The sequence below is a fragment of the Nothobranchius furzeri genome, chromosome 6 (assembly GCF_043380555.1).
Source record: "Nothobranchius furzeri strain GRZ-AD chromosome 6, NfurGRZ-RIMD1, whole genome shotgun sequence".
Taxonomy (NCBI): domain Eukaryota; kingdom Metazoa; phylum Chordata; class Actinopteri; order Cyprinodontiformes; family Nothobranchiidae; genus Nothobranchius; species Nothobranchius furzeri.
Genome location: NC_091746.1, coordinates 54,669,795 through 54,741,883, shown reverse-complemented (window position 1 = coordinate 54,741,883; position 72,089 = coordinate 54,669,795). Strand labels below are relative to the sequence as shown.

General features: G+C 41.8%; 3 protein-coding genes across 3 annotated transcripts in view; 2 read left to right on the top strand and 1 right to left on the bottom strand.

The window, feature by feature from the left end:
• The window catches only part of rnf213a (ring finger protein 213a), a 44,377-nt gene extending 42,837 nt beyond the window's left edge, over nt 1–1,540 (bottom strand). The window contains exon 1 of the mRNA XM_015942530.3: nt 1,401–1,540. The gene's annotated coding sequence lies outside the window, so the exon portion shown is untranslated. The remainder of the gene's footprint in view (nt 1–1,400) is intronic.
• Nucleotides 1,541–8,865: 7,325 nt separating this feature from the next.
• Nucleotides 8,866–18,396, top strand: surf4 (surfeit 4). The gene is made up of 6 exons (XM_015942523.3): nt 8,866–9,077; nt 12,908–13,094; nt 15,824–15,900; nt 15,977–16,020; nt 16,493–16,679; nt 17,190–18,396. Exons 1-6 carry the CDS (start codon nt 9,030–9,032, stop codon nt 17,454–17,456), a joined length of 810 nt encoding a protein of 269 aa, XP_015798009.1. The 5' UTR covers nt 8,866–9,029; the 3' UTR covers nt 17,457–18,396.
• A 5,048-nt stretch (nt 18,397–23,444) lies between these two features.
• Nucleotides 23,445–57,636, top strand: ass1 (argininosuccinate synthase 1). The gene is made up of 15 exons (XM_015942515.3): nt 23,445–23,578; nt 24,190–24,308; nt 25,730–25,798; nt 28,875–29,063; nt 31,896–31,952; nt 32,031–32,105; nt 32,712–32,782; nt 32,878–32,908; nt 41,447–41,537; nt 46,092–46,176; nt 47,049–47,113; nt 49,236–49,367; nt 51,932–52,088; nt 57,153–57,218; nt 57,315–57,636. The coding sequence occupies exons 2-15, from the start codon at nt 24,207–24,209 to the stop codon at nt 57,361–57,363; spliced, it is 1,239 nt and encodes a 412-aa protein (XP_015798001.1). The 5' UTR covers nt 23,445–23,578; nt 24,190–24,206; the 3' UTR covers nt 57,364–57,636.
• The last annotated feature ends 14,453 nt before the right edge of the window (nt 57,637–72,089 follow it).

Here is a 72,089-nt window from a genome sequence, read left to right as displayed (position 1 = left end):
GGCAGCTCGGCGCATCTCTGAGCGCAGCGACACCTGTCTGTACGCGGACTGCCGGCTTGTGGAGGTCTCGGGAGACCTCTGTGTTCCACCCGGTTCTCCCTAGTGGTCAGCCCGGCGCATCTCCGACTCAGAAGCTCCGGTACTGTGCACAGTTAGCTCCGGTTGTAGCTAGGTAGCTACCTCCTTCGGCTTAGCTCTCACCTCTGCGTTAGCTTTGGGCTAGCTTGTAGCTACATTGTTTCTGTTCAACGGGTGTCGTCATTTGATCCCAGCCTTACAACCCCACCCTCAGCTCCACCTCTTTTCCCTTTTATGGAATTGTCTGGGCGTGACGAGACATGTGACACAATGAAAATGGCGGTGGTGGCCACCTCCAATTTCAGATTAAAAACTTATAATACAAGCCTTTGGACAGGAATTGTCCATTATGTATATGTCGATGGTTGGAACCCAATTTTTTTTTTCGTTTTTTACTTGTGGTTTTTAGTGGTTGAAGGTTACAATACTAGATTACTGCCTATATGCATATACGTGTACCTTTATTATTATTCTTAAAATTATTCTCTTAATTGTTGGTGCTGCTGTAACAAGTGAATTTCCCCACTGTGCAATCAATAAAGTCTATTGTATTCTTTATATTAAAATTAAAACATTCCTAGCATTATGGGTGGGCAATATTGCCCAAAACAGGTAATTTCAGACCCTTCTGGCGATAACGATAAATTTGACGATAAAAGTAAACACTACGAAACATTTTATTAATTTGTTTCTTTTGTACTAGTACAATGAAATCCAAATTCCATTTAATAATTTCATTTCATTATGAGGCTTGATAGAGTATTTAATTGAATGTCTAACTTATGTCTGCGAGATGAACATTAAATAATTCTAAGGCATTTGTTTATTTGCAGGCAGAACTAAGAAAATCTTGCTTGTTTTGACCTCCAGAGTGATTCATTCATCTGTGATGAACGATCTTTGGCTCTAAGGTTCAGCCAATCACATGTTGGCAATTCATAAACATGTTGTCAGTCGCTTCCTCGACATTTTGAAAACAAAAATAACAGCTAAACAAGTAGTTAAACTCACTTAGCTCATTTAAGTCATGAGTCGTCTGAACTAAACGCAGCGAGTCGCGTGTGACGCTAATAAAGCATGTATGCTAACTAGCTCACCTCCCCGTGGAACTGCGCAGCTAACTTTAGCTCCTGTGCATTCAGCTAATTAACAATAAAGTAAGTCGTTCTGGAGGCAGGTAGGTGTAAGATAAAGTATATCACACTTGTAAGGCCACAATTACTCAGGGGTGTCATGTAGCACCGGAGTCAGTGTCTCTCCAGCAGCTACCCCACTCCACGTTCTCTCACACGCTCATCCAGTCTAAACAAATACTTACTTACCAGAACCGAACGGATCTGCTTCTCTCCTCTAGTTCTGTTCTGTTGTGTCCAGCCCATCGGTCCAGCCACTAATCTCCCCTCCTGCTGTCTCAGAGAAAACTGCTGAGAGCTCACGTTGAGAACGTGCTTTCAATTCCGCGTTTAACTAAAGTTTCGTTTTATCAAGAAATGGGCGTTTCTGGGTTTGTTAAGAGAAAGTTAACAAGTGTAGAAAGTTATTAGCTATGAACTATCTGATGGAAAATACAAAGACATAACTTTATAACTGTTGTGCCTGCACTGTAAATTTAGGCTAAACAGTTCTACAAAAATACAATGTAATATAAACATTCAATATGTCATCACTAAACATAAGACATTAATATGCAGTGTGACCAAACGAACTAAACTGATCATACCACACTTCACATTTTTGATTTTGGGTGACATTTTATCTCCTTAATTTTAAATTGTAGTGACACCAAATACACACTGTAAATCACCACTTGGATGCTGATCCTACTACATCTTTTATTTTTTTAATGACTTCTCTTATTTTGGGTGGTTTTTTAACTTATAATTTTATCTACCCTGAAAACTATAGTGACATCAAAATTACTCCAACTTATCACTGCTTGCATGCTCTCCATACTACACATTTGTATTTTTTTTTGTAAAATGACAGAATTTTTTGTGAATTTTTTAAAATTTAATTTTCAAAAGCTCCTGTTTGGTGTTTTAGGAAGTGTCATGTGAATAGATGCAGTGTGTATGCCTTTAAGACTTGCCTGAAGTGGGAGGAGTTTTGGAGAGAGTTCGGCGGGCTGAGAAATAAACACAACACCTCTCGAGTTTAAGGACGTTGAGTCATTTATTACGTTGGTTGTACTTAGAACATGGTGTCAGAAATTAAGCGGTGAATATGGCCAAGTTTAACCCTCCCGAGAACTTTGACTTCACCCGCCCGGAGCAGTGGCCGGAGTGGAGGCAGCGGTTCCAGCGTTACGGCTAGCAACTAAGCTAAACCTTGAGGCTGGAGCTGTGCAGGTTAGCACACTACTCTACGCGCTTGGCAAGGAAGCGGAACAAGTGTTTAACACTCTGCGGTTCGTTGAGGAGGAGGACTACGACACAGTATTGGAAAAGCTAAATAATTACTTCATTCCAAAAGTTAACGTCATCCACGAACGAGCACGGTTTTACCTCCGCTCGCAAAAGAAGGGTGAGTCCGCGGAGGAATACATACGTACACTCTATGAACTGGCCGAGACCTGTCAGTTTGGTCCGGCGAAGATTGAAAACATTCGCGACAAGTTAGTGGTTGGGATCCTGGATAAAGACATGTCAGAGAAACGGAAGTTATGGTGTAAATATGGTTCTGTGAGTTCCTGGATGACTGCCAGTGGCAGTAAACAGAGTGGATGTATCTCCTCGCGCTCTGCGCAGGTCGAGTACTAATGTAAACAAAGTCACGCACGCGACACATAGCGTACCTGGTCGCTAGTCTATAAATTATGCGCCGATAGCTACGTTCGGGTCTCCCGGGATCTTCTCGCCCGAGAAGTTCCAAGTGACCCCTGTGACTGGCAGTCATCCAGGAACTCACAGAACCATAGTTACACCGTAACTTCCGTTCTGTTTCGTTCCCTCCTGACTGCCAGTGGCAGTAAACAGAGTAGATGACTTATGCCAGCAGTGTCACGAGGAACGTAAAACTTACCCCCACTCAAGAGGTAGCCACCAGAGGCAGCACCGCCGAAGCGAGAATGGACCCGTGGCCAACATTGAGGCGGTAGAAGCATGCAAACGTGCACGGAGTTGCCCAGGACGCCGCCGCACAGACGTCCGTCAGTGGCACGCCTCTCATCGCCGCCCAGGATGTAGTAACACTCCTTGGGGAATGGCACACGATCCCGGGGGAGCCACTGCACCCACTGCCGCATAAGCCATCGCAATGGCATCCACAACCCAATGCAACAGCCTCTGCTTCGAAAGGGCTCGACCCCTGTTCACTCCTCCGTGACAGACAAACAGCTGCTTCGACTGCCGGACAGTGTTTGTAGCCACAATGTAGAGCTGCAGTGCCCGGACCGGGCACAGAAAATTCGCCCGTCCTTGTCCCTCTGAATAAAATGGGGGAGGGAAATACGCCCCCAGCTCGATTGCAGCATTTACGTAGCCAGAGGGCAGAACTTTGGGAAGAAAGGCAACGTTGGGCAACAGCGTCACCCCCGACCCATCTGCCTTCCACCACAGGCAGGCAGGGCTGATGTCCAGTGCGTGCAGCTTACTGACCCGTTTAGCCGTTGTCACTGCCAAGAGAAAGGCGGTTTTCACAGACGCCACTTCCAACTGGGCGGTAGTCATCGGCTCAAAGGGTGGCCCACACAGGACCTGCAGGACCAGGGGAAGGTCCCAAGCAGGTGCCGGCCTGCACAAGGGAGGACGCAACCTTCTCACGCCCCGCATAAACTGGGTCACCAAATAGTGAGCCCCAATGCTCCCGCCATCCACTAAGAGGTGGTTGGCCGAAATAGCCGCCAGGTGTACCTTCAGGGTCGAGGCAGCCGAGCCCTTGTGAAACAGGTGCCGGAGGTACCGCAGAACCTCATGCAGGGAACAAGAACCAGGGTCCACGTCCCTGCCGGAACATCAGGTAGAGAACTGCTTCCAACAGTGAGCGTACGTGGCCCTTGTAGACGGAGCCCTGGGACTATCCAGCACCTGCTGGATGGAGGGCTCTAAGCCGACTGGGGGCTGCCTGCACCCCTCAGTGGCCACACTGTGAGCTGAAGATGATCTGGGGACGGATGCCAAATCCTCCCCTCCATCTGAGACAGGAGGTCCCGTCTCGCCGGCAACCGCCACGACTCCCCGTTCAACAGACTGAGAAGCAATGGAAACCACACCCTCATGGGCCAGTCTGGCACCACCAGAAGGACCTCGTGTGACGAGTCCCTCGCCTGATGGAGGGTCGGTAAGATCAACGGGAAAGGCGGGAAAGCGTACAGCCAAACCAACGGCCAGGCATTGGCGAGGGTGTCCATCCCCAACGGGGCGTCGACCCCGCCGAGACAGGCAATCCGCCACCGAGTTCCTCCACCCCGGAAGATGCAGTGCCCTGATGGAGGCCAAGCGAGGGTAAGCCCAGGTCAACAGCATCTGAGCCTCCCTCAACGATCGCAATGACCTGGTGCCCCCCTGATGGTTTATGTGGAACACCGCCGAGGTGCTGTCCGTCCGGACGAGAACGTGCTTGACCGACCTGCACTGCCAGTGCGCCCCCCACCCCCGGGGTGACGCATCCGTCGTGACCACCTCCCGTCTGGCGGGGACCGCGCCAAGTGGGACACCGAGACTCAGGTAGGCGACATCATCCCAACGGCGCAAAAGAGCCACACAGCTGCTCGTGACCTCCAGCTCGACCCGTCGGTGTTGCCGGGGATCCAGGCGGAAGCCGTTGAACCACCTCTGCAAGGGCCAAAGTTGGAGCAGCCCGAGAGGCACCAGTGCAGAAGCCGAGAGCATCCCCAACAGTCATAGCCACACCTGGACCGGGGGTGCTGCCCCAAGGCGAAAGGCCCGGAGCAAAGACCGAATTCGGACCCTCCTCTGCTCGGTCAGCCTCGCCCGAATGGCCACAGAATCTATGGCAATGCCAATAAAATCCACCCGCTGAGTCAGAGCCAGAGAACTCTTCTGCAGGCTCACCGTCAGCCCCAGTGCCTCGACGTGAGCAAGGACACTGGCCGTGACCAGACCCACTTCGCGACACGATGGCGCACAGACAAGCCAGTCGTCGAGATATGGCAGGACCTTCAACCCCGCCCGACACAGGGGGCTCAGGGCTGCCTTCACGCACCTCGTGAAAACTCGGGGGGTGAGAGACAAGCCGAATGGCAGAACCAGAAACTGGTACACCCTCCAGAGGAAAGAAAACCGCAGGTACTTTGTGTGCCCCGGATGGATCGGAACATGGAAGTACCTGCATCCTTGAGATCTATTGTCGTGAACCACTCCCCTGGACAAACTACCTGAAGGACATCACGAGTCCGAAGCATGCGGAAGGGCAGCACCTTCAGGAACCGATTGAGACCCCTGAGGTCCAGTACCGGCCGCAGGGACCCGTCCTTCTTTGGTACCAAGAAATACGTCGAATAAAAGCCGTCTGCCTGCAAATGCGGCTGAACGACCGCTGTGGCCCGTTTGTCCAGGAGACCATCTATTTCCTGCATCAGGATGCTGACCCGTGCAGGATCTGTGACCGAAGTCACCCTGACCCCCGTAGGGGGTGGGGGCCGAGGGCGGAACTGCAACCTGTAGCCCTGCGACGTGGTTCGAACCACCCAAGCGTCTCCGCATTGGGCCTCCCAGAGGGCCAGGTGCTGTGGTGAAAATCTGCCAGCCCACGGCCCTCAGGCTGTGTCCCGACGCCTGTTCGGGGCCCTGGGGGGACGGCGGCCCCTGTCCTTCCCCAAGGATCCCCTCATATCACACTGTTGAGAACTGTTCTTCCTTCACAACCCAATGTTCCACTCACTCTGCAGCTCTCTGGGCCCCTTTTATTATTTTAAGTATTTTTTAAATGTCCCGACACTTTGTGTCCTGTTATTTTATAAAATGTGACGTAAAAAAATAAATGTTTTTGCTCAATCACTGGAATTTCTTTGGTTAAGACAAAAAAGGAAGAATCATTTATGCCAAGTTGTTTCTACAACAGGCCTGTTTTAAGTCCAACAGTTTCTTAGCAGCCAATAGAAATGTGTTCTTTACTAACTTTACTTGGTTTAAAAATCTTACTAAAATAAACAGAGTGCTGTATTGCAAAACCAAATCATACTTGTTATGTAAATATTAGCTTTGTAAATACTTTTTACAGAGATATTTGTGTGCTAAAAAACCACAAACTTAAATAATTTGTCATTCTTTGTTGAAAAACAATAAAATACAGGTATACAGAAAGTGTGGGAAATTGATAATGTGAAAGTATTGCTCTTTAAATGTAATACTATTTATCTTTAAAAAGAAAAACTCTAAAAATGTCCTGTACAGCAACATGACAGAAGAAAGGTGGTCTGTCTGTCAGAATGTGCTGAACAGATTTGCTCTATCAAGAGGAGCGTTTTGTGTAAGAGTTTATGTTATTGTAATATTGGTTTGGGTTATGTATCTGACACGATCCAGGTGGAATGGAAGGTGCCACTAATATTAAACGGATTAAAATAGGTTCTAAAAAAACAAGCCAATCAGTGCAACAGCCAAAGCAAATTAAAAAGGTACATTTATTACAAAACCCTGATGATGATGCCAAAGAAAAAAAGTGTTCAATCGAGTGTGCGATCTGGATCCAATCCTCCTCGGCCCGGCCCCTGTGGCACACAACAACTCCGGCAGTAAATAGGTCCCCGGCACCAGACCACTCACAGAGAGAGAGCAACTCTAACACTGCCAGGCACTGATCAATTACTTACGCGCGGGGGCAGAGTAACTCTGCCCGCCTGCTGTGTTGCGCTCTGTGCCCTGGCGTCTCCGGCCGCGGATCTCTCTCCGCTGTTGCTGCTTCTTCTCTCATCCATCTTCTTCGCCATCACCTGCTGGGCACTCCTGCTCCTCCACCCCCCCTCAGAGTTGTCATGAGTGTAAACTAGATAATTTAAACAAAAAACATGTTTTGGTACCAGGCTGTAAACATGTTTATTTCTGCTGTGAAATTGGCATTTTTAACATGGGAGTCAATGAGGATTTGCTCGCTTCTGATACCAGCCCCCAGCGGATGAGGGTGGAACTGCAATTTTTGGTTCTTCCGGGTTGGCTTCAATTTTAAAGCCGCATTGTGGGGGCTTGGTATATATGTGTATATATATATATATATATATATATATATATATATACATATATATATATATATATATATATGTATATATATATACATATATATATATATATATATATATATATATGTATATATATATACATATATATACATATATATATTCTTTTTTACTTTTTGTTTTTCCTTTTTGCTTGTTGTTGCTGTGAATACTTAGGTTAAAGTAACCAATCTGATCATAGATGTGCTGCTGTGGAAGGGCAAGGTTTGGGTTAATTGAAAATTAAGAAAGGGAAATATATCTGTAAAAAATGCTGTGACTGATGTTTGCCTTTCTCTAATAAAGACTTTGTACAAAAAAAATGAATCATCAAAAATCAGAGAAGTAATGTTTCCAAAAAATGTAAGGTGTATTATGTATAGCAGGTAAGTAGTGATCAGCCGGAGTATTTTTGTGTCTCTACAGTTTACAGTGTAGGAGCTACTGAAAATTCTAAGTTTAACAAGTTCACATAAAATCACTCAGAGGTGTATTTTACCAAAAATTAAGAAGAAGAAGAAAATATCATTTCTATAGCGCCTCTCAAGATAAAAATCCCGAGGCGCTTCAAAAAACCAAAAAATGTAAAAATATAAAAAAGCATTTAGAAAATGTTTACAAATATATTTAAAATGCGCAAAAATAGACAATTGTGATTAAAAAAAAGTTAAGAAAGAGAGAGATAATTGGAAATAGGGAAATTAGTGGATCCTGAGGAAGGTGGAATAGGTGGGGAGAGCAGAATATAGAGAGAGTGGTGGAGTAAAGGTGTATAGAGAGCAGGTAAGGGGTGATCGGCTGGAGTTCATTTTTGTGTCACTATAGATTAGGTAGGCTACTCCCGTTTCCTCCAGCAGACCAAATGTTAGTTAGACTGACTTATCTAAAACACTTGCAGGTGTTTGCATTTGTGTGTTTGCAAGTAATGGCCTGTCTTGTTCATGTCCCCATGTTGGACATTTCCAATGAGTGGACATCTTTCACCACTGAAAATAGACACCAGCTCCCTGCACATGCACAAAGAGGAAATGAGTGAGTGAAATATTCATTGCTTGTTTCTGCCAGTGTGGAAAGGAACCACTGTCACAACTGGAAACTGGCATAAAAGTAGATTAAATTATGTTTTAACTTTCTCAGAGATTTTTTTTACATTAAAAAACTGATGCTGCTCTTTTGTATGTGGTTTTGTTTTGTTTGAATACACCAAAGCGTAGATTGACACAATTCAGGGCCCCCTCTGGCTAGAAAGTCATATTTAGCTTGTTTCATAAAGCATACTTTAACCATTTAATTAATATTTCAATGTTTTGATTTTTATTATTAGGATTTTTAAGTGCAATTTTCAATAAGGATTGCACTGTAGTGTCTTCAATGTAACGAGGCTTGAAGTTTATTATATAAGATTTTTTTTTTCATGGCTGATTCCTGCATCTTTGCATGTAACCAGCCTGCAGCAGTGCTTATGTGTGTGATCAGGGTTGTTTACCTGTGCAGGGCTGTAAACAATACTGGGTGGCGGTGTGTGAAGACCCTGCTCGGTTCGGTCTACGTGGCATCCAGCGGTTGTTTGGAGGGGGCTCCGCTGTCTCGCTTGTCAAATCGCGGGGCATTGTGGGGCGGAGGCGGCCTTTCTCTACGTCTGGGCGATCGGGAAATCTTCAAGTAAATAACGGGTGCAGGAACAGTGAACGAAGCCTGCGAGGAAAGAAACGGAGCGCCGAATAAATAAAGCGTACTGCGTTGACATTTTAACACCACAAAACTGTAATTATAGAGAAACATGGGCCAGGAGGATCTAATGAACAAAGCCGAAGACGTGGCAGACCAGGTAAGTTCTTTTCTAGCATGTTAGCCGCTGCTAGCATGTTAGCTGCTAACTAGTTTCATGAGAATGAAGTGGAGCTGCTGAGCGTTTCCTTAAATTCCTTTTGCGTTTTGACAACTTTTATTAGTTTTTTCTGTTGGTTTTTCGTGGTCCTGGCATATTCGTGGCTTAACATAATAGTTCCATTCGTGTTTTAACTAGAAATGTTAGATTTTGTACTTAGTTGTGTGCTTCATTGGGACAACGATGTGATATTTGAACATGAGTGAGTCGGTTTACTGTATTTTACCGGCTTTTTTTGTTAAGTATATATTTATTCGGCTAATTGAACAGTTGCCGTGCTTGCCTGGTTGGACTGAATCAGTCTGCAGTTGTGAAATAACTCGATTAGCAAAGTGTTAGCTAACAGTTGTTTCTCCTGCTGATTTAAAATCAGAGAAATGTTCATCAAACCTTCATTAGCACTGCGACTTCCTTATCACCTGTACATGCGAACATTTCCTTCACTTTAAGCCACGGGCATTTGCAGTTTCAGTGCGTGGTTTTCGGCTTCTTTATAATTTGTGGTGGGATGAGGTTTAGGAACTACTAAAATGGTCAAAGATGATCTTAAATCTGACTTAAATGCTGAAAACTTTGACTTAAAGTATTCTAAAGAAATCAGGTCATGTAACTTCTAGTTGGTGCGTTTACATGGCAAGGCATGGAGTCAGCAGATTTGTTCCTAAGTTCCATTGAATGCACCACATGTACACTACTATCATGAGAGGAGTGTAATATGAAAACGACACATGGATCTGTGCCAAAATAAACTTTTCTAGGGCTGCATCCCTTGCTGATGGTCCCATAAGCAGCCTTTCCCTCAGACTTGTAACACTTTTCGAGTTGTCTATTTCTAGGCTGTTGCAGCAACCTTGGGCTTGTTCGGATTGGCTCCCCTTTCGCCCATTCATGTCGTCTGCATCCGCGGAAGTGGGAGTTGGTGGCTGCTGATAGGTTGCTGAGGTCTGACTTTGCTGATGTGGACTGCTGGATGGGCGGGACATGGGGCCAGGCCACTTCTGCTCTGTTGAGTATTATTATATGAAGAGCTGAGTGTGAACTACCACAGTTTAGCCTAAGGGGTCATTTTTGTGTATGACTGTTCAGTGTAGTTAATGATAAAGGAGTATTCAAGATGCAAAAGTTGGCTAAAACATGGCGTTCTTATTGCGTTGTCTTCTTCAGTGACCATTTCATCTGATCACTACTTGTGCAGCTTGTTGGTGTGCATTTTTCACAGTACTGCAATACAGAAGGAACACTGCAATCTGTTGTAATGTCCCATACTTTCTTCACCTGTGGTGCACATTAAAATAATTATTACTGATGTTTCAATGGTTGACCACCTGACTAGATCATAATAATATATAATCCAACTTTTTTTTAAAATGGGCAAGCAGTTTAATAAAAAATATTCCCTGAGTTTCCTGGTAGCAGACATATCTGCTAAGCCTCAGGACTGATGTTTTGTTTTCTGTTCCCACCTTACAAGTGGAGCCAGATGTAAGTTTGACATTTTCCCCCCTTTCTTTGTTCTTTTCTGTTGTGCCTCAAACCTCTAAGCTAAGGCGGGATGTTTTCCCAAATGCATTTTCAGAATTTTAAAGACATTTTGTTAAAGTTTGGTTACAGGGTGTTTTGTGGCTTAATGGTATTGAGTCGGTATTCTAGATATTTAGACTAGAATAGTCTTCATTAATCCCACAGTGGGGAAATTCACTTGTTACTGCAGCACATACACTTAGAGACATTGAAGAAGAAAACTAACAAGATTACTGATAAACACACAAAAGGCAGTAAGCTATCATTGTAACATTCAAACACTAAAAATGACAAATAAAAAGGAAACTTGGGCTTCCAGAACTATGCAGCAGAGACACAGACATACTAATGTATGTAGGAATTGCACAAGTATTAAGAATACCTTTATAAGTCCCTCAGTGAGGAAATTGCAGTATTGCAACAGCACAAGTACAATAAAGTATAAAATAGAGTAATACAGAAAATATATCACGCAAAATGATTAAAATAAGTAACTTAGAATTGAAAAAGTGTTGAATAGTGAGTTTGATAGTTGTTGCACATAATGATTGTTGCAATAAATATTGCACATGTATGGAATGGTGATGACAGTTGAGGCATTTACAGATATGAGTTATTACAGATATATATGAGTTATTACAGATATATGAGTTATTACAGTTATATTAGTTAATACAGATATGAGTTATTACAGATATATGAGTTATTACAGATATGAATTATTTCAGATATATGAGTTATTACAGATACGAGTTATTACAGATATATGAGTTATTACAGATACGAGTTATTACAGATATATGAGTTATTACAGATATGAGTTATTACAGTTATATTAGTTAATACAGATTTATGAGTTATTACTGATTTATGAGTTATTACAGATATGAGTTATTACAGATTTATGAGTTGTATATTAGGAGTGTTCATTATAGAGACTAATCGCAGCAGGAATGAAAGACCTGCGGTATCTCTCCTTCACACAACGAGGGTGGATCAGTCTCACTGAAGCTGCTCTCCAGAGCAGACAGGTCATTCTGCAGGGGGTGGGACTCATGGCCCTGCATGGACCTCAGTTTTGTCAGGACCCCCTTGTCACCCACCTCCTGCACTGAGTCCAGATGACAGCTCAGGACAGAGCTGGACTTTATGATCACCCTGTCCAGCTTCTTCCTCTTTCTCTGTGATGCTGCTGCTCCAACAGACCACACCATACAGGATAGCTGGTGCCACCACAGAGTCATAGAGTCTTCAGGAGTGTCCCCTCCACTCCAAAAGACAGCAGTCTCCTCAGGAGGTAGATCCTACTCGGGTCCTTCCTGATCAGTGCACCCAGGTATTTATAAGAGTCAACTCTCTCAACGTCCGTTCCCTGGATGTTCACCGGTGAAGGAGCGGCAGGCTGGCGTCTCCGGAAATCCACCACCATCTCCTTTGTTTTCCCCGCGTTGATCAGGATGTGGTTTTGCTGAAACCAGTCCACGAAGTTCTGTGTCAGTCCTCTGTACCCTTAATACACATACTTAATATTGCAATAATTAACTGCAGACACTGAAGGACCATGTTAAATGAGAAACCATTTATTTATTTTTTATTTTTGAAATTTGATTGGTCACTAAGAGTTTAACATGCAGGTTGAATGTGAATATAGTCTTCTACCCCATTTCCTGCATTAGCCACTGATAGAAAATAGACGGGGAAACGCTCGGATCAGAAAAGCCACTCAGATCTATATCACTGAAAATTGCATTTATGGACTGACCCAGCTTGACTCATGATGGGTTTATTAGGCTGTTGTTGGTTTAGCATCCAGGAGAGAGCAGAGCACGTCTCATCTAGTAAAGGCTAACCATTAGCATTAGCATATCCACATCGGGGCAGAACTCCTTCAGGCTTGTGTTATTTGTGGAGGTAAAACATCAAGTTGCATAACAAACTGAGTCAGTGATGGTCACATTGTTGTTGAATGTGACCAGTCAGAGGAAATATGTCTGAATATTAGGAAATAGGACTTGTAATCCTGCTGTGTTCTGCTCTGCACACCTCTGGCTAACTATTACTTCATGAAACAGAAGCACTAGAGCTTTTTTCCCCACAGAGAGCAACTCAAGGCATTCATTTATACTAGAGACCACTGCAAATGTTTTGAAAAGAAAAGTGAACCATCTTTCTTGTGCACAACTTATTCATAATGGTATTTTAAGCCTGATTTTCTTTCTTTATACCTTTCATCACTTGCGTTTCTCCAGTTCCTGCGGGTGACCAAACAGTACCTGCCCCATCTGGCTCGTCTTTGTCTCATCAGCACTTTCCTAGAAGATGGGATCCGAATGTGGTTACAGTGGAATGAGCAGAGAGACTACATTGAGGCGACCTGGAACTGCGGCTACTTCCTGGCTACATGCTTTGTGCTCCTTAACCTCATCGGACAGCTCGGTGAGTGCACGCCTCACTCGCACTGCTGTTAAAGGTGGGGTATTAGATCTTTTTTAGCAGCACTTTTACCTAATTTACGCCCTTCATAAACTGATGGCAACCAATTAATCAAAAATTTTGTCAAAAAGTGAATATTTTCAATGGTCTTGGAAACCAACAACCCTGGAAAACCTCATCCAATCATTGTGAACATCCCATTCTTAATGTTAGGATCACGACCTGTCAAACTGCCCTCTGACCTTCTCTCCCCCTCTGCACATAACCTTCTAGTGTAGGAATTGCTGGTTGGAGCACCTGAATAGGATGTGAAGCTAGAGCTGGGCTACCTAGTGTAATGGACAGAATGTTCCGTTCTGTTTGCAATTTTGTAAGGGGTAGTTTTACGTGTTCTGTTTTGGTTGAAAAATGCTTGTGACGGAGCTGTTGTCTGTGAATGCAGCCTGTCCTGGCAGAGCTATGTATCAAACACACTCCTGTGTGTGTCGCCCTTTAGAGAGGAGAGCTGAGTCTGAGGAGGCTCGAGTCAGGTTCTTGAAATCTTGGCCTGTTGTTCATGAGGCGTACCCCCAAAATGTTGGTGGCGTTGAGCTGCTCTATTAAGAGTAAACCAAGAAAGCTAAAAACTGCCTTGCTTTCTCCCATAAAAACACCACAAGCTAGCATGCTAAATTTTTATATGGCTATGCAGGTGTTATGTAAGGAATTGTGGAACAAAAAACGTCAATAGCGGATCAAAAACTAACTGGCGATATTTAGCAACAAACACAGAACAGACTGAAGAACATCTCATAGAAAAGTTCCAAAATATGAATGTTTATTCACTCGTGACTGAAAGAGTACAAAGATATGCAGCAAGTGCTTTATTCGTGGACAGAAATTACGGGAAACTTGGATATAGAGTGCCGACCGCATGAAGAGATGGAGGCGATCGACATCAACACAGAAGCAAATTGACCATCGTGCACAAGGTCAATTCCTGCCATCTAAAGCTACTTTCTCCTCCATCTGACTTATACATAGGGTTGGGCACCGAGCACCGATTGGAACTGGGACCAACTGTTAGTTTTTCCCGGAATCGTTCAGTTTTTTATTTCAATTCCTAGAATGCCGACGGAAGAGGAATCCGCGGCCGATCTTCGTGAAAAATAAACGTGATCTGCAAATTGTGATCAACGCTTTTCAGAGCTGATCACACCAGCTGTCTGTGTGCAGCACCGAGTCCCCTCCCCCCACCCAGATATAAACAAATGCGTCTGCTGAACTTTTACTCCGTAATGTAAATTTTACTCCTGTAGAGGAAACTTGTTAAAATACGTCAACACAGTGGATTTAATAGAAGCTTTAAAGAACAAATTCTGGACGGTGTGAGGTGAGTTTCTCACTGCAGAAATAAAAACACACAGAGCGTCAGCAGTCAGACGCAGCCATTCACCAACACTCGTGTGTGTGTGTGTGTGTGTGTGTGTGTGTGTGTGTGTGTGTGTGTGTGTGTGTGTGTGTGTGTGTGTGTGCGTGTGTGCGTGCGTGCGTGCGTGCGTGTGAGAGCGTCAGAAGGCTGGACAATAACCTGTAAAGTCATCATGCTAGAGCAGCTTTCTCTGTGGTAGACCACACCAGCTTCTGCCACAATAAATAATTATAATAAATCACACAGAAAGTTGTGAACATTTTAATTTCCTTTCTGAACTGTTTCTGTTGAGAGTTTTAATGTTTAAAATCTGTTAGATTGTTACTGACAGCAGCTACATTTAGGTTTCACTTCCCGTTCTGACTGAATGCTGCTGCAGCATGGAGGTGTAGTTTTCCGTCATCCTGGACATGATCATCCTGAGAGTTTTAGCTGAAAACAGCTGGACGTTTCTGGATATGTTGGAGACATTTAGCCTCTCATCCCAGAGGCTTCTTCCAGACTTTGGTTGTGGTCAGAAACAAACACACTGGTTGTGCGGCAAGTCTTTTTCTTTTTTCTCTAAAACATGTTTTTGTCTGAATGAAGGTGATGTTATTGTTCATTGAATTAAAATTCATGTTGAAGTTAAGATAATTTCATCAAGAAGGACCTGTGGTTGGCTGGCTCATGTAAAACGTCATGTTTTCAAAGAATCGGGAATCGATAGGAACCGGAATCGAATCGAGGAATTGGAATCGAAATCGGAATCATTCAAAATCAAACGATGCCCAACCCTACTTATACATCCGCAAACAGGTGCACCAGAGCTTTTTCCCCCCAGAGTATGACTTACTAGGCACTAATTCCTACTCTAGACCACTTTAAATGTATTAAAAATGTGAGTAAAGCTGACCTTGAAATAAGATTTAAAAGCAGGAAGTGAGGGAGCCTGTCTACCAAGAAGTAGTAGAACGTTCCATTTTAGGACCCGACGCAGAAAAAGCTCCACCACCTTGTTCTACTGACCCCATAGAGAGGGCGAGGTGGGTCATATGGCCGCTACTGATCAGAGATAGGAGGCAAAACTGTTAGGAAACTCAAAGACAAATTCTATCATTTTAAACTTTGTCTGCAGCTGAACTGGGACACCAGATTTGGTGAAATGAGTTCCTTTGCTAGAGCAGCTTCAGAAAAATCCCACTGTAGTTTGACAGTTAAATGCTGTTATTTTGCTTCAGTCGATTGTCCAAACAAAAACACACTGGAGCAGGTCTATTTAATCATCACCTCGCATTCATATCTCCTCACATATACTTTTTTCTTCCTGTTTTCCTTGCAGGTGGCTGTGTCCTCATTCTCAGTAGAAACTTTGTACAGTATGCCTGCTTTGGATTATTTGGTATCATAGCTTTACAGGTAAGAACTTTTGTTTTTGACTGTTCATGAATGCGTCTAACGTAAAGTTTCATCCAATTGTTGTCTTTCCCACCAGACTGTTGCATACAGCATTTTATGGGACCTCAAGTTTTTGATGAGGTAAGCATCCTTTAACCATTTAAAATACCCTGCTTCAGTTGGCGCTTTCTTTTGTTGTTGAAGATTGAAGTTTCACCTTATGAAGCGTTTGAGTTTTTAGACACCTGCGCTTATTATTATGACTGTAATTACTGTGGATATAGCTAGGTTTCTTTTATTTAAACAGCATAAAACAGTGAGTCACCAGTCTGCAGGGCTGCACCATAGCTGTAGACTTGTAATCCCTGTGCTGTTTGCTGATGGGATAAAAACAGGGTGTAAAGCAGTGCAGGAATCCTTTCATCAACAAGTTAGTGGGCAGAAAAATATCAGACTGAATGATAAAGTGTTTGCAAAGCTCAAGAACTCATGATTGCAACAGCACTGATTTATTTCAGAGAGGGAGGATTCGTTTGACTCACGCAGCACTGGTGGCCCGTTTTTGTTTGACTGGAGTCGACATAAATAGAAATGGTCTGTGTTCTCCTGTCAGAAACCTGGCCCTCGGAGGCGGTCTGCTCCTGCTGCTGGCTGAGTCCCGTTCAGAAGGAAAGAGCATGTTTGCCGGAGTTCCCTCCATGGGAGAGAGTTCGCCGAAGCAGTACATGCAACTAGGCGGCCGAGTTCTCCTCGTACTTATGTTCATGACTCTGCTGCACTTTGACTCCAGCTTCTTCTCTGTAAGTCCTGGCATGACACCACCTTGTTACACAGGTGGACTTCCTGTTAATAAAACCTCTGTTGCACATTTGATTTGGCAGAAAGGTTAATGTCCCTCTGTGTCTGTGGATACTGAGGGCAATTTTTTTTAATTAATAAAAAGGTGTCAGAATCAGCTGAGATGATAAATTGGAGCGATGTAGAGCTCCAGGAGCGTCTCTCCGTTAGAGCTGGAGGTCAGATCACCAGAGACTTCAATGCTTAATAATGCACTAAGTAACGTTAACAAAGGGACCCATATTGTAAAGCTACCTTAAAACTTTTTAAGGTCCTTTTATATTTTTAGTTCTTTAACTGACAAAAAAAGCTAATTTTTACTACATTTTATTAACTATAAAATAACTCCAAACCGGCAGTCATTTATATTAATGAAAAATAATGTTTTTGCTCTGTTATGTTCATGCTCTAACCAGGGGAAAATCTGAATCTGGCTGAATCTGACATACTGATTTCTCCGATTTCCTCCACAGATCCTACAGAACATTGTGGGGACGGCTCTCATCATTCTGGTGGCCATCGGCTTTAAAACCAAACTAGCAGCTTTGACCCTGGTCGTGTGGCTTCTGGCCATCAACGTGTACTTCAACGCTTTCTGGACCATCCCCGCCTACAAGCCCATGCACGACTTCCTCAAGTACGACTTCTTCCAGACCACCTCGGTGATCGGTGGGCTGCTGTTGGTGGTGGCGCTCGGGCCCGGCGGTGTTTCCATGGATGAGAAAAAGAAAGAGTGGTAGACAGAGGCGAGAGAATGGCACAGCACCACTGATGCCCCTCAACAGCTGGGACACAGAGACCTTCCCTCTCTTCTCCTGCCCACCAGGATACACTGATTTTGTTTTTTTGGGGGGGGTTTTGGCCAAATTTAGAGGAGACAATTCAGCCGTCAGTGGACAGTTTGTTCTCACTTTCTGTCCCAACAATAATTTTATTTTTTTTTTACTGAAACTTGTTATTTCACAATAGCAAGAATAAAAATACAGTTTTTCTTCATAGTTCAAGGAATACTGTAAAAAGCAGTGTTTGGTCTATGTGCAGAAGAAAAAAAAACTTGTTGTATCTGACAGATGTTATGCCATAAATTGTCATAGATTAATTGTCATATTTTCACAATTAACATGCAGTTTAGCTGAAATACAGCTGTTTGAGTTCCTGACAGATGCTAGTCTCTGTTTTGAAACCATCACTTTTTGGGGTGTCATCATCTTACTTCGACTCCTGGCGTTTTCTCGTGTCCCTTACATTTGTACACATTCAGTCTCAGTTTACTGACAGCTGTTGTCTATGGGGTGTTGATCCCAGAGGGTGTGTGTGTCTGTGTCTGTGTGTACATTGTATACTAGGAGGTGGATTGGAGTCATCCTGGTTGAAAACCTCCAACACAGTCATCAGCTTCTGGACTTCTTATTGGGCATTTTGTCCTGTCTCTTTTACAAATGCCTAACTAGTGAACTGTGTATGATTTCCAAGATTAATTAGAAGTGGAAGGATGGAGGGTGGGTGGTTTGAGATTTGTGAAACATGTTCTGGGATCTAGAAAACAAAGAAGACTGAGCTAAGTTACTAGCCACATACACTCTGCCTTTGCTCAGTGTTTCTTGACCTGCGTGAGAAAATCTAAGTATTCAGTGTAATAATTTTCAGAAGTTTATGTTGTATTTTTGTTCATGTTTTTTCTTTATTTTTGAAAGTTCATGGCAAAAAATAAATATAAAAAAAAGTACAAGGACACTGGCTCAGTAAACGTTTAATGATCTGAGAGTGAAAGTGAACCAGAACACAAACAACATAAACATCCAGATTGGTTAAAGAGTTTATTGGCGAGCTTCAGCTCGCAGGAAAGTTGTGGTGAATGAAAACGGTCAGTTTGTGAATGGAAGACTTATACTGGTATCAATGTGCGTGATTTTGACTCATGACAAAATAACAAGGTGATAAGTAAACCGTGTAAGGTAACTTGTATGCTCCACAGAAACTCGCCTCAGCTGAAAAATGGTGGTGTTGCTGGACATTTAGCTCAGTTTTATGGCTTTTTTTCCCAGGCTGAACCAGGTAATGTCTGCAGGCAGTGAAACAGAAGGCAAAAAACTCAGGAGCAACCAGTGACTCCGCCCTTTGCCAATCAGCGGCCAGAATCAATGCCGGTCAACTCAGCCTTGTCAGGTACCTCAAAGGAGCAGGGACTAAAATAGGGGACAAAGTAGAGATAAAATACCAAATCATGCCCTTGGGAACAGTGGTCAGACCAAGTTGCGTCGGTCCGAGTTACTCTGAGTAGTGCTCCTGGAAAATCACCTTTAGAACAACATCTAAAGGCCAGAGATGGTGACGCTCAAGGTCAACGGTCATAATCCATTAAAACATTAGGAAAAATACCGCTCAAACTGACAAGACAAGATAGACAAAGTGGAACATTTTGAAAGGTGTTTTGATTTACTTGTGGTGTAAATCTAAGATTGCATTTCAAGAAATCATCATACCAACAGTGTTGCATGGTGGTGGTGGTGTGATGGTTCGAGGCTGCTTTGCTGCTTCAGGACCTAGACCACTTGTGATAGATGGAACCATGAATTAATCTGCTCTTCAGTAGAAAATCGTGAAGGGAAATATCCAGCCATCAATTGGTCTCCAGGATTATTCAGAAGAACAACAACTAGAAAGTCTTCCTCTGGCTGGGACGTAATTTTGGGGGGGGGACGGGTGGGACATGTCCCCCCCCACTTTTTCAAAAGGCAGTTTTGGTCCCCTGCACTTTTTTCCGTCCAAAAACAATGTTACGCTCCATTAAATGGATTTGGTTGAGCACTAGGACCGAAACGGAAACCGGTTTACTATTAGACCCGCCCAAAAGCTAATCTATTGGCTCTGCTGATACTTGCTAACGTATTATTGGCTGTTGCTGCTGTCACTCAAGTTGTAAACAGTCAGAACGTGCTCACGTTGTTTTGCTAGTTTGGAGCCGCTAGGGAACACCGGTACTGAGTCACATCGTCAACTAGACGCTGTGTAATATCAGAGCTCAGCTCAGCTTCCATTACATAACATTTGAATAAGTGTTCATTTGTGAGTCTTTGGTAGTTAGGCACAGCCAGGAGGCAGCATGTCAAGAAAACGAAAAGTGGATATAAGAGACTTCTTTCAAAGTCAAAACGTAAGTTTGACATGTGACACCCCTGCATTAAGCTCAGACTCACCTCCTCCTTCACACACATACTCAAAACTAACTTTTACAAACTCATCTCCTCCACATAACTGACTCCTCAGACACAATTTATTCGTATTATTATATTATTTTTTTTATTATTACTATTATCATCATAATTATTATTACTAGTAGTAGTAGAAGTGTAACTTCAAAACTTTTATCATTTAACTTTATTGTAAACTTATCTATTGCAATGTATATTTTCACATTAAAAAGCTCTGAAAAATGAACAGTATCATCGTCAACAGATTTTTTTAAGCTTAAATGGCCTGTATTTGATATAGCGCCTTCTAGAGTCCTGGAACCCCCCAAGGCACTTTACAACACAATCAGTCATTCACCCACACATTCACACACTGGTGGGGATGAGCTACGATGTAGCCACAGCTGCCAGAGGCGAGGCTGCCGAGCACTGGCGCCACCGGTCCCTCCGACCACCACCAGCAGGCAACGTGGGTTAAGTGTCATGCCCAAGGACACGACAGCGACAGACTGAGCGGGTCTCGAACCTGCGACCTTCCGATTGCGAGGCGAGCACTTAACTCCTGTGCCACCGTTGCCCCAATGTCAAAGATGTACACTTTTCATTAGATTTATCTTATTTTTTTCCATTTATTTTTTGTGTGTTGAAATGCAACAACTGTTTAAACACTTTTAAGGGAAAAAACATATTTAATATGTTTTTATACACTCAAATGTTAGGGTGATGATCATGTGTAAAACATTAGTTCAGCATGTCCTCTAACACAGCAAATGAACAAACGGCCAGATCTCAGGAGGGACCGTTTATGTATAAATAATTTTTATACTTTTGACTAGGCCTGGGAATGTAACAAATTTTGCTGGACGATATTTTGTCCAACAAATTGTTGATGATAAATGATATTGTCAACATTATCTAGACCAAAATAACCACTAATCTAATGTTAATATATCATAATAATGCAAGTACACCCTTTAAAATGCAACAAATAAACCTTCATTTAACATTGAAATGTCCAGAACCAGAACTTCTAAATGAATAAAAATAACAAACAAAAATTGAATAAAAAAGGAATCTCACTCCCTGTTAGAAAATGTTGCACCAAAATCAATAAAAAAGACCCAAAACAATAAATACAATGGCCTATCCATTGTCAACAGCCAAAACTGCACTTCAATAATGATAATAAATAAAAATAATAATAGAGTTGTACATTTTTTTACTTTGATATATATATATATATATATATATATATATATATATATATATATATATATATATATATATATATAGGATGGAAAAATTATTGAGATTGGCACGTGACGTGTCAAGGGGTCTTTACATAACACCCCCCACCCCAAATCCGCACAAGCCTGCTGTGTCCCCCCCACTTCTGAAATCAAAATTTCGTCCCTGTCCTCTGGGTAAACAACAACATTATGGAGTGGCCTGGTTAAGGTTAGGATTGAATTCTTATTGATGCGCCCTGGCGTGACCTTAAACACATCATTCATGCTGGAGTAATGGCATCTTGACAGCCGTTGCACAAGCTGAGCCAAACGGACACACAGCAGCATGTGATCTATGGACTGATGTCTTCAGGAGTTACTGTTGCCATCAGATTTTACTAGAGCAGCTGCTTGCTGAGTCAGAGAGATGGCAGCTGGTGTGTGATCAACATGCGACTTGTGTGTTAACTCAGACAAACAAGACCGTTTTTCATTCTTAGACCTGCTAACATGGTTGTGTTTCCTAAATTCAGTCTGGAGATGACTATTGCTGTACAATAATGTGATACTTTTTTAACTGAAATTGAAAGGGAAATTGTATGCTTTTATTTCACAGCTATATGTTTTCACTTGCTTCTGGTAGATTTAGTTTAAGGAGATTTAGAGTGCTCTCTAGCCAGAAGGTCACTTGTTGGAGTCCTGCTCTAATTTCCATCAGCTCTTTGATGAGCACACTTCATTACCTGCAAACCAATTTATTTTTTAGATTAGTTCAGATATAGGTTTTAGAAATGCACATTGCTAAAATGAAATTAATGACTTTCCTGCTTTTTGTGTAATAAACAATAATTCAGCTCACATTTTTGGTAAATGTTTATTTGTGCCACATCTAATTGTTTAACCCAAAATTACCTTTAGTGTTATTTCAAGTGTAATTCATATTTAATCTAAAATAACACAGGACAGGTGTGTAGTGATAATTAAGGGACCATTCTGTCAGGACAGCCACTAACTCTTCTTCCCTGGAGGAAATGATCACTTGATTAGGAGCGTGCGCTTTAAAAAATTTTACATAAAAAATGACCGACTCTGCCGTGGGAAGTTTGGTATGTCATGATTTTGGTGTCATCATCCCAGTGTCACCCGAAGAATTTTGGGGTGGTCACCCCAACGCCATCCAAATATCATGAATTTTGGGTTGTTCACTCCAACAGCACCCAATTAATCAGGATTTTGGAGTGATCACCCCAACGTCGCCCAAAGATAATATTGGGTTGTTCACCCCAACAGAACCCAAGTAGCTTTCCCTCACTTGTGAACAAGACCTCAAGATACTTTAACTCTTTTACTTTAAATTGCGTTTTTGGCCCCATTGACTTGCATTCAATTTTTCGTTGTTCTGGGGACCCATGATGCGGAAGTGACTTACGTAGGCTCCCCATTGTTAGCTACTTGGGCATTGGAAGTGCGAATATTGGGAATGGGCCATAAACTGTTTAAAGATCTTTTCAATGCTCAAAACAATTAACACATGAAAACATGGGGCAACCAAGATTAAATGGTGTCCATTATAAAAACAAATTAATTCATGGATTACTGGACTTTGACAACCGAGTTAATAAGAAGTTTGCTCAGGTTAAATATCGTAGCACATCTCTGCTGTTCAAGAAACAAACAACACTGGTGAGTGACCCTTTATTTGAAATCTCATATCTAAAAAAGTTATTCTTGAATTACAAATAAATATTTGTATTTCCAGTGTGTGGGTTTGTGCTATTTTTGTGGTTTATATAATATGGCTCAGAGTCAGATTGCATGAATGAATTAGTTGCAATTGTGTGTGTTTATTGGTGTGTGTGTGTGTGTGTGTGTGTGTGTGTGTGTGTGTGTGTGTGTGTGTGTCAGTCACAGCTATGGAGTTTTTGTGCCCCACCTATCAAATTATGCCAGAGACACCACATCCAGGGCACCAAACTTGTGCTTGCCCACCCTAGAACCGCCTCTGGTAACATGATCTAAAAACTTGTTTTTCTGAAAATATTAAAGACAATTCTTAAAATAAAATACACGGTTGTTTTTTAAAAGGAATTTCAAAGGGTTTCACTGTCTCAACTGCATATATAAATAAATAAACAAATAAATTAATTAATAAATTAATAAATAATCCTTCCCTTTCTCTTTATGTTTGTGCGGAACTTTATTATTGTTGCTTACATTTATCTTATGGAAACATGAGCTCAAATTGTAAGTTATCCGACTTTAATAAAGTGACGAATTTATTAAAATTTTGTATAATTTGACGTGGTGACGTCGTGCGTCTCGTGCTCTTGTTCGGATGACGTATCCCTGGTAAAGCAGTTCAGCCCTGTCGACGCTCCAAACACGCCACAGCTCCAGACAACCTACAGTCTCACAGACCTACCGTTGTTTGCTCTCTGCTGTGTGAGTACACTCTTACTTTCATGTCGGTGTTTATTCAGTATTAGATTTTATTGGAGGACAAAAACCGTTTTCGAGGCGCCGTGATGCAACAGTTGCTGCTGCTGCAGAACAAAGCTAGCTGTCTAGTTAGTATTTATTTAATTTCATGACCGCAAAAAAATCCCGATGAGTGAATCTTAACTCTGTATTCCCAGAACCCCTAGCACAGTTGACTGGATGTGAGAAAACCACACAAGGAGATGCCATCATTATTTATTTATATTTTGTTTACATTTAGCTCAAAATAATGATCCGGTAACCATTATGAACTATTTAAAGATTATTTTCAGCAACTTAGCCCATTAGATCAGTGGGAATTATTAAACAGATAACAACTAATATTTGTTTTTCTGCCAAAATTCGGCTTTGAGTGAGTAATTAGTTTTTATTAGAATCTTAATTGTCAGTTGTTTAAAGGATTACAATGTTGGTATTCCATAATGAAATTTTCTTAAATAGTGACTTATTTGAAATCTTGATCAGGATTTTACTTTAGCTCAAATCAGAATTAGTTATTAACTAATTATCACAGCTGTTATATATTAACAAGACAGATGCTTCTTGTCCTGCAGACCTTCTGCCTGTCATCATGTCTAACGGCACCGTGGTTCTGGCTTACAGCGGTGGACTGGACACATCCTGCATTCTGGTGTGGCTCAAGGAGCAGGGCTATGATGTCATCACGTACTTGGTGAGGTTGAACAACAGGTGGTAATGTCAACCAGCTGCTTTTGCATTTGTCACTGACATTTTGAAATGATCTGCTGTTTTCGGACAGCTTAGGTAAGCATTTTGGAGCCAACAGAGCCGCCATTTGCCGTCATAATGCCAGCGTAAATCTAGCCGGATTTAAAATTCCCCCCAGGGTCACTGAACTGCAAGGGAGGCAAATTTCTCGCTGAACTTCACTCATTGCTTTTTCACTGAGAATTGGGGGAGGGGGTCAGTGTCCACGTGGCCCCTCAGAGGTGCAGGTCCTTTTGGCTTATGTTGGAGAAGAACTAATGGCCTGGTTCAGTTATGTGTTCAAACAATAACAAATTGTAGAACTATGTGTGATGCAGATGTGTCATTTTAGTTTATTAAATTAGATTTTAAATGAAAAATTATCTTCCTGAGCTTAAATGATCTTCTTAGGAACTCCTGCAAATGTGATCTGAATTACAAGATGTCCGGAAAAATACTTGCTCAGACACGAGCTTGCGTGCTCGTGCATTTATCACTCGCTTCTTGAACCCAAAGTTTCCTCAAACACGTTAAAGAGCTGAGTCATTGAGAAACCGGTTTCTACTTATTTTTTAAATACGATCAGTCACTCTGAGTTTCACTTGCAGGCTGAACCAGAAAATAGTCTTCTATCCCTATTTTCTGCATTACCTGCTGATAGAAAATAGACAGGGAAATGCTCGGGTCAGAAGAAGCCACACAGATCTGTCACACTGCAAATTAGCATTCATGGACTCACCCAGGGGTGCCCAGTTCTGGTCCTGGAAGGCCGGCATCCAACATGTTTTAGTTTTAACCCTGTTTCAACGCATCTGATTTCAGTCAGTAGGTGATTAACAGGCTTATGCAGAGCCCGATGAACTGCTGCACAGGGATTCAACTACTCAATCTATCATGTTGGAGCAGAAAACCGCTAAAACATGCTGAATACCGGCCCTCCAGGATCAGGATTGGTCACCCCTGGACTCACACATCTTGGGTCACAGCTGGGGAAGACTGATCATTGTTTGCAGCCAGCAGAGTGCAGAGCATATCTTGGCTAGTAGAAGCTAACTGTTCGCATTAGAAACTCCTTCAGGCATGTGTTGTTTGGGGAGACCAATCATAATTGTTGCAAATCGAAAGGAGGCAGTGAAAGAGTTCCGTTGCTGTTAGCCAGTCAGAGGTGCAATGATTAAATATCATGAATAATAATGAGTAAGACCCCAAATCCTGTCGTTTTATGCTCCCCTTACCTCTGGCTAACTTCTACTTCCTGAAACGGGAGCACAGATAATGACTCACAAAGCTATACTAGGGACCACAGCAGATGTATTTAAACAATGAGTGAACGAGAGCTTTAAAGCATTAATCATCATGCTCTCTTGCAACAAAATTTCATTTCAGGCCAATATCGGACAAGATGAAGATTTTGAAGCTGCCCGGAAAAAGGCGGAAAGCCTCGGCGCCAAGAAGGTGAGATGAGGAAATGTGAAGCTTTAAGGAAATGCTCTGCTTCAGCGGAACTATGCATTTGTCTTTGTCCCAGAAACAAAAGTCATGAAAACACTTCCTTCCAACTGACTCAAGGATTAAGTATCAACCAAACCAGTTGGATTACCAGTAAAATGTTCCTTGTTTATACCCAGCACTAGGGATGGGTACAGAATTCGGTACTTTTTAAGGCACCGACCGAATTCCATAGTACCGACTGAGTACCGATTCACCTCATATGAAACGGTGCCTTGTTTTGGTACTCGTGCCGGTGCAAGAGCGTAATGTCGTCAGCCATTTTGGGCGAGCTGTAAACAAAGCAGCATGGCAGAGAGGAAGTGTTTTGAAGTTTGGTTCCACTTCACTAAATGGGATGGGTAACTGGGTGATGATGAAACCAGCAGCAACGATCTAAGTGAGGCATCATCATCTTAATCTGCTATGGTAGGTAAATAAAATGTTTAAGATAACGGTAGCTTGATATGTTATCTGTTCAGCTAATGGTGCGTTCGCTTTCTCCTCGGATCTCCAAAATTCAGACTAGAAGAAAGTGAACGCTCCCTCAAGTTTGCCATTACTTCACTTTATGCGATGGGCTATTGGGTGATGAAGAAACCAGCGACAACGATCTGAGTATGAGGCATCTTAATCAGCTCCAGCAGCAAAATAAACTGTTTGCGTTAACGTTAGCTTGATAGTTTTGTTTTTGTTTACATATCTAATGGTGCGTTCGTGTTCTCCTCGGAAATTTCAACTTCTGAGTAGGAAAAATAAACAGTTTGAAAATGAACGGCAAAAGGAATGAAGATACACAGTAAATTTAGTTCACAGCAATGATGTTTGCTTCAGTGTAATTTGCAGTTTATAAAACTACAAGGACCCACCATCACACAGTTTGTCCAGAAGGGAAAGGAGAGGAAAAGGACTACATGGAGCTGCGTTTAGTTTGTGAAACACCACAATATTAATATAAGAACTGTTAAATGGTATCGAAGTTTGCTTTAGTTTCATTTATAGTTTATAATTCATGGTCTCCTCATCAGTGTTATTCCAGAGGGCATAGAAGAGGATTAGGAGTACAAGGAGCTGGGTTTGTTTTTGCGTCATTTAGAAACAGTTGCTGTTAAAGTTTTTAATATTTAAGAATTTTGTACAACACTACGATGATAAAATACAAACTGTTGTATGTTATTTATCATGATATTTATCAAATATGGTTATATATTGGGAAAATAATATATACTTAATTAAAAATGCTAATTAAATAATTATTAAATACTCAAAGGTATCAAATTGGTACCGTTAAGTACCGGTATCAATTTGTAGGTACCGGGAATTGGTACAGTAATGATTCAAATGTAAAAGGTATCCATCCATACCCAGCACTGTAGTCTGCTTCCAGCACGTTTCCTGCATGTTTTAGATCAGTGGTTCCCAAACTTATTTAGCCGCGCACACCCTTCTATGTCCCGACCATGTCGACGCACCCCCCAGCCCCCACATCAGGGCATGGCTATATATATATATATATATATATGTATATATATATATATATATATATGTATATATATATATATATATATATGTATATGTATATATGTATTTATATATATGTATATATATATCAGACGTCAAGCTAAACGGACAGGGTTAAAAAATATGATCGACCTTTTTCCCCATCACTTTCATTTTTTAAATAGTAATTAATAAGCATTCGATACCATTACAATTTCCTTTGATTTAGTTTTAAATAAATATTTAGAGTGCCCAGGTAGCACATAAACAATGCAATTTAACGGTTTTCTTCAAGTAGGAACGTTTAACCTGTGCGGCCCGAGTGCTCTCCTTCCTTCTGCTCTGCGTAAACCTGAACTGGCCACCTACTTGTGCGTAATCAAATATCTATAGGGGACAAGATGGAAAAGATATAGCCATGAGGTTCACTTTTGCCTCAGACCGACTTATTGCTGTTTTATGGTGTGGCTGAATCTGCGATCCGCTGCCACTCGGACTGGAATAACAAATGCTGCAGTAACATGAGTTGTAGTCAGGTTCGGAGTCACTGGCTGGAGCGGACCCGACTTTAATACGTCATCCCAAAATAGAAGCTAATATCTTAATTTGACCTTGAATGAAAAATGTTGTTATCAAACCTCAGTCACTGCGTCTCGTTATTGGCGCTATTTAAACCAATGTTGTAAAATTACTTCTGCCCAGCCCAGATGTGCTCACTTGTGCACCCGTGAGCCGTGGTTCCGCTGGATCGCGTCTGACCTCTGACAGACACACTCTGAACTTCAGATCTTCAGGACGGTGTTAATAGCCTGAATGGGAATCATTTCTTGTTATTTTGTTACATCCACAATGTTCTGTGTGTGAGGTTTACAATGTCAGAACACCTGCATGAGACAGGGTGTTAATTACAATCTGCCAGAATGACTCTCCACCTTCAGATTTCTCCAACACCGTTAAAAATGATCAAATACGAAACATATTGGCGTGCACAAGCCAGAGTGCTGAAGCTTGGCGCATTGTTATTATGAAGCTAGGGCACATGTGGAGGACACACTTGCAAAAATATACTTATTTTCAATTACATTTATTGTGCCCACTTACTTTTTCTTAGGCCCACCCACAAATATGCTTATGGTGACATATGACAGACTTCTCTGAGCTCCGCCGCCATTACAGTTTTCACCTTGCGCACCCCCTAGCGGCAGCTCGCGCACCCCCAGGGGTGCGCGCACCACACTTTGGGAATCCCTGATTTGTTTAATTTAGTGATGAATCACTCCTGTAGACACTAATGAAGGGTGGGGAGACATTTCATCAGTTAGATTAAGGTTTTAAAATAAACGCACAGCAAGGAGATAAGTTTCACTTTTGCTTTGACCACAGATTAATAATAATGTACACTGGGGGTGCTAAAAGCAAGCAAAAGTGCTTGGTATCACTTTAAACAGTTTTGTTGTGTTTTATCTTCTAAAAGTTTCATAAACAGCCAGATTAAATTGAAACAAAAATGTGACACAGATGTCTGTTTTCTGTCCCTGTTCAGGTTTTTATTGAGGACCTGCGCTCTGAGTTTGTGGAGGACTTTATCTGGCCTTCGGTTCAGGCCAACGCGGTTTATGAGGACCGATACTTGATGGGAACCGCCATAGCAAGGCCATGCATCGCCCGTCGTCAGGTTGAGATAGCACGCATGGAGAGTGCTCAGTTTGTCTCCCACGGTGCCACCGGAAAGGTAAGATGAATAAAATATATGTATATGGTCGTTAAGTCTCACCAGCGAGCAGCTTTCTGTGTCAGACATGATGTTCCAGGTTGTCACAAGCAGACTTTTGTGAGGTTGAATATTAACCTTTCAGTTGTTGTTTGTTTAAATCCTGCCTTCCCAAAATGACTAACTCATCCAGAAATTAGTTCTCCATTCAGTCTTCCTTTCACAAAAACCTGATTTTCTTTTAAATGTCTCAATCACCTGCCTTCTTTTTTTACACTACATGAATCACCTAAAAAAAAAAAGAACGAATCCCTGCACCTCAAATTAAAAACTGAGCATGTTTCTACTATTTAGTTTCCTGCCAGAAAAGTGATGCAACGTATTAATCCTAGATTTTTAGGACTGCCATTTCACTTTTTTTCATCTTTCATCTGATTCTCCATTCATTTTTCTTCAGAGCATAAGAAGAAAAACTACTTTTCAGTTAAAAAAAACAACCAAAAGTGTGTTTACTTTTAATCATAGACTGTACATACAGTCGCTCGCTTTTAATCCAAAAACGAGCTTATGCTCTGCAGATCTGTGTGAAAGCGAGAGAAAAATGCAGTATATGTTGCAATGCAAGGTTAGATGATAAAATTTTCTCCTAATTAGCTTGTCCTGTGGAAATATAGCTCTTAATTTTTTTATAAATACAGTTAAATTTGAGGTTTTTTGTTTTTATGTTTTGTAATACTGTATTGTGGCCACCAGTTGGCGACCAACACCACAAAATTTTTAAACAATTTTTATATTTTACTTTTACCTTCACTTATTGAAATTTGGTTCATGTTTTATTATTCTTTTATTGATAGAATTGAAAGCTTTAGCTTTGTGTCACTTTTATTAACTGTTTTATATCAGTAATTTAAAGATTACAGCATTTTTATAGAGCCTTTTAAGATAAAAACCACAAGACATTTCACCAGCACAATTAGAAATTTTTCAATTACTTTAAAAGACAATAATAAAATTAAACAACATTTAAAAGCAGACATTAAACTGAAGATAGAAAAGAACAAAATTGGAAGTCAAGTCAAAGACTTGATGAGATTTCAGCTTTTTTATATAATTTAACCAAAATTTTAAATGCTACTTTTTTATTTAATTATACAAATGGGTATTTACTTAGAGGTTTAAAGGTGTGGTTAACTGAAAAATGTTTTTTTAATGATTATTTCTGATTGAAAATAGTCTCCTACACCTTAGCTTCTGAGAGAAAATAGACTGTGAAAATCTAGGATTTGAAAATCCTGACAGATCTACGTCACTCTGTCATTTAACATTCATGGACTCACCCATCTTGATTTCTGACAGGGAGGACTGTTGTTGAAGGCTGCTGACTAGTAGAAGCTAACTGTTTGCATTAGCAACACCACCACACAGAAAAACTCCAGGTTTGTGTTGTTTGTGGAGATAAAATATCCACGTTGCAAGGTGGAGTCACATTGCTGTTATCCAATCCGTGGCAAGATGTCAAAATATCAGGAAAAAAAAAAGACATAACATCCTGCCGTCCTCTGCCACCCTCTGCAGCAGCAGACTTGTCCGTGCTCATGCAACCAATTCTGGGCTTTTTTTGCCCGAGTACAGCTTGTAAAGCATTCATTCCTACATACCAGGGTTGAATTAGCCTAGTGAACTAGACCAAATTCTTGCATTGCAAAGAATGGTCTAGGCATGCTCTATTGGAACCTCAGCAGCTCCTACCAGGACTCTGGCTAGCCAATCACAGCTCTCTAGAGGGGTTTCAAACACATAAAGAGCTGTGATTGGTCCATAATGGTGGGCCAGTCATAGTGCTCTATCTGCTTAGTGAACAAATCACAGAGCTTTATCCGCTTTGTGGGCCAATCAGGGCACTCTATATGCCTGGTGGGTGGGATGATGCAACAGAGTGAAACAAGAGTATGTCACATTCATTGTCCAGTAGCTTGCGGAGATCATTTGAAAGACAACGGTAGAACCCGCCCCACAACCGAGAGCCGTCAATGGAGCATGGCCAGACTAAATAATACATTTATTTAGTCTGGCTTGCCAGGCTAGGGTTGAATGCAAATGTTTTGATTAAACGAGTTTCCCACATACTTGATTCGGAAAAGGGTAGAATGCCTTCTCCGGGTCAGGGATGAGGTCCTGCCCCAAGTGGAGGAGTTTAAGTATCTCGGGGTCTTGTTCACGATTGAGGGAAAACTGGAGCGTGAGATCGATAGGTGGATTGGTGCTGCATCTGCAGTGATGCGGGAGTTGTATCGGTCTGTTGTGGTGAAGATAGAGCTGAGCCAGAAGGCGAAGCTTTTGATTTACCCGTCGATCTACGTTCCTACCCTCACCTATGGTTATGAGCTTTGGGTAGTGACCGAAAAAACGAGATTGCGGTTACAAGCGGCCGAAATGAGTTTTCTCTGAAGAGTGGCTGGGCTCTCCCATAGAGATAGGGTGAGAAGCTCAGTCATCCGGGAGGGGCTCGGAGTAGACCCGCTGCTCCTCCACATTGAGAGGAGCCAGTTGAGGTGGCTCGGGCATCTGGTCAGGATGCCTCCTGGATGCCTCCCTGGTGAGGTTTTCCGGGCACATCCAACCGGGAGGAGACCTAAAGGTAGACCCAGGACACGGTGGAGGGACTATGTCTCTCACCTGGCTAAGGAACGCCTTGGGATTCCCCCGGAGGAGCTGGCCCAATTGGCTGGGGAGAGGGAAGTCTGGGCCTCACGCCTTAGGCTACTGCCCCCGCGACCCAACTCCAGATAAGCGGATGAAAATGGATGGATAGATGGAGTTTCCCACACGTTTAAAACTTTTTACTATTTTCAGGGGAATGACCAGATACGCTTTGAGCTCACATGCTACGCTCTGTACCCGGAGGTCAAGGTGAGCTTGCAGAATTTTCATGTAAAAATTTGTAATGTGAAATAATATTGCTGCAGCAGTTTTGGTTTCCATCTTTAGATCATTGCACCGTGGAGGATCCCTGAGTTTTACAATCGATTCCGGGGAAGAACAGACCTGATGGAATACGCAAAGGTAAAAATATATACATTTTTTTTCTTTCTCCTTCAATTTTGAGTTTAAGAGGAAGTAGTGGTTATTCATTTTAGGTGTAAATGTGATAATCATTCCTCTCCTTTGTATTGCACAGGGGTTTGCTTTTCAAAGGAAGGTTAATCGAGCCAAAACATTTATGCTTACAGAAAAATGTAAATAACACATAAATAGCATTTTTATTGCAAAATAAGCATCCAGATTTGAATAAAGTAGCTGAAATGTCTAATTCTCACTTCTTGTTCCAAATGTCCACTTGGTCCAGATCCACCACTTGAGGGCGATCTTGGTGTTTTTACTCAACACAACATCTGTTTTTTGTAATTTTATGACAAAAGGCAACTTGAAAAAGCTGCAATGTTGACTTTTCTTAAAAAGATGAAAAAAAAACCATCTTGCTGTTTGTTTTTGCTGTTTTCACTGTGGAAGAATAAAGGTCTGTCACTTTTAAATGCAAAAACCTGCATTTTCCAACTGTTTCTCTTGTTATTTTTGTGAAGAGAACTTTCTCATGCATGTTTTGTTTCATCTTTTCTTTTCTTACAGACGTTATGTAATTCTTTAACTGTCTTTTCTGTCACATCATAGAAACATGGCATCCCAGTGCCCGTCACTCCTCGGGCACCCTGGAGCATGGATGCTAATCTCATGCACATAAGGTGGGTGTTACTGATGAGATGCACGCTTTTAATGATTTTTTTTCCAGTAGAAAATAAGCAAAGTGCAATAAAATGTTTTTAATTTTTATGTACAGCTATGAGTCTGGCATCCTGGAGAATCCCAAGGTGAGTGTCACATTAAACGCACATAAACACAATTTTGGGCAAATTACTAAATAAAATAGCATTTTCACATATCTTGACTAACTAAATGTATTAATTTGTTTATTGTAAACAACATTTACATCAAACAAATGGACATGAAATGTTTAAACTGCTTTAAAGGACCCTTTTCCTATTTTTGTGAAATTTCTTGAGCGTTTGGAGTGATGCAGCGGTAGATTTTTTTCCATCACCCAAGTTGAGTGCACCTCCCTCTCTCACGGTACTACGAGCAAGACATGAGTCTGATCTCTGTTGGGGTCAGAGGTCTGTGCAGTACATACCGGTCGCCCCGACTGACCTCTGGAGCTCTCATCCTTTGGTGGACGTGTCTGTCTGTGTCTCTCCTCACCCCGGGTCCTCGCTGGGCCCTGGGAAGAGCCTGGGACACACAGACACTGACTTGTCGTCAGCAACGCTTCGACTAATTCCCGATTTCATGGGAGCCTGGGAGGGGGAAGGGTTAGGGCGTTGCGCCCAGCTGGGGCCTCCTGAGTTCCAGCCCCAACTCCTCAGGACCTCATTGTCTCAGCGGTTGTGCTGCCGCAGGCTACGACGTGGGAGGGGAGCCACTTCATCGTGACACCGTGACACCAAAATGTCACCAGTAACAGTAAAGTACAAAGACGGTACGCCAGACAGATGAGTTCCCGATGCTCAGGGTGTCATAGAGGGAAGAGGGGTCCCGCGCTGCTGGATACGAGGGCCAGTGTAACTCCCAGACCTCTCTCTCTCTCCGTCCCTTTCCCACCCTTTTAGTGTCCTGTCCTTCACTCGCCCTGTGGAGAAATGTTTTGAAAAGAATGAGACGAGCCAGCCCAATGGCATAGCAATGTATGATGTTGCATTGCGTAACTGATTTTATTCAGGGGCTTCTTGCTTTGAACCGTTACTCTAATATTGAATCAATTAATGGAATAAAACACAATGAAATATTTATGGAGCAGAGGTCTGAAGTGGTGAAAGGATTTGAATATATTAACCAAGCTCAAGATTTTAGTTTGAGCTTGGAAAGCTGTTGATATTTTAGTTATTTTTTACTAACAACAACTTTAGGATGGATGGATGGGTTGATGGTAACTGATTCATCCTCTAATTATTACATTTTATGTGCTTCTTATTTGTTACATTTGACATCTCTGACTACATTGATCAAAGCTAAAAAGTGAAGAAAAATCAAGTCCTTTTTTATTATTTGAAACCAAATGAATTTAATCACAACATTTTTGAAAATGTCTGTTTTTGCCTGCAACAACTATTTTCACCACTTTGTATCATCAACTTTTTATTATATTACACTGAGGGAAACCTGTAATAAACATTATCTAAAATCCCCCTTAACTTCTTTATATATTGCCTGAAAAGCTAAAATAGTGCACAAAAATAATTAAACCTGTCTAAAATGTTAAACAAAAATGCAAATAAATATAAGAAGAAAAAGATTTATTTAGGCTTTTACTCCGGTTTTCTTCCACAGTTCAAATTCATTAATGAGCTGGAAGGTTGGTGACTCTAACTTGTCCCTATAGGTGTGAGCGTGTGTCACTGTGTGTCCCAGACTGGTGACCTGTTAAGGGTGTCCCTTGTTTTCAGCCCAGTAACTGGTGATAAGACACCAGCTCCCTGCATGATGTGGTGATAAGTGGTTTAGAAAGTGAGTGTACAGCTTTTAAAAAACATTTATATTTTGTCTGAAACACTTTCATTTTTATTATTTTTCCCAGCCTGAAGCCTTTTTTATGTTTTCTTGAATCTCCCATCAGTAGAAATGTCCCTCTGGGCCGCTTAAGGGACATTTGAAGGTACTTTTTTCAGAATATCTTGCCCTCCTCTGTTTCTTGTTTCTCAAAGATGTCACGTCTAGATTAGAAACTTTATGTTGATCTCGGCTTGACCAGTTCCTTCATATTTTTTTGCACAATTCACTTCAAACCAGGCTAATAATGCTCCACTTGACTGTTTTGGACCTCCCATGCTTTATTATTTCTTTATGCTTATATGGGGGATTGGGGGGGTTTGACAAGTAATTAAAATTTGGCCCACATTTTCTAAGTTAACATCTCTTCAGTGGCGGACTGGTAATTGGGAGAAATGGGAGATTTCCCGGTGGCCTGGCCGTTAAACTGGCCCGCTCAGTGATTGCCGGTCATGACGTGCGTAATATCTAAATGAGCAATCCATCATGTAGCTCATCAGGGCATCTGCTGTCCTGATGCTCGCACAAACGGAGCAAACTGGGCACAAAGACACCCCCCTCCCATCACTTTGTCAGGGTCTGGCAAAGCGCTGCAGACACCCACCACCCCAGGGCGGCTACAGCACCACCGCACCTTTGGCCCCAGAGGCAAAATGAATCTAGACGGACCAGGAAAGGTGAAGCAGAAAAGGAGAGATTGGAAAAGGAGAAAGCTCTGGCCACAGATGCATGTCCAGGCTGGCCTGTATGTGGTCATGTTGGGAGAACTGGTTTAAGGTGGAGTTTTTGGGCCAGTTTAATCATCGCGCAGCACGTAATGCTGGGCACGTGGGGTGGGTTGGGGAGGGAGAAACAGCGGCTGTCAGGAACTGATCATGATGATCAGGTTCTGATTATCAGATAATCAGACTCATCCGTGTGTGTGTGTGTGTGTGTGTGTGTCTGTGTGTGTGTGTGTGTGTGTGTGTGCGCGCTGTCTTCTCGATCCCCAGTGAGTTTTCCTCTCCACTGTCGCTATATGCTTGCTTAGTATGAGGATTGCTGTAAAGTTACTGACTAGTGTCAGTGACTTGATGCTATTTGCTGGGTTCCTTATATAGGAAACATTATTTCTGATTGGCTTAATGAACTGACCTGAATTGGAATGTTTATTATGTGAAGTGCCTTGAGACGACTCTTGTCGTGATTTGGCGCTATATAAATAAATTGAAATGAATTGAATTGGATTTAGGGAGAGAAAGCAGTGCATTGGACCGGTACCAGCACCACCGCCACTTCTAAAAATAACCTTTCAGCATGTCAGTACTTTTTCTAGGGTACAGTGCATACCGGTAAATTTTCCAGGTATTCATTAGTCGAAATCTCAGAAAGTTTTGAAAAGATATCTGTGTGTCCTCTAACATCAGTCATCCACAGTCTGGCACGAGCTCCATGAAGGGCCGCATTTTGCACAAAAGGCACATCACTGCCGCAGGCGCGCCGCGCGTCACCATCAGCTCAGGCAGAGGAGAGAAATTAAAACCGTTTCCCCACACCGTACACATTCCCACAATGACTGACAGCAGCATCAGCTGACCAACCAGTGGTTAAACGCTCTGACAGGCAGGTACATCCATGGAGGAGAAACGGTTTCTAAATGGAAATATGGATCGTGAGCAAACAAAAGACATAAAAGGAGTGTGCTTCACTTGAAATTTTGTGGCCATAAACATCCAGCTGCTGCTGATCATGAAACAGATGAGATGATAATTCTGACCTGGACTGATCTGAATTAGATTTCACATCAGCCCTGATGATCATTCATGACATTTCTTGTTAAATGCATAAACCTTCACCTCTGACTTATTTTGTCTTTGGTAGCCTTTGAACCCTTAGTATTATTATTGGTGTTTATATGAATTTTATGAGGAAAACATCCATATATACTGGTCTGCCAGTATATATGGATGTCGGAGTGTGTGCATCTGCAAAAGGCTTCCTCCATTGTTGAGGCTGTCCATTTAATCTGTGCCTACTACGTTGTAAACCTAAATGACACTAATTATGCAGTAATTTAGCGATGGGGAGACACCCCCCCCACACACACACACACACGTTTTTATGTCTCTGCTTGTGGTGTGATTCTCTTGACCCAGACATGTAGTCTGGTACCTGTAGTTCAGGTGGATGATGGCGTCTGGCCTATTTCATCTCATGTGCAGGAGACACATTTAACAGAATAAAATAGAATTTCAGTTTATGCAACATAAGCAGAGATTATAGCAGCAGAACACAAATATTTATATCTCAGAGGAAAGAATCAGGGCACATGTGAAGTTTTAGTTAAGTTGTTTTTCACTTTTACATCAGTAGGCGCCCAACCTGACCCACTTTTAGTGTTTAGCGTGAATTGGGCGGTGGCCTGGGATGGTTTCAAAATTCCCAGCCTGAATTAATGTCCCAGTCCCCAGGTGATGTGCTCTGCACCGCAGCAGTAAAACGCATCAGGCACAAATAAAAGATGGAAAGCATGAAAGGATATGAGCAGACAGAAACAATCGCGTGTTACTTTTTTTTTTTTTTTTTTTTTGAGGTGGCGACACTTTGAGAATGTTACTGTGGCCGTGCTCAGGACGCATCTGTCTGGAGCACGTCAACGATCAGAGCTCGGCTTCTCTCAGCTCTAAATAATCCCTGGAGAGTCCACATAGATAATGGGATGCTTATTGTAGTGTATTTTCTTTAATTGAAACTAAATTCACAAAGCAGCTCGTTATATTCTGATCCATCTTGGAGGTCATCTAAGAAAGGCCACCTTGTTCAGAGTATCTCCTCTGTGTATCAGCTTCTCCTCCAGTTACAGCCCTAAAGGCCGAGGCCAGACCCTGACAATACAGACCCCCCCACCTGTGATACAATGGTTCCTCTTTGCTCAATAGCATCCCATTAGGAAGTGTCCCAGTGGCCGCTCATATGTGTTCCTGCAGATAAGAGTCTGAAGGGTTCAGGTTACTCTGTGATTAACACTGTAGTCTTCATGATAACCCCAAACCTTGATCCCTTGTGCCACAATGGCCTCCAGACTTTTCTTTACTCACCTACATCTGGCAGCATTAACCTGTGTGCTGGTATGCATCCAGGGCTGCTGCAGCTGGTGTCATGCTCTGCTTGCGTATCAGCATGCACCTGATTGCTGTAGAGTTGGTGGTTTTTGTTCCTAGAGATAATAAATGCTCACATGTTTGATTCTTGCATTTTCAGTATTTTTATTACACCAAGTGGTAACAACTCAAACCACTAAACCAGAAAGAACTGAAACTGAAAGACTTACTACTCAAGGTGACTTGACTAACGACTAAAATGACAACTCAACTATTGAGTCCAAAATAAGACTGGGGTTTTATTTATTTTTTGGGCCGGCTCAGAGTTGTTGATCTGAGTGTTGCATTGTTAAAACTGTGTTCTCATTTCACATTTTTCTAACTAAATATTTTCTATTTTTGCTCATTTCCTGCCTCCTGCCATTTCCTTTTGCACCCACCTTAGTTCCTATTGTAATCCTGCCGAGCCTACATCCGTCCCGACACAGAAGTATAAATCAGGCTTAAAAAGGCACTATACAAATACACGCCATGTACCATTTAATGTTGTTGTAATTTGTGCACATCCTGCCCTTACTCCATCTGTTACACTTCCGCCAGCATTTATTTACCATTTCTGTGACACTTACTGTCTAACCAGAAGAAAGGCAACACGAAAAGGCACACGTCGCCACCTACTGTTGCGGAGCCAAACGTACTTTAATCAATGAATCGGTTTTCTTACTGATGTGTAAACTAGGATAAAGAATCCCTCTCTGGTTAAGGTATTAGCTTAGCTATTGCCAACTATGGTAAATGGCTTGTGATTATATATTCCCTTCTAGGGCTCTACAACCCCCCCCCCAAGGTGCATCACGCATCCAGTCTTTCACACACACATTCACACACTGATGGTGATGTGCTACAGTGTAGCCACAGTTGCCCTGGAGCCACACAGAAGTGAGGCTGCTGAACACTGGTGCCACCGGTCCCTCTGATCACCACCAGCAGGCAAAGTGGGTTTCTTTCCATAGGACACAACATCTTTGACATACTGAATGGGAATAGATCCTTCAACCTTCCTGTTATTATGAGACAGGCACTTGCCTCCTCAGCAACAGTTGATGTTCATGTAAATGCTTTCCACTGATGGAACCATGAATTCTGCTCTCTACCAGAAATTTCTGACCTTTGACCTTAAACAGTCCGTAGCGGTTAAAACAGTTCTTCAAAGAAGTGTTGGACAAAACTTGTTCACTAATAAATTTTCCACATAGGAACATGTTGGCTTGGGTAACCAAGAAGGAAGATTATTTATCGGATACTGAATTTTGTAGGCTGCCCATTCACATTTATGGTTTGAAAGACAAGAACTTTGTGGGACAGATTTTATGCCCTGCAAGCATATGTAAGGTAATCAAAAATTTGACACCAAGGCATGCATCGAAGCATGTCCTCTCTCCTTTCCCCTCCACGCACGAGCAGTCGGAGAAGCTCCTTGGGCATCCCGACACTCATAAGTCATTAACACATCACCTCTGTCTTAATTATAGTCGCTGTCAGTGAGTTTCCCTGAGCCCACTTAGCTCTTTGATCAGGGAGGTGATGGGCCACTGCTTGTGTCGAATCCAGGGGGTAAAAGAGCAGAACTCTGAGCCTCAGCTCACCGAAGAGCAAATGAAAACTTCTGCTGCCGTTGGTCGCATGGCTCGCTGGAAAGATGGATGGTTAAAGAGCAGCCTGTAGGGGTAGGAAGTGAGCTTGTTGGCGTATGTTTACATGTGAATGTGTGCTTCCAAGCAAAGAGGTCAGAGCTCGTCATGTGCCCTCGCTGGCCTAAAGGCCTCGCAGGCTTGACCTGAAAGAGTCAGCAAGTCCTCTCTGTGTCCATTTCGTATTCTCCTGTTGCTTTAAAAAATCAGTAAAATCAGATCTAAAATTAACCAGGAAGTCTTGAGCATTAAGGATTTAAATGTGTTGATATTCTGTAGGCTCAGTTTGCCATATTTGCATTTTAATAAGACAAACTGACTTGAGACGCAGTGATTTAAGCATCACTTCCAATCCGGTGCTCCAAAGATGTTTTTTCTTTCTATCTCTTCCCTCCTCTCTCCCCCTCCTGGCACCTCTGCCTCTTTCGGGGCCCTTTTGGCTTAGATTGAAACCCAATGAGGCAACTAATGAGTGGAAAGATAGAAATTTACTTGCTTTAAGTTCATGCGTCAGCCTTCTTTCTTTTTTTTCCTGCACGTTTAGCACAACAATATCGTCGAAGCAAAGACTGCCAAAGGAGCTGTTGGGCGCTACATGATGGTGTGCTTCACGCCCCATTTCCCTCCAATACCCTCGGCCCCCCGCCTTCTCTATCTTTACCTTTTTTCTCTCTTTCAGGGCCATGGTTTTGGGGACAGGTCCACCTGCAGGGGGTTTGAATTGAAATGCATTGATCTCCTGCTCACTGGAAACAACCCCAATCCCTTATGTTCTGTTTCTTTTCATTCGCCAGTCCATAAGTTTAAGCTCGCACTGCTGGGAGGATGAATGAGTTTTTTATCATGGCACAGTTTGTGTATATGTTTAAATTCATCATTTGTCCATTCTAATAGCCACTGGGTGGGATCAATTAGTTTAGGAACGGGAAATGAAACTTGAATGAAAATTTAGGTTAAAAAGGTAGGAAGTGTTATTTCTGGAAGTATTTGACTTTATAGGAGCTGCTGATAACCACACATTGTTTAAGCCAATGCTTCCTATGTGCTATGTGTTTTATCCGAAGGCTGAAAAAACAGCTAAAACTAGTCATTCAGTCCCCTTCTGTCCTTCCCCCCCCTCTCAAAGAGTAGGCATCAATAGGCTTTTTAGAGTAGTCATTTCGTCTCTTCCCTATTCGCTCTCATTTGGCATCTTTCAGGGCACTGAGGCAGAAAATAAAAGAGAGGGAGACGCTCGTCTTCCCAGTCAATTTTTGTGTTTAGTTAAAAGGAAGGAAAGTGATTGCGCTGCTCGTTTTCTCCTCGCTGACAGGCGGCGAGCGAATGCCGATTAGTTATCGTATGATCATTTAGAGTCTGGTAAAGCTTTCCATTTAAATGCACCCAGTAGTTATTTTGCATAGTCCCCCTGCAATTTGCCTCAGCTCAGGGGACATTGTCCATCGTCCTGTCCTAATACTGTGTAATTGTTGCAGGGGCTCGTTGGTGGGAGGAATCGTCACACAACCATGATCTTTTAGGTCCAAACCGCGACTTACTGAAATCACTCCCAGCTCCCACCAACTGGAATGAAAAAAATAAAATGACAAATGTCTGTCACCCGGAATAACTTTAGTGGGCTTTTAGACTTTGTTGTCTGATGCCCCTTTAGGTAAAAGTGTTTATTTGAAAATGAATCAGAAGTGAGATGTCACTCAGAAAATCAGAAGTGGAAGATCAGAAGAAGCTTTAAAACTGCTCAGAAGATGGTGATTCTTTCATCGAGTCGGTTGTTTACTGACTTGTCAGACATTTATTGTACTTGCAAGTAAATCAGGCATTTATTTTATTTATATATATATATATATATATATATATATATTTATTTTTACTCCTCTCTGCAATTCTCTGTTGTGAAACATGCTTCATAGACTTAGTTATATATTTTTAAATTGAATGTTTTCACTTTTTGTCTCTCTACTTGTGATAACCAAGTTACCTTCTCTCTGAAGAGTCGTCATTTTCATAAAACACATAATGCGGTTTTGTTTTTCAGAGTCATGCTCCTGCTGATCTGTACCTGATGACCAAAAACCCAGAAGATGCTCCAAATGTCCCAGATGTTCTAGAGATTGAGTTCAGAAAAGGTTTGTTGTTATTGAGTCCTCGTTTTGAGTCTCCTTGAGTCTTACTTCATGATATTTGGACATCCCATCTCTGACTGGCAAACAGCAATGCAACTCCACCACTGACCGTTTGCTTTGCAACATTGATTTTTTTTATCTCCACAAAAAACGCAAGCTTGAAGGAGTTTTGCCATGTAGTGGAGTTGTTAATGCTAACAATTAACTTCTACTTGGCCGAGACATTCTCTGCTGATCTGTTTCAAGTTGAAGTTCCATTAGCCACCATCACACATGGGTGAAATTACATCTCCGCATTTGACCCATCCCCGTGGGGAGCCGCGAGCTGCAGCAGGGGCTGTGCTTGGGAGCTATTTGGTGGTTTAACCCCCCAATCCAACCCTTTAAAGCTGAGTGTCAAGCGGGGAGGCATTGACACTCGTCTAAAACTTGTCAGCAAGGGAAAAGGAAAAAACAAATCTTCTACTACGCTGTGTTTAAGAACAAAATAACAGAAGGGTTACACAGAGTGAATGTACAAAAGATGTTTAATCGTTATTTCTTATTATAATCAGTGTTTCTGTGTTTCCATATATAAATGTGGGTATAGAAAAGAATCCGTTCCTTTGAAACACTTGAGTATTTTTGCTTTACAGCCCTTGAATGGAAACACAAAATATATCTTATGAACTTGATATATCCAATGCAGCCTCTAGCTGAAAATATCAGTTACAGTTCAAGAAATACAGAGATGAATAAAGGATCACAAGCGCTCCACAGATGTCTTATTTGGGAGGGTCACAAAGGAAAAGCCACTTCTCAACAAAGGCCATGTTAAAGCTTATTTGAGCTTTAGGCTGATGGGAAACAACAGAAACAAACACTGTGAAAAGCCTTCAGGAAATCACTGCAAGAAATATATATTTGGACTAAAAAAACATACATCTGTTGTCTTTGCTGTAGAGTGATCAAATAAAGTCCGTTATGCAAATCTCAGACCATTTTCTCCTTTCTAAAGAGGTGATCTAATCTATTCCTAACCCTAATTAACAGATGTTTCATTTGACAGGACCCTACCTTGTTATTTTGTTCCTTACTAGTGTTAATATCATAATGCGTTTCATTTTAGGGGATTTTATAATAATTTAAGAGAAAACATCAGCTTCTCTGTCCACATCTCGTCATATTACCCAACCACAATGTTTTAGCTTTAAGGCTGACCTCCAGCACTTTATTTCCACTTATGACCACCCAGACTTATCCTTAACCTCCTAACAGCGATTCTCAGTCCAGAACTGCCATGCTTGGCCTGGGGGCGCACACACAAGCCGGAAGCATTAACTCCAGCTAATACACCGAGCCCAGAGGGGCCAGAGAAACACTCATTAGGTATGTTGCCTCAAGGGCTAACGGTGGCTGACTAGAAAATGTCATATGTTTGTGCAAAGTGAAAATGGCAGGACACGTTCACCCTGCGGCTAAGGACACAGATGTTCCTTCATCCCTGGTCACCAGGGGGAGGCCGGAGTGCAGAACATCAATCGGCTGGAGCACACTGGCCCCTCTCATCACACAGCTCCATGGGCGGCTTTATGAGCCAGGATCGTAAATTTGGAAAAGTTCAAAAGTTTGCCAGAACTTGTGTGGGATGATTTGGTGTGATTTCTAACTATGCCATATCTAAGCATAAGATAAAGTGCCTTGTGCTCGTCCCGTTGCTTTACCAGTCTCCCCCAAAGAAAATGTTAACAACGAAACAAGTCGGCCGGCGTCGGTTCAGCTGGAGACTAGATGTGTCTTTTGTGAAGACGGCGACGCACCCAGTAAAGCCCGGACTGGTTTCGCGGGTTCCTTGCGGCCCCGAACTCCCATTTTCACACATATTCTGGGGCCTTTTATTGAGCGCACTATGACAAAAGCTGTTTTAGTTGTCCACACAAAAGCCCAAGCCTACTCCTCCCTCTGAGTGCAAGATCAGCACAAGAATGTTTCACTTCATTCCCCCCTCCCACCTTTTCATCCCTGCCTTTCTCACCAAAGTTTTCTCACTGATTAAAAAAGAATATATAACAACAGGAACCTTTACCCCCGTCAAACGGTCCGTTCCCCATTACTCTCCCTTTTTCAAAGGCAAAAAAAATTCATGCCTCCCTCCTGTCATGCCGAAGAAGTGAGTAGGAAAGAGAGACGGAGAAGAAAAATGTAAAGCAGTAATTTTTCCTACAACTGTGTCTACAGCCCCATTGTGTGCACTGTTAGTCTTCAAAAACTCCAGAAAGAAACAGGGGGGTTCGTGAGAGAGAGAGAGAGAACCCACAGTGAATGATGGAATGATAGGAAAGAGGGACACTCCCACGTTCAGACGTTCACTTCATTTATCAGAACCTTTAATCTAATTATTAGATATGTTAAAGGCAGGGGAGGTTAGGAAAGCACTGCTGCCCTCTCCTGCTCTTGGATGAACTTCTTCTTTACCAAGGTTCCCGCCACCAACAAGCCCCTTGTGTTGAGACAGTCCCTCATACATCAATCAATTTGGAGATTGGCCTGATGAAAGGTGACCAGTAGTGGTCCTCTTCTCCTCTAAGCTGATAACGGATACACACACTCGAGTACAAACAAAAAGGTCCTCATTCCCACCTTCTGTAGCCTCTTCTGCCCCTTTTTCACACATCTGTCTGCTTCCTCGCCTCAACCTTTGGCTCGTGTTGCTAACTGAGGGCCGTGAATGAGCGGCTCCGTGACAGTGATTGATGTGCACTCAGTTTTAAGTGGCTTCGCAGAGGAAGTGTGCGGAGCGAGCGTGGGTGTCTTCTAAAAAAGAAGAGTCCCTCCGCGTGTTAGAGACGTGGTAATAGGAAGACGGGTGATGGATCTGCTGCAGGTGCTTTTGTTTATTCCACGCATGCACATGAGCACACAAACATTCTGTCCCTGGGTTAAAGAGACGGAGGGTAACAAAGCTGCGTGGGTAATTGAATTAGGTAAAGGCCAGCCCACAATTTCACAGCTTTCAATTGATGAGGGCCTTTGAATTTATTAGCCTTTTCTCACCATGGTCTTTCTAAAGGGTGTCACTTATTCTAGGGGTCGTCTGTTGAGACGGAGAGGAGAAGCACTCGTCAGCAGAATTAAAATACAAAAACATTTTGAGATGCAGTTTCTTGTTTTGTTTTTGTTGTTGTTAGTCTGATCTTACTGAAAACTGCGTTATGAGAATGTAGAGTGTGTTTTTTTGCCTTTTCTAAAAAAACAAAATAAAAGTTAGAACTGTTTGTAACTAAGGGGAGACTTAAAGTTGAGGGATTTGCACTTTTAAAATGGAATCACACTTTTGCTCCAAGTTTTAAAGTTGTGGAACACTGAAAACCCATTTTTATTATTTCTGATTTTAATCAGTTGCTCTGAGTTTTTCAAGCAGGCTGAACAAGAAAATGGTCTCCTACACCTATCTCATCCCACATTAGCTTCTGATATAACATACATAGTCAAATACTAGGGTTTGACAAGTCTGACAGACCTACATCAAACTGTCACTTGACATTCATGGACTCACCCTTCTTGGCTCACAACAGGAAAGGCTGTTGTTGGTTTAGCATCCAAGAAACACAAGAGGACATCTTAGCTAGCAGAAGCTAACTGTTAGTATTAGCAACTCCACCACACAGCAGAACTCCTTCAGGCTTGTGTTATTTGTGAAAATAAATCCTCCAAATGGCAGAGTAAATGGAGCTAGTGGTAGAGTCGTGTTGCTGTTAACCAATCTGAGGCAAGATGTCCAAATATCAGGAAAATAAGGCTCCAAATCCTGCCGTGCTCTGCCACTCTCAGCTGCAGCAGACTCCCGCGTGCTGATCCGGGTGCTTCTGGGTTCCCCCTCAAAAACAAAATTTTTTAGACTACTGTCATCAGAAATGAAACTGAGAATTAAAACTGAAAAGATTTTGAAACAAGTTTGAGACTTCTGCAATAGCTCTGAACTTGGTCTTGCAACTCTAGATACACGAGAGCGAGGCCTTGTGGCTAAAGTGTGCAAACTGAAAATCCTGCAAACATTTTGAAATATTTTTGGAAAACCAAATCTCGTTCACAGTTCCAACAGTTGCAGCCCAGTGAGGTACTGGCTTTAGTTTCCTTGCTAGAGGACAGGATATAAATTGTGCAATAAAGTTTGGATATGGTGCAAACATTAATTTCCGTAACTTAAAAGGTGAAACGAACATATAAGATTGACTCATTACATGCAAAGCCAGATATTTCAAGCCTTTATTTGTTATTTGTGATGATTTTGGCTTACTGCTCATGAAAACTCCAAATTCAAAATCTTAAGACAATTAGAGTATTGTGAGAAGGTTCAACTTCTAGGCTAATGAATGAAGGCTATATCAGCTAATGAATCCAAAACACCTGCAAAGGGTTCTTGAGCCCTTAGATGGTCTCTCAGCCTAAGTTGAAGCACTGAAATAAATGAACTTTTGCATCATATTCCAATTTTTTGAGTTTCACCTGTAAATATGATTAAATTTTGCACCTGTTGATGCAACATTGGTTTTAATGTAAGAACATTGATTTCTTCAGGAGTGCCTGTGAAGGTGATCAATGTGAAGGAAGGCAAATCCAAAGACACACCCCTGGAAATTTTCTCATACCTCAATGAGATTGGGTGAGTAGACTTGCTTCAGATTTTTGTGCAAATTAAAATTTTAAACCAAACTGCTTGGAAATTAGAAAAGCATTAAAACACTGAACAGGTGCGTTTTTTTCTCTAATGTTTAGCCAAAATTAAATTTGTTTTCTAAACTCAAATTAATTTTAATGCATAAATATACTCTTGTGACAAAGGCTGTACCAATTATTACTAAAGACCATTCTTAAAAGTGCCTTTAACATTGTTGGAAATAGTCGTTTCATTGGGGAGCCTAAGTCACACTCATCTGGGTCCCCTACTGCAAAACAAAATAAATGGGAGTCTATGGGCCAATAAGTTATTTTCTGATCCCCTTTGGTATATGCTATGGATTTAAGACATGTCAATTTTGAAGAACAGTTTGATGCCAAGAAGTTTTTAGGTTTTTGATTTATTCCAAACTTCTAAATCACAGCAGCTCAGCACCACCAACCATCTGAGGAAACAAGTCAAAACTTCTAGAAACTCCTCTGACTCTGCTCTTTTTTCTGCTGCTCAAGACGGTGTGTTTACATGCCCCGACTTTATCTGGTTGTAAACGGCTCAGTCGGGCTGATAACTTCCTGAAGTGACGAGACTGTAGAAGTGGTCTTATGATAATACCATCGTCACAAAGTAACACGTGTAACGCCATCAAACGGTACAGTACGTAACAAATAAGCTGTGCTGCAACGCTGCTGCCCACCTGTAATACTTCCAGAATGTAAAAGAAAACATTTCTACTCAGAGGATCCTATACATAAGTCTCCTACGTCAAATCAGAGACCAGATATGCACGGGGAGATTCAGCTGAGTGTAGCTAAAGCCAGCATACAAAAGTATCCACTGAGCTTGCTTTTGTCTCCTAGAGGAAAACATGGAGTGGGTCGGATTGACATTGTAGAGAATCGCTTTATCGGCATGAAGTCACGAGGTAAGAAATTCTAGTGTGTGTGTGTGTGTGTGTGTGTGTGTGTGTGTGTGTGTGTGTGTGTGTGTGTGTGTGTGTGTGTGTGTGTGTGTGTGTGTGTGTGTGTGTGTGTGTGTGTGTGTGTGTGTGTGTGTGTGTGTGTGTGTGTGTGTGTGTGTGTGTGTGTGTGTATTTAAATTTTACACCCTTTCAAATGCTGTCCTTTCAACATCCAGGGCTTTCATGCAATTTGCAGTTATTTTACATGAGTGCCTTAAATGTCTCACTCCGTTGCTTCTGGAGGATGTTTCCCTCTGGTTTACCCAGAATCAAGATATCGGAGTTACTTTTATTCACTTTTGCAAACAAAATCCAAACAGTTTTCTAGAAAGGAGATGAAGGTGCGCAGGATGTTTTTGTCTGTTTATCTTTGGCATCAACAGGCAGCTTGAAAAGCTCCTTTGTTAGGGGTCTGCATGTGTTACAGTGAACGTACGAGGCCAGCGTGCGGTCCTGGCCGTGCAAGACGTAACTACAACTACACACACTTCTCCCCCCACCCACAACTGTATGTGCTATGATTGGCAAATTGACCGGCCGGCGGACTGTAGCTGCGGCGCAACTTGGCAGGTAGAAATTGGAAAATGGGTAGCCCACTTTTCTCTACCCTCGGATGAACAAAAGATCAAAGCTGTTTCCTGTCTTCGAAACAACGTGAAGAGGTGGAGCACAAGGTGGCCAAATGGTTGAATAACTACCATGGATTGGATGCGCTGGCCTCTCCTGCAGCAGCAGTGGCGTTGGCACAATAGATGATGGGAGGGAAAGAGCAGGGGGACATGTCATACTTATTTGTGTTGGGTCGTGTTTATCAGCGTGAGGTCGAGGAGGCGGGTGGGACTGAAATGGTTCGTCAAGAATGTTGTCACTGCGCCACAAAACACGGGACAACCTGTGCACCAGACTAATATTTCCCACCTGTCACCACGCTGTCAGACCTCTGACTTGTGCTCTGCCGATGGCCTCGGAAATAGCTTCATCTGTCGATGAACATGTCAAACCGCTGTGAAACTTAAAATGAGTTGTCAAAAGCTTTTATAATGGGTATTTTTTATTTTCATTTCTTTATTTACATGCGCAGCCTGATTATGTTCTTGTTTAGCCCAAAGATGTCGAATGGGATCAGCCCAGGAAGCGTTACATCCTGCAGGCGTGCAGCAGGGCTAGCGCAGGATCGAGTGAAACCTCTAAAACTACTGAGGGTCAGGTCTTCTTAAGCCTAGCTAAAGTGTTGAAGCTTAACCAGAGGTCGGCCAATTATGGGCTCCAGTCTGTTCTACAGCACTTAAGCCAAGTTGTGTTGGAGGGTAGTTTTAACCATTTATCTGATGGAGCCAAAGGAAGTGTCCCTGCACATGAGGCCCGAGCCGTTCCAGCTCAGGTGACGATCTTTTGAAGCTTTAGACTTTCAGTTGTGTCGCTAAGCTCTGGGTTTTTGCCCGTCAGCACATTTACAGATCAGGACCAAAGGTGATGTTTTCAGGGGTTATTCAGTCTTGAGCGGGTTAAAAGAGATTAAAGTGCAGCCATCTCTTAAATCTCTAAGAATACACCATAGCATTACTTTTTTGTCAGAAGATCTGAAACTGCACCCACTTTCTCAAGATTTGTCCTTAGCAGCATTCCCCCTGCTCTTTTGTTTTTAGCTGACATTTAAGTGACAGCTTCATTTCTGCCGTCATGCACCTCATCTTTTCTTCCATCTCCCCTCCCTCCCTTTTCCAGAGGGGGTAAATTGCAGGGTAGGCTGAGCCCTGGTCCAGAATCCAGGCTGGCAGGGGCCTCCTAACCTGTCATTTACCCTGGACAGCCTCGTTCCTGTTTTGTGAGCGTCGTGACGGCCTGTCTGTCACCTTGCTAATGACTAATCGGGCTGTTTGATGCAGTTAGCTTAGATAAATGGGTTTATGCTTCTGAAAATGGCTTTCAAGTCATTACAGTGCCACATTATAAAATGAGTAGAAAGTTTACCAGGCTGATTATTAAAATAATGAATTTTTTAAGATGTTTTTAATATACAACTTACAATTTAGACTTTTATTTTGTGTTTAAGCATTTTTTGTTCTACTTTCTGATTATTTTTCAGGCATATATGAAACTCCAGGAGGCACCGTCCTCCTGAAGGCCCACTTGGACATCGAGACGTTCACCATGGACAAAGAAGTACGTAGGATCAAACAGGGACTTGGTGTCAAGTTCTCTGAACTCGTGTACAATGGTAATTACCTCAAACGTTTCCTCTCAGCTGTACGCCAAACCGCACTGATTCTATTTACCCGTTTAAACAAGATAGAGGCAAACACGCCTCAGATAAGTGCACAAACCCCCTACACGGTCAGTGTGTTTGCCCATGTGTGCGAGCTTTTCCTGGCTCAGGTGTCTTAATCCTCCCCTTCTGCCAAGTCTCCAGTCGTCTGCACCTTCATCCACATAATAGGATCAGTGCCATTACAGGCCGACTGCTAGGCCGCCTCCGTTCTGTCCTCCAGAGACGAGGAGACACAAAGGTGCTCCCTTCAGAAGCAGGGCAGAGATTAAACCCATTGTGGGTTTAAATCATTAATAACTGCAGATTGTAGGCGACTGGTAGTGGGGCTTATGTTAACAATCCACCTGTCCTGCATCTGTTTACAGCAGCATTTACACAAAACAGTTTTCAGATGCTGTAATTTGAGACAAAAAACTCATCAAATACCTTCTTAAGTCTGTTTTAATGCTGTAAAATATGGGATCTAATTAATGATTCATATTATAGATTCTGAGCTGTTAATTTTTTTAAATATAACTTGAAACTGAAATATCAACTGGAAAGTGTTCTTTTGTCGTTTTCTACCCCTCCAAAAAGAAAAGATCTAAAGAATATGTTTCCTGAACCACTTTTTCATTTCAAAGTCCAAAATATGTCCCTGAAGTCCATCAGTTGTCGCGTCCAACACATTGTGCCAATTCAGAAGGAATAAAAGCCGGGGAGTGTCTTTGAACATGGCCAGACGATGAGGTGGAGGTCAGCTGCTGATGAGAGGAGGACCCCCTGCTGAGTGGGGTGTGCCTGACCTCTGAACACATATAGACACATCCCTCTCCCCATCTGTCCCAGAGAACGAAGGTTCAGGTCTGCTAAATGAAAGAGAAGAAAGGAAGGCATGCGTAAACTTCACCTGGAACACAGACTGGGATGCATCTTTTAAAATAAGTTACTGATTCACGTAGAGCCTGTTTATCATTATTGCCTGTGACGGTATAACCTGATCAACATGTACTCGACAGGCTTGTTCAGAAGATACGAAAGAATTTCTGCATGGAATTATTAAATTGTTATGAGATTTGAAAGTGAAAATCATCTTTTTGGTGTGGAGACAGGTCTGATGGCTTTCGTGCATCAGGAAATAATAAATAAACCTACAGGCTGTGCATATTTACACGCACACAAAAGCAAATATGTTTAATTTTTTCATTAAAAAGAAAAAATCTTCTAATATTAGATTTTTCTCTTTAAAGTAACAGTAAGCTAGCCTAGTGAACTAGACCAAATTCTTGCTTTGCAAAGAATGGTCTAGGCATGCTCCACTGGAACCTCAGCAGCTCCTATCAGGACTCTGGCTGGCCAATCACAGCTCTCTAGAGGGGTTTCAAACACATAAAGAGCTGTGATTGGTCCATAATGGTGGGCCAATCATAGTGCTCTATCTGCTTAGTGAACAAATCACAGAGCTTTATCCGCTTTGTGGGCCAATCAGGGCACTCTATATGCCTGGTGGGTGGGATGATGCAACAGAGTGAAACAAGAGTATGTCACATTAATTGTCCAGTGGAATGCGGAGATCATTTGAAAGACAACGGTAGAACCCGCCCCACAACCGAGAGCCGTCAATGGAGCATGGCCAGACTAAATAATACATTTATTTAGTCTGGCTTGCCAGGCTAACAGTAAGCAGTTTCCTGCTCCTACACCCTACTGGTTTAAAATGGAATTACAACTGTCGTAAACAAGCTAATGCTAACAAAGAACTAACACTAACATGAGCCAGCTAATACAAAAATAAACCACCAAGTAAAAAGAGCAACACTGTTGGACACAAAATATTATTACTTACAAGTCCAGTTGCAATAAAGCCAGGTCACCATCAGTCACCCTTTCTTAGCCTCCTTTAGCTCCCTCAAACTAGTGTAGGCCATGCTGAAGTTCACTCTGGTTTTAGCTTATTGCTTCACCTCCAAAGACATTACTCTCTTACTTTTACTTCCAGGCTCCACACTGATGCCAACCAAAAAGCAGACTTTTTTTTTCTTGTGCTTTTTATTGACGATCAGCAAACTGAAAAAGCTAACTGCTAATATGACAGCGTTAAAGCAGGTAAAGAGCTCCCTCTATAGGGCACCTAGCCACTCCACAAAACTGTAAAGTGCAGTATCTGGCCACAAAGAGGGCTGCAGATTGGTGTCAAGTATGAAACTGGTCAAGTTTCTAAGTCAGCAGTCACTGAGATCAATCTTAAAGCTGTAGCTTGAAGTTTAGAAAACTATTTAGTGTTACTTTAAACTGTCCTACATAGAAGTTTTATAGGTGGTGTTGATTTTTTAAAAACTCATTCGCTTTATGTATTTTCTGTTAAAGTAATATTTGTTATGGATTATTTACATCTTTTCTGATTCTTTACAGCTTTTCCCCTCTAGCAGCAATCAAAATAACGAATTGTTTTACACAAAATTCAGTCAAATGTGAGCCCAAACCTGTATTTTATTTTCACCACACAGCCCACAACAGTCATTCCTCTGTTACAGGATTCTGGTACAGTCCTGAGTGTGACTTTGTGCGCCACTGCATAGCCAAGTCCCAGGAGAACGTGGAGGGCAAAGTCCAGCTGTCCATTTTTAAGGGTCAGGTCTACATCCTGGGACGAGAGTCACCCAAGTCTCTGTACAATGAGGAGCTGGTCAGGTAAACAGAGCGTGGAAGAGCTGCACGTGTGTGTGTGTGTGTGTGTGTGTGTGTGTGTGTGTGTGTGTGTGTGTGTGTGTGTGTGTGTGTGTGTGTGTGTGTGTGTGTGTGTGTGTGTGTGTGTGTGTGTGTGTGTGTGTGTGTGTGTGTGTGTGTGTGTGTGTGTGTGTGTGTGTGTGTAAGATAAAGACAAAGTGTGTGTGTGTTTTTGCGCCTGACAGATGTGGGGAGCTGCTCTGGACACAGTGCAGTTATTCCATTTGTTCGCTGATCAGCTTGCTCAAGTTCCCGATGACCCCCGCATCAGCATACTAGACTGACCCTGCCTCACAAAGACATCAGAGAAGTGTCGCACTTAGTCCCTGCAGGGCACCCACCCCAACCCCCTAATGCCCTCTTAGTGGCGGTAACAGTGGGTTTGTTCAGAAGGCTGACCCTTGATGCCCTCTGGGCAGGCTCAGCACTGACCAAAGGAAAACCCCTCCATATGGCTCTCCAGCTCCGCTTAACACACACACACACACTCACGCATACTCCAGTTGTACCCTAAAGTGAGAGAGCTAATAGTGTCTTCAGCCCGAGCAGAGGTGATTTCACTGGGCTTTTAGGAGAAAAGTAACAGGGTGTCATGGGTGTTAAGCAGGTCAGAATGGGAGGGGATGAAAAACACAAAAGAGGTGATAAATACGGTGTTATTTTTTAATGATTACTCTGATTGTTACTCCATAAGTCCATGTTGTGATTGTTTTTGTTTCACTTGTACATTTAGAACATTTTCATTAATGTTTTCATTTTCAAGATGTTTTGTCAGATATTTTTCCAGATCTGCATCTGAGACACTTAAATTGTGCCACCTCTGTGTGGAAAAATACTGAATAATTCTGATCAGACTGGTCAGAGCGAGCAGCTATTCACCTTTAAAACAATTTAAAATTCTAATATTCAAAGCAAACTGTGCAAATTTGCATTTCATGGACTCACTCACGATGGCTCTTGATGGAGAAGGTTGTGTTTAGCCATGAGAGAGCAGAGCACATCTCAGCTAGTAGAAGCTAAAGATTAGCATTGGTAACTCCACAGCATGGCAGAACACATTCAGGCTTGTGGTATTTGAGGTGATGGAACATCAGCATTGCAGAGCAAAGAAGCCAGCGAAACAGTTGCATTGCTGTTAGCCAATCAGAGGCGAGATGTTCAAAAATCATGAATATTAATGAGTCAGACTTCAAAACCTGCCGTTTTGCACCTCCCTCTCCTCCGGCTAACTTCTCCTTCCAGAAATAGGAGTGCAAGAGTTTTATTTATATATTTATTTATTTATTTTAACATCAGACCACTGCAGAGTTATTGAAAAACGAGTGAAGGCCTACTCTAATGACACTGACCTTAACCTGGCTTTTAGATTGCAGCAATTTTTTTTATCATTTGGAGTCTGTTCCAATTTTAACTTGCCGTTAGCTATTCTGCTCAATCTAAACTCATCTCATTTTCCTTAAACTGAGGTCATGCAAAGAGTTGGCTACAACAGGTAAGATGGGGATTGTTCAAAACAGAAACTCGCTCTAAATAATCTGAACTTTATCTTTAAAGTGACACTGAGCAGTTTCCCGCTTCTCCGCTCTATTGGTTGAAAGTGGAATTACAACTGTCATAAACAACCCTGTTGCAGCCTGCTGTAGTTAGCACTAACAATGAGCTTACACTAACATCAGCCAATTAATAAACCATAAAGTTAAAAGATCCACAATTGTTGGACAAAACATATTACTTACAAGTCAGTAGGAACAAAGCCAGGTCACAATCAGTCTGATTTTGTTGCCTTAGCTCCCTCTAACTAGGGTTAGCTGTGCCAATGTTTGCTCCAGTTTAGCTCTTTGCCTTGCCTACAAAGACTTTACTCTCTTACTTTTACTTCCAGGCTCCGCCTTGATGCCAACAAAACAAGCAAACTTCTTTTTCTTTTTATTGACAGTCGGCAAACTGAAAATGCTAACTTCTAGCATTAAAGCTAATAGCCATAAAGCAGGTAAAGAGCTCCTAGAACCCCTACCTGCTATAAACTATCAAGTGCCGTTTTTAGTCAGCAGAGGGCTGCATAGTGGTGTCAGAAATGAAACTAGTCAAGTTTCTAGCACAGCAACCACTGAGATCCATGTTAAAGTTCTAGCTAAAAGTTTTTTTTAAATCTATTGGTACTTTTAACCAAATATCTGTAATGTCCAAAAGGGTAAAATTTTCACCATCTACATAGACCAACATAGTGACCTTTCATCTACAGAAATAAATCCACTTTCTATTTGGCCTTCCAAACCCAGAAGGTTCTGCAGTGCGTGTTTACATACCATGAAAACAAAACATTCAAACAAACATTCTCACCTTAGGTACTTGCACTCACGCCAGACGTCAGCATTCTTCACTCTGAATGAGTGAAGACTCCACGATGTTATAGTTATAAGTTAAATAATCATATGTGATGAATGAACAAGACGTTTAAATCAAATGTTTGAATAATCTGTGCTTAAATCAATGAATTTGAAATGATTATTGTTTATACAATGATCCAATTATATCACAAATCACTATGTGTTTGATTTAACAAGTTAATCATTGTTTACACTCATACACATTACAATAAGATACATATTAAGGTTAAAAATGTCTTTGTATCTGCAAGAAGGCGTGGCTTTCTGAGGGATGTTGGTAAATCTACTCAGAAACGTGTCAAATTCTGATTTGCCAAACTTGGTCAGAAATCATAACAAAGTAGTTTAATAAAACAAGAATTACTTACCGAGTAATTCAGTTTCTTGCTGACCCTCGAACCGGCCAATTCGGGAAAGAAGCCTTTCGAAACCATCTTCTCCTTTGACCTCCTGTCAAAGCCTCTCTGCAATGCTGCGGCTGATACCAGACAACCAGCTCTCTAAGAGCCAAGCAAACATCAACCTTAGACTCAAATAAGCATCCCAGCTTCCTGCCTTCACCTCAAGGGATCTCAGACTGGACGGGTCTTATTGGAGCTATCTATGGGTTCCTGATATCAGATGTTCACTCCACCGGCAGTGACCATCGACCCCCCCGGATCGAGCGAGAACCTCCACACCAAGGGTGCGTAGACTTGGCACGACAGATTGCGTCTGATGCTGTTTTAATAAACGACTCTCTAGTTTAAAACAACAAAAAAATTCTTTTATACCCAGATTTCACAATTTCTCTCAGATACAAAGAACGGTTGCTACAACATCTAGCTTCCATTACATCACCTCACATCCACCACACCACATCTCATTATTCATATTATAGGAGACATATACATGTTTATTGATGTGTTTTTGGTGGGTTTATTGGTTGTAAACGGAGATCAGTGTCAGGTCAGGTGATCATGGGTGGGGATTTAACATCATCTCGAGCACCTGCTCAGATAATATGGGAAAAGGAGGAGTGGCTGAGCGTGTTGCCGCATATTTTTGCTGACCGTCAGTTGATCGCTGTGATAATTGTACTGTTTGATTTTGAGCATGTTATTTTTCGAGTTAATTGGATTTACTTTAATAAAGTTTTTGGAAACGCAAGTTTGGAATCGCAGCTGATGTTTGTAAAGAGCGCGTCACGCCAGCCCGACTCAACCTCTCAAGTGGCTTTTAGTTTGCCTCTGAAGTCTTAGAAATACATATCTTGTCATGTACAAATTGTTAGTTTAGGAAAAATAATTATTCATTTTATAAACTATATACCTGACTCTGTCCGAATTAATACGAAGTGTGTTTATGGTCCCTGAATAAGCAAAGAACATTAGAATCTTCTGATTAAACATTCAAAGATCAATCAGATTAATATTTCATATTTGTATGGAATGTCACATCTTATTGGTCATATGTATTAATTGCTACATATCTAATTCTGATTTATTTCAGTATGTATGTGATTTTTTTAAATTAAAATTAAGAGAATTAGTAAAACATTTCTGTTTCTGTTAGACAATAACTTATACGTACCTGGCATCGATACACCTGAAGCAGCACACACTTAATTACCACTGAGTGAGATCCTGCTAGAGTCAGACGTATACACAGACATACACACATTGACCAGATTAGGCATGAAACCCCTGCTGACATCCTGTTGGCTCGCCACGGGCAACAGTAAATGGCGTCATTAACACAGTGGTAACACAGTCCCTCACCGCACCCATCTGAGACAGAAATGTCACCCTCCTCGCTCTCGACCAGCTTTACTCTCAATTAAGACTGCAGGGTTTCTTAAAGGCAAACACAATCACATGCTTACACACACACACACACACACACACACACACACACACACACACACACACACAAAGTGCCAAATTCTTTGTGGCCGCTCACTCATAATGGCGTTCAGGTGCCGGGTAGGGAGCCTTTTATTGAGAGTTGATGATTCAGTTGTCGTCATTTCTTTTTTTAGTGTTTATCCTATCATTTGTTGGCAATTTCCTCTTTTGCTAAATGCTTTTAAAGAATGAGCGCAAGCTCTACCTCGGGAGTTGGGGGTGTCAAAAGGAGGAAAAGACTCGGTAAGGGAGTGTATTAAACACTGCAGGTAGAAACTGCTGTAATTACACGGCATTCTTTGTAAGGTTCTTGCACAAAGAGCAGCTTCAGCGTTCAACACAAAGTTATAGATTCAGGACTTATTTAACAAAAGAAGTGGGCAAACTGGAAGGCAAACATCAGATTTAAAAAATCATCTCAGCAACATGGCTCACAGTTGATATGATGGGATTGTTTTTATCAGAGTTTTGAGGATCTTTGGTGGGGTTCTGTACATGTTCTGTTATATTGATTCTCCATCGCTTAGTACAAAAGGTGCCAAGCAGGTGCGTTTAAAGGAAAATCAATCAGAACATTATTTCCAAATAGCCGATCATCAGCGATTCAGTTTATCCCAGCGGGTGAGAAGGCTCTGTGTTGCTTATTTTTACAGCAATCTCAAATCTCTTTTTAGTTATTGATTTCTCTTGCGATTTGCCCTTCATTAACCTGGAATTTGAACACTGAATTTTATTTTATTTTTTTGTCATTCCAGCATGGACGTGCAAGGAGACTATGACCCGTGTGATGCCTCTGGATTCATCAGAATAAATGCTGTCAGGTTAGCACCACTTGAATCTCCAAGATATTTCTCAAGATTTGCAGAAGTGCTTTAAAATATCTATTGAATGTCTCATTACCTGTTTTTCCTCAACAGGTTGAGGGAGCATTGCCGTCTGCAGGGTTTTTCTGACCCCAAACCGTAACCGTTGCACTTCATTGTGATGGGTAAAAAAGTTGTGCCTTTTTGTCTATTGTAGGTTGTCATAGCATCGGGGTTGTAGAACACCAGGTTCAACTGCTCTCCAATTGATCAAAAGAAGTGAATCAAATAAAATGTGTTGTATTTACAGAATCAGTTCTGTAGCTGTTTTAGAAAACACTGCACAAAATCGTGTGTGCAGGTGTTTTATTTGCAGTGCAGTCATCCTTAGTTCAATATAATGAACTAATGTTTGGAATAAAAGAAGTAAATTGTGTTTTCTTGTTGCTTGAATTTTTATTTGTTAAAGCTACAATGCTTATTTACTTGTTTAGTTGCAAACACTGATGTGCATGAGTTGCTGATGGTGTAATTGATGCAGCAGTTCATGTCTTAAGCAGACATCCAGTTTATTAATGCCTGCCTGTTTAAGGCTGTACCTGCTAACCTTGAAGATTCAGTGTCTTATTTATGATATGCAGATGGAGGGCGCAACAGACCTAAGTGATTACCAATGCCCAGCTGAGCAGAAGCTATTTCTGCTGAGCTCAGTTGGAAGAAAAACCAATTGGTATGTTTATTTCATTTCTCAGCCTGGGGTCTCAACATTTAGACAGTAGAGGAAATAATTGTGTACAAATATTTGGTACGCTGAGACTCATTTTTGTATTTTTCTTTAGTGTTGGGTCACTTGTGGATGAAGGTAATGCTTGCAAACATTACAGGACAGACTTATTCAACCAGCAATGATCCACAGACCTTAAAAAGAGGAATAAGTCAGCCATAACTGCAAAAAAGGTCTAATAATCACATGAAACTTATTCTGAAAAACGTTTCGATCTCATTTAAAAAACATTAAAATTCAAGGACTATTAATAAGAATATTAAAACCTAAAAATATTGTCATCAAGGTGACTTTCACATACCTGGGAACAGTCATGTTTTAAGATGGAAATCTGCAGATTTGTAACTTTTCTCCAGAAGTGCTTTGAGAAAAACATATTTTTCTAAGTATTGTGAAAAGGTAAAAAGATAAAAAAGTGAACAGCAAGTGCAAAACATAAAAGGAAGACATTTACATTATTATAGTTCTGAGGTCAATAAAAACATGTTGATAAAGTTCTTTGCTCAAAATCTCACAAAGAAATTTAAGCTGTTTTAGTCATTAGTTTCAGTACCTGTCACAATGAGCCATTTCACGGCTTTGTAACTTTCATCTCAGTGTGGAGTTGCTGCTCCTCCAGCAGCAACTCTTGCACATGAGAGGTGGTTCTATTCTAATTTCCCCATTTGTGACATCACAAATGGGGACCTTTTGAAACCACTTTTTTTAGCCACATAATTCCTCAAAACAGACAGAAAACTTTTTTTTGTCATGTTTGTGTGTATTCACTCTTAGAAATGAAATGTTGAATTTATAGCTAGTTCCACCTGACTTAGTTGCTTAAATGTCAAGAGTAATTCTCAATGACTACAGACCTGTGGCTCTGACATCTGTGGTCACGAAGTTATTTGAGCACCTGGTTCTCCCCCCACCTCAAGACCCTCACAGCCCCCCTTCTGGACCCCTGGGAGTTTGCCTACAGAGCCAACAGTTCTGTAGATGATGCCATCAACATGGCTATATACTAGATCCTGCAGCATCTGAATGCCCGAGTATGCCAGGATCATGTTTAGGGCTGCAACAACGAATCGATAAATTCGATGAAAATCGATTACTAAAAGCGTTGGCAACGAATTGCGTCATCGATTCGTTGTGTCGCACAACTCTTCCAAAAGCGCCCCCCCCCCCCCCCCTCCCGCCCGCCGTTGCGCGCAGACCAGAGCAAGTCAGATCAGCGCGAGGGAGAGCCGGCAGATCAGCGCGAGGGAGAGCCGCAGATCAGCGAGGGAGAGCCGGCAGATCAGCGCGAGGGAGAGCCGCAGATCAGCGCGAGGGAGAGCCGGCAGATCAGCGCGAGGGAGAGCCGGCAGACTTGCGCTGCTGCGAACCGGTTCCGCATTGTTGCACAGCGATCCAGGCAGCTGCTTCCAGCGCACGGTCCATTCTCAAAGTGGCGCAACCAAAAAACTATAATTAGCACACGATCGTTCATGTCCGCACATGTTCTCTATTTTCTGTCTTATTTGTGCCTGAAGCTCGCTACTGCGGAGCTCATCACCTGTGCTGTGGTGATGTCACCTCACGCAGCATCGAAAACGCCCTCTGCGCTTTTCGGTCAGGAGATCCCTTTGATCTGCTCAAAAGTAACCGATGAGGTGAAAAGGTAAGAATCCAGGCAACAGATTTTCTGGAGAATTATGAGGAGATGCAGGAAGATGAGAGACAGACAGGACAGGAAAATAGTTAAATAAAAACAAGAAAACAAAACAAAGTGTTGAAAAGTCAAATGTAGGTAGATTTATCTCCACGACACGTTTTTACCAGTAAAAAAATAAGTTATACACATGTCATATTTATACATCTGATACAATTCAGATCACCTTCAAAACTCAGTCACACACCCAGGGCCGTTTCAAGACATTTTGGGGGCCAAGGCAAAATGCCCCCCCCCCCCCCCCATAACTGGGCTCCCCAGAAGCCTCTGTGTAATCCATGCCCTCTCCAGGAGTGTTAGTTATACAGTGTTTATAAAAGCCCCTCAGACATTACTGACATGTTCTAATATTATCAGATGAAAAACTAAATTATCAGACATGCTGTCTCATCTGCTTCTTTTAAAAACTTGCAAAAAGTAACAAAACCATTTGAAAGCCACTATTTGTGGATTCTCTGAAAGTTTCCATGGAGTGTGTGACAACTTATTTTTTCATTGATCCTATCGTCTAATCTCACAGCTGAAACAAGCATCCTTAATAATCTGTGCACAGGAAGCTTACCAATGCTGTAGTAAAACAAAAGGTATAATAATTTATTATTAATAAAACCTTGTTGCAGCACTAAAGCAGAAAAATTAGATTTTGCATTAAATATGCAAAATATTTACATATGAATAGTTTTAGAGCCCTTTAATTGGCAGAATCTGATATTAATTTAGTTCTTACAAAAAATGGGTCCCAACATGGTTTGTGTGGCGTTGCCATAGTGTGACGTCATAGGCACAGATCCCCTGTCCTCTTGTTTGGAAATGGAAATATGGTCACCCTATATTAAACAAACTGTCCACCCGGGCTTTTGCGCTGCACAGAGACGCTTCGCTGCCTACGACTGAATGTCAGTTGAGAGTCAGTCTCATGCAGACTGACCAATGAAGAGAGGGCCTCAAGTTAAGACCCTCTCCTCATTGGTCAGTCCACACGAGGTGGGTCAAAGGTTACTCTGGGCGGGTTACGTGTTGTCAGGCATTCAAGTATTGAGTATATTTACTGCACATTACAGTAAAATATTCTGTATGTGACCACATTATGGTGATCCTTGGGTCGTGATGATGGAGCCCTTGAATATTGTTGCCCAGGGTACAACAAAGTGTTAATCTGGCCCTGGTTCCGCCGTCACATTCCCGCAGAAACTGGTTGATCACACCGGGGCCAGACTACTAGCATGTGGTTTTACAACCACAATGTCCTCAGAAGCAAAAACGCTTTTAAAAGGGAGGGAGGAGTCCTAACTGTTGCTGCAGGCGTGTTGTGTGAGAGTGCAGTTATATACTGGTTAATATATTTTTGGGTTCAGTTGCTTTCATGTGGCCTAATGTGAGTCTATTTGGGATCATTGGAATGATCAGCAGCATTTCTTGATGTGACTTTATGGCAGTTGCCCAGGGCATCATCGCAAGGAGGATGGCATTCATTTACTTTTGTTTTATTTGGTATTTTTTCAGTCAGTTTTGGAAATAGTGATCAATTTTGATTAATTCACAGCCTATGTTTAATTACATTTAAAATAAATATTAACAGATGAGATCAAACAAAACAGATGAGAATTGCCCTTAAGCTGTTTAACTTGGACCAAGCATTTTAGGTCACAGATAGATGTAGCTTAGGGTCTCTGTCTATACACCTTATAAGACAATTTAGGTGATGGCATGTTGTTTTTCTGCTATTGAACTGTTTTCTAATAATGTTGTGTTAAATAAAGTGAAGGAAGGAGAGAAATAACGTTTCCCTAGCAGTTTTTAAAAATTTCCCCATGTAATCCGATTAATCGATTAATCGTGTCGAGACCCCATCCGATTAATCGATTATCCAAATAATCGTTTGTTGCAGCCCTAATCATGTTTGTTGACTTCAGCTCTGCCTTCAACCCAATCCTCCCAGACCTCCTCCAAGACAAAATGTCCCAGATGAACGGGCATGATCCCTTCTGCAGATGGATCACTGCCTTCCTGATGAACAAGTGAGGCTGGGGAAGAATGTCTTGGACCTACAGACCATCAGCACCAGTTTCCCTCAGGGCTGTGTTCTCTCCCTGTACACCAACAGCTGCACCTCCAACCACGAGTCTGTAAAGCTTATCAAGTTTGCAGACGACAACACTGTCATTGGACTAATCTACGGGGATGTCTGCTTACAGAAACTAGGTAAAACGGCTGGTGTCCTGGTGCAGCCACAACAACCTGTTGCTAAATGCCCAGAAGACAGCGGAAGTTGTTGTGGACTTTAGGAACCACACAGGCCTACTCATAAGCCCTACTGATAAGTTTGAAAATAAGAAAACTGAAAAGTTCTTAATGTCTGAAAATTAACAGCTTGAACCATTCACAAGACCTGAATCTGTTTCACAGCAGCTGAATTGCATTGTGGGTGATGTAGTAGGGACCTTCAAGTTTAACTTCCCTGGGTTCTTAAAGGCTTGCATCATGCTGTCTGTGTTTTAGTTGTTAGGTTTCAGCTCATCTTGTTCTCTGTGATATTTAACCCCTCACAGCTGCCTCGCTGCCACTCCCTTACTCCACCCTCTGAAAGGTGTCAGTCCTGCATTGAAGGACCCGGTGCGCCGCGGGCTCCATGATGAAAGTCCACAGGAACAGTGGACCCCCTGCCAGGTCTAATGGGCAGTGAGGAGCCCTCGGACCCTTTCAGTCCTACAATGCCCCTCAACCCCTGTTCAATTACACGGCAGGCGTCTCAGTCATTGATTGGTCAATTACCAGCCAAGCCCCTGCATTTACTGTCGCACATGCACAGGTTTCAGGATAATCAGTGTCCCTAAAATTGCTCGGTTGGAATCGAGGGATGGATGGAGAGGTTTTCAGGTTAGTAAGTCAAGCTTAAGGGGAAGCAGGAGAGACATGGACAACTATCATGTTTGGACTGGATTAAGCGGCTGTACTGACCTTTTAACTTTGTTTTTGGAAAGCTATGATCCGGTGGAATTTGTCTGAAATAAAATCAGCCTTGTGTATCTGTGATTATAGACAACAGATGTGCAGAAAGTTCCAGGCACTGTTCATAGTTTATTTATGGTTCTGTGTCATTTTGGGATCTTTATAGTAATTTAACTCACTTTACACTTTTTTTATTTTGCTTGTGTCTGTTTTGCTAATTATTCTAGTCTTCATTGAAGGAGATGCATTATGCAAAACTCACCTTTTGCATCCTTTTGTTCTGCCATGTGGGTCTACTGCTTCTTTAAACACTCCAAGCATGGAAAATAAAACATCAGTTTTCTGTCAGTGTTTGTTTTCAGCAATTAAGTGAAAAAATGAGCTGTTTTTTTGGTGGGGACACTCATCTCTCCAGGCTGGTGGAACAGCGACTCTACTCCAAGCCCCTTATGGATTTCAGAGCTTCTCAGCTTATAGCAGAGCGGAAGATAGATGATGTGGCCAGCTCCAGCTGGTTTTCTTAAAGTGACAGAGCCCTGATACGGCTCATTCTAAAAGGTATCGAGCCTTTCAAGAAGCACTACAGCACCTTTGCATTAAGCTAGTTAATCCTGATACCTCAACATGTTCACATTTTTATTATGTTAACTTTGTATTTCAGTTTGTAGTTTATACTTGTCTCATTACCACGATGTTTACATGATACTTTTACATTTTTACACTTTAAATCGGCTGTGTGTGAGAGAGCGAGAGTGTGTGTGTCTTGCAATTTTACTACCTCTTACGTAAGCTGTATTTAGGGAGCACAAAGACAATGTCGTTGTACACCTGTGCAATGACTAAATTATCTTGAATGTTGAAGAATAAAACTGCTGAAATTGCCTTGTGTGAGTAGGATTTTGTGCAAACTTCATAAACATGGTTTGTGTCAGTTTTGACCGGCGGTGGCACGTGGTTTGAAGGAGAGGCAAACAAATAAATCAGGTTGAGGTGGCTTTATTGCAACATCTTTGTCACCAACACCAACATTCACTGCCTTTTATACCTAAGTGACTGATTGGAAGAAACCAAGAAGAGGGGTAATCAAAGAAATAATAACTAAATAATATTTACAGAACCCAACTACCAAAATAATAAATGGTACCAAACATTTACATAAATACAAATTATACTAAATAAATCCAAGTTCAATCAAACAAAAGAAACTAGATTTCACATAACTCCTCCAAGAATCACACCTCCTTATTTAAGTGGTATGATCCAGCAGCTTAAAAGCAGCACCTGGGACACCAACTTCCCTTTGCTGCCCCGCCCTGCTGAGGAGACAACACCAGAAAGGTGAGTGAAACTTGAGATTAACTTAAACACAAATTGACATTTAACAAACATTCCTTTTTACACAGGAAGGGTGGCCAGTCCCTCTGCTTCTAAAGAATCTGTTTTAAATGTCCAACAAAAAATAAATAACTTCAATAACAAAACCTTTTGTCTGTAACTCAATCAGAAACAAATCATAATGAATGGAACCCCTGGTCTCCATTACAGTTTGTATCAACCATAGGACTATTATAATTTTGGTGAAAAAAGTTATATGCCCCCTTTAGTTCCTGAAGGAGTTGAGTCCTCTTTTGTTGGTTGCTTTGCAACTTTTGAAAAACGCTCCAATTTTTTTCAATGTTTTTTCTTCTATTTGTTTTTATTTTTTTACATATTGTCATGCTGGGAGGCAGTTTCTTGACCCACGACATGCAGTATCACACACAGAACAGGTGAGTGTAAAAAAGGATTTATTATAAATGAGGATCTAAAGGAGTAGCAATGGGAACTGAAGATGCTGCGTACTGGTAGCAGGATTCCAAGGTGGGGTTCTGGGGGAGGAGACAGTGAGTTTCCAGAAGGACTATGGAGATACTGGCTGAGATTGGAGCTTACTGTTTCCGGTAGAGGTGGGCGGCAAGGAGGGGGCTTGGTCAGGTCCGGGAGAGCTGAAGGGGTCCAGAAAGCGAAGTCCAGTTTGTCCAAAAAGGTGAGGCAGGTGTGGGTGTTGGTGAAGGCAGGTGAGCGGCTGAGAGAGGACGGCCAGGGGAACAGCAGTGTGAGCTGTAGTGCAGGAATCCAAGCTGGTTGTGGAGATGGAGTGGGAAACCTGGAGGAGAACAGGGGAGAATTGTCTGAACTTTCAGGCGACAGGTTTTCTAACAAGATGAACAAACTTGAGGCAGGTCAAGTGGCTAGAGCTACCCAAACAGAGTAATCATCCGGCATGGTGTGTTGTCACACTGCTCCTTAAAGCCCCTGGGCCTTGATGACAGGATCAGCTGCAACTGGTTGCTTTCAGACACACCCACCTGCAGACAAGACTCGGAGGACAAACATGATTACTGGCAGGCAGCTCACCACGGACCATGACATTTGTATTGTAATTTTTGGTCTCAATTAAGTATTTTTGTATTTGAAGATTTAGAGGAGAATCGGCTCCTCTAAATCCAAGACCATGGTCTTGAGTTGGCAAAGAACAGAATGCCTTCTCCAGGTCAGGGACAAGGTCCTGCCTCGAATGGAGGAGTTAAGGTATCTCAAGGTCATGTTCACAAGTGAGGGAAAGATGGAGCATGAGAGTGATAAGCAGATTGGTGCTCCAGCTGCTAAAATGCGGACGTTGCACTGTGTCGTGGTGAAGAGAGGTTTGCTAGAAGGCAAAGCTCACAATTTATCGGTTGAGCTTCGTTCGTTCACCTTAGGTCATGAGCTTTGGGGGGTGACCGAAAGAATGAGATCGTGGATCGCAGACAGTTGAGGTGGCTCGAGCATCTGATTAGGATGCCTCCTGGGACGCCTCCCCAATGAGGTTTTCTGGGCACATACAAAAGGGGGGAGACCCAAAGAAAGACCTTGGGGTTCCCCCGGGGGAGCTGGCCCAAGTGGTTTGGGAGAGGGAAGTCTGGGACTCTCCGTTTAGACTGCTGCCTCCATGACCTGACCCCAGATTATCAGAAAGATGACGGATGAATCCATTTTTTAAATTTTGATCTCTTTCTAAATACTTGAGGCCAGTTTTAGAAGTTGCGTATCTTTCACTCCCACATTTAGAATCTTTTTGTAATTATGGATCTCTTTATATTAACTTTGCCCATAAATTTTCTTCTATTTGCCATCTCCGCGTGTCTTTGTTCTACGACATTTTGCAGGTAAAACTCAGAGGGCTCCTACATATTTAGTCAGTAATCCATCTACAGGTGTAGGAAATAATATGGTGGGCTTTGCCCACCCCCACATCTGTTAATGTGTTCTTAGCTACACATCCACTTTCTTATTCATGTACCCCATCTCATATTCCACCTCCTACCTGCCCGCTCAGCCAGCCAGGTAGGAAAACTAGCCGACACCTGACCAAGGGAATTAATCATCCTTGACCCCGGACCAATTACCCATCATTACCCACTCGGTGTCCACCTCTCAGGGGACAGCTGTGTAACAATAGCGCAACATGAAAGTCAGCGACAGCACAGGACCGGGTCCTAATGGATGTGTGAGCGTGTCTCCTCAAGACTCCAGGTTGACTAACCTTCAAGTCCATGTCACTCTCCAACAGGGCGCGTACAAAGGAGGCTTTTGTTCCTGATCAGAGTGCATGACCTCCTGAGATGAACGGGGCAGGGCTCCTGGCAATGAAAGGGCATTCATTCTAAACATCATTGATTCTGAGTTTTCTGGTGGCAAAATAGAATTTGTGGATTTGTATTCATAAATATTAAAACTTTATTAAAAAACAATCTAAACCTGATTGTGATTCAAAGCAACAGCTACAGGTCCCGAAGTAAATGGTAAATGGTAAATGGCCTGTATTTGATATAGCGCCTTCTAGAGTTCTTGAAACCCCCCAAGGCGCTTTACAACACAATCAGTCATTCACCCATTCACACCCACATTCACACACTGGTGGAGATGAGCTACGATGATAGCCACAGCTGCCCTGGGGCGCACTGACAGAGGCGAGGCTGCCGAGCACTGGCGCCACCGGTCCCTCCGACCACCACCAGCAGGCAATGTGGGTTAAGTGCCTTGCCCAAGGACACAACGACAGCGACAGACTGAGCGGGGCTCGAACCTGCAACCTTCCGATTACGGGGCGAGCACTTAACTCCTGTGCCACCGTCGCCCCACAGAAATGTTAATAATACACAAAAAGTAATAAAATACCTATTGCTCATTTAAAAGTGTTTTTTGCACCTTATTTCTGTTCTTGTCTGCCGTGATGTCTAATTTTATCAAAACTTTCAGTCATTAATGTGTTCAGTCAACAAAGTCAAAGCTAAAAGTCAATTCCTCACCAGCCTCCTGTGCTGAAATTGTAAAAAAAAAAATAGTGAACAAAGCACACAGGAATGTCTGCTGTGTTGTGGTCACCCAATCTGCGTACTTCATCTACCTGTCAGAGTAGAAAACTCCCATGTTCGCTGACCTCTCCTCCTAAAACACAATAAGAAGGGAACAATAACCATAGAAAGGTAATTACCACCAATTAGAAGCCAAAGTGGCTCCCCTCCTCTGTGGTTTGGGTGTAAGACAAGATGCTTGTGCGCCTGTTGAGGTTTTCATCAACTTCCTTCAGAAATCATCACTGCCTGAGAGACATGAAAATAATTGTAGTCCAAATTACAAACATAATTAATTCAGATTATGCCTAAATTTAATGTTGTCACCCCATATCACTGGAAGTATTTTGACTTTCCTCCGTGTCTTATGTCTTTTTTGTGTTTTACTTGCCTCGATTTCGAAAAGACCAGATATATCTTAATAAACTGCCAATTATTGAGTGTTGTGTTTCCACATTTCACTTAATGCTACTTTACTTAGCAGGTATAAGAGGTTGATGGACAGATCCCTGGAGGTCGGCGCAGAAAGCTAATGGGTCTGCCAAAGATGATGAGGTCACTCTCCAAGAAACACTGAAGCCAGGATGCTAAAATCCACTGGCTTAACATTAATACATTATTAATATCTGCTCGCTTTATATTCATCTGGATCATCAAATGGATCAGGATATATTGTAATAATTGATGATGAGTAGTTCTCCGTAACACTCGGATTTGAGGCTTTTTGTGTGAAACTTTTCTCGACATTTCAGTCTGACAAAATTTCAAATGTCAAGCCCTGCGATTGCTTGATGAGGGAAGTTACAGCTTCCAAGCACTTGTTTGGATTAAACTGTGAATTAATTCTTGGGCTTAAGTGTTTGTTTTATGCTCAGATGGAGCTGATGGGTCCTAATGGCTCAGATGTGCGTTTCGTTCATGCTCCTGAAACTCGATCTCCTGCTGCAACGTCAAGAGACCATCTGTGAGGAACCATCAGAATAAAGCAGGAGACTCTTGCCTTCCAGGCTTACTAACATCAGTGATTCCTGTGTGTGTGTGTGTGTGTGTGTGTGTGTGTGTGTGTGTGTGTGTGTGTGTGTGTGTGTGTGTGTGTGTGTGTGTGTTTTTTTTACCTTGATGTCAAAGCTGATTTTCAAGTGTCAAAGGACACCCATACAGTGGTGTCCTGACAATCTATAGACAGATGGGACCATTACGGTCAAAGCCCCCGGCTTTGTTTGTCCTAAGCTGGTGATGAAATATTGATAGAAAAATAGAAATATTTTGCCTGCTGCTCAATCTTGACCATCTAAAAGGGTTAATGAGCATGAAGACTTCCCCTTCTCCTGTTACAGCAAAATGTAACAACTACTCACTCACATTGACTAGTGTGGGGTCAGCAGGGTCTCTGCAGCTATTGAGGATCGATTAGGGTCTGATTTGGGTCTGAGGTGTAGTAGAGTTGGAGCTGAACATTTAACTGAAGTCAACTTTTTAATGGGTGAGAATCAAGGCTTTTTTGTTTAAGCTTCACAAAAGTCTAAAACAGCGAGAAGGTGAATGCTTTTTTTATCTAACAACATCCTTTTACATCCAATGATCCCATAGACACATTAAGTATTTATGAGAGAATGAATGTTTTTGTAGTGTTAGTATTCTTAATTTAATCAGGTGGAAACTTATTGCGATATCAAATCTTGTTGTCGAGAGCAGTAACGTCCCCAGAAACTTTTGACAGGGGGCCAGATGGGCCAATGAAAATATTTTAGGGTACCACACTAAATTGGTCCTTGTGGTAATGCTGGTATAATTAAGTATGTAGCTGTACTTTAAATACCCCTTTATAAGAGAACATTTCAGATTTGAATTATGGTTCGAAAATGTATTGTTCTAGAATTTTAGAACCGTTTAATTTGCCTGTTGCTGTCTTGACAAAACACCCACAATAATTGTTGGCATTTATACTTTTTTTTAAATGGTGTGCTTGAGCTATGTATTGGTTATTTTTATGATGCACATATATAAATTTATTGATTGATTTTTACATTAATATCTTGATTAGAGAAGACAAATGAATGGTTTACATGAACATTTAGTAAAGGTGATGGGTCTTCCACGGGGAGACCATGGGGTGGCAGAGGTGCCCCTGACCACCCCTTGGAGGCACCCCTGGTCAAGAGTGAACTGGTCCAGGTGGACAGCACACAGACAATGTAGAGAATTATACACAGTAACACATCACAACGAAAGCACAATAACAAAACAGCAGAGTTACAAAATATTAAACAAGTTAGGAAGATTTTGTTAGTAAAGCAGCAAAATTAGCCTAATCATTTTCTCAGGCTTCTAAATGTGTTTTAACATAATGAAATCTGATTCTTTCTTTCCCTCTGAAGGTTGTTCCAACATTATTACTCTGTTCTAATTTTAGGGATCAACATTTGGAGGACAGCACTAGAAAAAAGACCTGTAATAGTTTGGATTGCTATAAAACAATCAGATCATTTAATGCATCAAAGGATTGTATTATAACTAAATTGAATCAGATCATAAAGGAAAAATGCTCCATGCACCCACCACTGCACTTCTCCATCATGCCCTGCAGCAGCACCAATGTTGATCTCAGATCAATAGAATTATCTCCTCGTGCCTTTCTCATTCCAACTCCTCTCCTGGGGGTCCACTGCTGGGGTTTGTTTGTGAGCACACACTCTATGTTCTTCGATCTGTTGCTCCATGAGGTGGTGAATGGATGAGGGCCATCTCAGAGTCCAGTCTCCGAGCCGGTTGCTTCATCTGCGCTGGTCTCAGTAAACTCCTCAGATGATGTAAATGTTTAATGGCTCTGGTTATTACGGTGTGTGTTATGATGGATGGTAATGTTTTCTGATGGTGCCTGAATTACACCACTGGGTATACAGGCTGGTTTGGCTGGGTGTTTAACTGGCCTCCATGTCTGAAATGGAATAAGGGTTCCTGAAATATTGTCAAAGTGGAAGATTTTCTTTTTTGTTATGCTTTTGTAAAGAAATATATGGTTGAAACAGTAAAGGTTCCCTTTCTCACTGATTTAAATTGAACATATTTTGTTGTAAATGATGAATCCTGATGAAATTGTTCCTTTTAAAGATCCAACAGCCAACTATGTTGCATAAAATTATAATTATTTATTTAAACAAAATCTAAAATGTAAACGTAAAAACTCAGCTAGCATAATGGTCTATTTAGATACAGAAGTGGACAAATTTTTTGGTAATCTTAGGTCAATGAAAGAAAAACCCACAATGGCCACAGAAATAACTTGAATGTGATAATAAACAATAACAATAATAATAAATACAAATTCTGTCAAATTTAACCAATGAAAGTCAGACATTGCTTTCAATCGTGCTTCAGCAGAATTATAAAAACAACTCATGGAATAAATGGGTGCCAACAATTGTGTCCACATCTGTATGCTTGTGGGTTTTATTTTATTACATAACTGCCTGCCAGGCTATTGGTCAACAGATTTGCTTAAATCTTTGTTTCTTGCTTGATAAAAACCACCTTGTAATCTGTGAAAAAAGTTTGGGTTTTGATTCAAAGTTTAATTTTTTTCTTTTCTTTTAGAATAATTTTGTTGGAATTTGTGTCTTTTTTTTTGTTTTTGTTTTTTTTTTTTTGTTTAAGCCTTACATTTCCTAATGGATGACTTCAAATGATTTTCTTTGACATTTTTGTGAGATGCATTTCTCATTATTTGATTTGTAATGATTCACAGTTAAACACCTATTTCCTGAGATAACGAAGCCACCCCAGAACACAACATTTCCACTACCGTGGATTTTCTTCTATTTTTGATATGCTTGACCGCCTAACTCATCCACAAAGTTTGTTTTCTGAAGGCCAAAGATGTGTTTAGACAAAAAAAAACATTATCAGTGGAGAGATATTGTGGACATATTATGACTTATTTTATAATAGTTATAATTTGTTTTATTTGTTTATTAATTGGATCCTTCACTTGTCAAAAGCTATAAATAGTTCAATGGTTTGTTCAAAACATTTTCATGTCACAGCAGCAGCTCGGGAGGTAGAGCAGGTTGTCCAGTAATTGGAAGGTTGCAGGTTCGATTCCGGCTCAGGACCAGAGAATGCTGCTGTTGTGTCCTTGGGCAAGACACTTAACCTGCCTTGCCTGCAGGTGGTGGTCAGAAGGACCCGTCGTGCCAGTATTCGGCAGGTCTCGCATCTGTCAGCAGTGACTACATCATAGCTCATCCCCACCAGTGGGTGAATGACTATTTTGTGAAGTGCTTTTGGGGATTGTTGAATCCTAAGAAGACATTATACAAATTTATCATTCTTATCCCTCTCACAAAAAGCAATTTCAGCAGTTTTATACTTGACAGTTTCAGCACTTTCCATAATGAGCTCTGTCACTTTAAGAAAACAAGCTGGAGCTGGCCACGCCCACTCTTCCTTCACTTAGACTGCTATAACCTGAGAAGCACCAGTAGGAGGGGCTTGGAATAGAGAGGTGGTGAGAGGTGGTTCTGTTTGTGATGTCACAAGCAGTGACTTTTTGAAACGACTTGTTTTAGTCACATAATTCCTCCCACCAACCACTGACAGAAAATGGATGGAAATTTTTTTTCACATTTGGGGTGGTTGTAGAGGCAGTAAAAACCTACATGGCAACATGAAAGGATGCCAAAGGTGAGTTTTGCGTAATATGACCACTTTAATAAATGCATTGCAAATCTTGTGGAGGTGGGCTTTCTCATTTGCCGCCTCAAAATGCTCCTCCTTTATGTAAGGCAGGCTCCATCGCTAACCCATTTCAAATCTGCTCTTTAGTCATTTCTTTTTTTCATCTAACCTTTGGTCATTGGTCCTTTTAATTTGTTTGTTGTTTCATTTTTATTGTTGTTTTTCACACTTATGTTTATGTTTGTGTTTATGTATTTTGTAGACGCTTTTGTCCAAAGCGACTTACAAGTGATAATCGGCATGTTGCCCTTGAGGCTAACAACAATAACAACAACAACTTGACATCAATTATGGAGAGGAGGGAACAAGGCGTGGACAGTAGAGAGGGTGACGGGTGCAGGGAGGGTGCT

Coding starts and splice junctions, on each gene's coding strand:
- surf4 (XM_015942523.3), top strand. CDS start 9,030: ATGGGCCAGGAGGATCTAATGAACAAAGCCGAAGACGTGGCAGACCAG. Junction 13,095..15,823: donor TAACCTCATCGGACAGCTCG/GTGAGTGCACGC, acceptor TTTTCCTTGCAG/GTGGCTGTGTCCTCATTCTC. Junction 16,021..16,492: donor GACCTCAAGTTTTTGATGAG/GTAAGCATCCTT, acceptor TTCTCCTGTCAG/AAACCTGGCCCTCGGAGGCG.
- ass1 (XM_015942515.3), top strand. CDS start 24,207: ATGTCTAACGGCACCGTGGTTCTGGCTTACAGCGGTGGACTGGACACA. Junction 29,064..31,895: donor CCCACGGTGCCACCGGAAAG/GTAAGATGAATA, acceptor TACTATTTTCAG/GGGAATGACCAGATACGCTT. Junction 32,909..41,446: donor GCATCCTGGAGAATCCCAAG/GTGAGTGTCACA, acceptor TTTGTTTTTCAG/AGTCATGCTCCTGCTGATCT.